The sequence below is a fragment of the Scardinius erythrophthalmus genome (assembly GCF_964197995.2).
Source record: "Scardinius erythrophthalmus genome assembly, chromosome: 14".
Taxonomy (NCBI): domain Eukaryota; kingdom Metazoa; phylum Chordata; class Actinopteri; order Cypriniformes; family Leuciscidae; genus Scardinius; species Scardinius erythrophthalmus.
Genome location: NC_138234.1, coordinates 9,343,257 through 9,396,065, shown reverse-complemented (window position 1 = coordinate 9,396,065; position 52,809 = coordinate 9,343,257). Strand labels below are relative to the sequence as shown.

The 52,809-nt window shown below is 38.0% G+C and overlaps 5 protein-coding genes across 5 annotated transcripts in view; 1 reads left to right on the top strand and 4 right to left on the bottom strand.

Moving 5' to 3' along the window:
• Positions 1–476: 476 nt before the first annotated feature.
• On the bottom strand, positions 477–3,134 carry LOC308701961 (galactose-specific lectin nattectin-like). Its single transcript, XM_081384462.1, has 7 exons — positions 3,043–3,134; positions 2,625–2,684; positions 2,452–2,516; positions 2,135–2,265; positions 1,147–1,269; positions 860–971; positions 477–711 (listed from the first exon to the last, which is right to left on the bottom strand). Exons 3-7 carry the CDS (start codon positions 2,507–2,509, stop codon positions 608–610), a joined length of 528 nt encoding a protein of 175 aa, XP_081240588.1. The 5' UTR covers positions 2,510–2,516; positions 2,625–2,684; positions 3,043–3,134; the 3' UTR covers positions 477–607.
• A 20,880-nt stretch (positions 3,135–24,014) lies between these two features.
• Positions 24,015–26,793, bottom strand: LOC308701777 (galactose-specific lectin nattectin-like). The gene is made up of 7 exons (XM_081384210.1): positions 26,734–26,793; positions 26,313–26,372; positions 26,140–26,204; positions 25,821–25,951; positions 24,833–24,955; positions 24,544–24,655; positions 24,015–24,395 (listed from the first exon to the last, which is right to left on the bottom strand). Exons 3-7 carry the CDS (start codon positions 26,195–26,197, stop codon positions 24,292–24,294), a joined length of 528 nt encoding a protein of 175 aa, XP_081240336.1. The 5' UTR covers positions 26,198–26,204; positions 26,313–26,372; positions 26,734–26,793; the 3' UTR covers positions 24,015–24,291.
• A 5,123-nt stretch (positions 26,794–31,916) lies between these two features.
• Positions 31,917–33,994, top strand: LOC308701764 (uncharacterized protein). Its single transcript, XM_081384190.1, has 3 exons — positions 31,917–32,553; positions 32,842–32,907; positions 33,109–33,994. The coding sequence occupies exons 1-3, from the start codon at positions 32,172–32,174 to the stop codon at positions 33,252–33,254; spliced, it is 594 nt and encodes a 197-aa protein (XP_081240316.1). The 5' UTR covers positions 31,917–32,171; the 3' UTR covers positions 33,255–33,994.
• A 5,240-nt stretch (positions 33,995–39,234) lies between these two features.
• Positions 39,235–41,799, bottom strand: LOC308701963 (ladderlectin-like). The gene is made up of 7 exons (XM_081384464.1): positions 41,708–41,799; positions 41,289–41,348; positions 41,116–41,180; positions 40,817–40,941; positions 39,848–39,970; positions 39,563–39,674; positions 39,235–39,414 (listed from the first exon to the last, which is right to left on the bottom strand). The coding sequence occupies exons 3-7, from the start codon at positions 41,171–41,173 to the stop codon at positions 39,347–39,349; spliced, it is 486 nt and encodes a 161-aa protein (XP_081240590.1). The 5' UTR covers positions 41,174–41,180; positions 41,289–41,348; positions 41,708–41,799; the 3' UTR covers positions 39,235–39,346.
• Positions 41,800–46,588: 4,789 nt separating this feature from the next.
• Positions 46,589–52,809, bottom strand: part of LOC308701561 (uncharacterized protein) — a gene marked incomplete at its 3' end in the record, with an annotated part of 15,420 nt that continues 9,199 nt past the window's right edge. Inside the window, exon 5 of the mRNA XM_081383917.1 lies at positions 46,589–46,707. Coding sequence (XP_081240043.1) covers positions 46,589–46,707 — 119 coding nt within the window. The remainder of the gene's footprint in view (positions 46,708–52,809) is intronic.

Below are 52,809 nucleotides of genomic sequence, written 5' to 3'. Positions count from 1 at the left end.
TATTTCTTTATGTAGATCACATACAATCACAGATGCATATCAATATTGTAAATAAGGACCTCATTAAAGAATCTCTTCTACACTCATGATTCTCGAATCTGATCCATATTTAACGTGCCTCAACCAGCTGAACTTTGCTATACCGCCCCTGATGAAGCCTAGTTTAATGCCATTCAACCATATCCTCAGACCTTGCCAGTGCCACACAATAGATTTATATTTACATACCAACGCTATCTCACAACCAATTCGTACGAATGATAAAAGTTGGCTAATTCCTACAACCTCACTCGTACGATTTTTCTAAACCCACGTGATGGGTAGGTTTAGAGTGGGGTCGGGGTAGGTCATTCGTATGAATTCATACAAATTGAGCAATTCGTAACGCATGATTTTGCAAAAAAAAAAAAAAAAAAAAAGCACTAATTCGTACGAGTGAGGTCGTATGAATAAGCCACCTCGTAGAATTTGTACGTTTTCCCGTGAGATCAGGCTCTTACATACATGAACTTGAATGTCCACAATGCACAATTGGCTTTTTCAATGCTTTTATTAATTGGAGGGGTGTTTCAGAGAAGATTGGAGAGATGTTGTAAATGTGGTTTAATCAAGTAACTCGCTCTGTTGCAACAGCATGACGGTCTCGCAGGTTCTTAACACAGATATAGGAGAATGAGATTGAACAGGGCACATCGTTCCAGCAACGGTTAGCTGTAAGGTGGAATAATGAAATCAGTTATTCTGATGATTATAGAGTTGTTAGAATCAAAATAAAATAGATTTTATAAATAGTTACTGTTATGTGAAATTGGATTTTAAATTAGAACTTAAAGTATTAAGAAAAAGACTGCATTCTTACAACTAAAGTTGATCTCCACACAGTTCTCGGGAACACCAGCATTGTTAGGTTCTCCAGCGCACCAGTTGGTATATGAAAACAGAGATCCATCACTCCATAACCAGCGTCCTTCCTAAAGAGTGAAGAGAGTGAAGACAAAGAGTGCACTACTGTTGTCAGACTTCAGGAAGAAGCGAAGTTCAGATTTGAAGTAAAACTATCTTCATTACAAACTTTGCATTTACTGGTTAAAGCAGTAATTATAGTGTAGACAAACAAATGTCTCTTTAGGACACAATTGAACTTACTTGTACAGCATCATTAGCACCAATCCAAGAACGTGTGGAAAGAGGCAACAGACTCAGCAGGAAATTATTTTCCAGTTTATTACTCACAGATGCGAGAGTCGCACGAAGAGTTTGACAGTTTTCCTAAAGAGACAGATTTGTCAATACAAAACCAATTATTTTAGAATAAAGCAAAGTCTGATTTACTTGATAAAACCCTCGTAACAATTTGCACTGACACAAAGTTAATTTTACTGCTACTGTTATCAAGCAAAATCTACTTAATATTGGGCTTTGAATTAGTTTGACATTTAAATTACAGTTAATTGAAGTACTTGCGTAAACGTTACTTAATATTTAATTTCACATAGAATTAAGTAACATCTACTTAGACTTTTGCAAATTAAACAATTTACTTTTTACTGAGATAAAATACTGAATTAAACCACACATTTAAAGTGTATGCTTATTTAGAAACATCTTCATAAATCAATCAATAGATATTAAATCTACATTGAATCAACTGAACACCTCAATACTTGGTACACAATCCACAATGACGGTAACATTCGATAGATTGTTTGAGTAATTGTGTAGTAGAAAATTCAGATGAGACAAAATGCCAAATTACTAAACCTACCAACAAAAGCTATGATAAAACGGTGTACCGGTAAATACAGCTGGAAAACAGTGAAGTCAAAACGTATTAATTATTCATGCCACAGTGCATGATGGGAACACCAGTATAAAAGGTGAATAGGTTTTACTTAATTTTATATTGTTGAAATATATTGTTTGATTCACGATATTATAGAATTGACTTTTGTCTTGCCTGAACTAACTTTTCCATGTAGAAATTATATTAGTTTTACTGCAGCATTTACTTCACTGGAGAATAACTTTTATCAGTTTAAGTTAATAATTTGATACAGGTCTTTAGATCTTTCTTTTAGATGTAGTTAAAGACACCTATAAAGTGCGATCAAATCTTTTTGTTGTAACACATTACCTCTGCTGTGATCCAGTCAGTCGGTTGAGAAATGTACTTGTAGCATCGGAGTTCAAATTTTATCCATCCAGCGGGGCATTTATCGGCTAAATCCACTGTGCCCACTCTATTAACATTGCTTGTAGAATTCACTGCAAAGAATGTTTTATTTTTTATTTTTTTATTTATGTAGCTGATTTTATGTTTGTGTGATTATGTGCTGAAAATATGTGTACTTTATACACTTGTAAACCCTCATGCAAATATTAGTCAGTGGAATAATGTACATTTCCAAAATGTTTTTAGATAGCAGTTTTACAAATAAATGTCTTGGTTACCTTCTGTATTCCCCATGGAGAAGATAATGAAAAGCAGACAACTTTTCAGCATTGCCATGACGAACCTGAAATGAATAAGCAGGAAAAGTGAAATGTCTGCATGCACTCATATGCTGCACACTGCGATTCTCAACGCATTTAAACACAAAGCACAACATTTATTCAGAACTCACTTTGGTTGTTAAATTGTTGCCGTCAGAATCTCAGAGGAAGATTTTGTGAAGCGCCAGAGCCTGTGTAACACCAGAACATTCTCATATCAATTGAATGAAGATGGGTCATATTTATACACATAATATCAGGCAATAACATCCAGGTGTCCTGGGCAAAGATCAAACTTTATCATTTCTGGCATATTAGTTATAGATTTATAGTAATAATTAAGAGAGTTCAAATGTTAAAATGTATGTGTGTGTCTTGAGTTCAAGGTCTAGGTCTAAACTGAAAAAAAGAAAGAAAAAAAAACACTTGCAAAAAGGTTTTACACTCATTATTTAAGGATGTTACATGTATGGAACTAACAAATTAGATCAAATTAACAAAGTAAATTTAACTTGGCCAGTTAGAGTTTGTGGAGTAATTTTTACTTACTCAAGTATTGCTGAAAGCAACCCACGTGTAGCAGCACAAACAGCCTTCTTCAGGGTGTGCTTTCCAACCAAACAATTTCCTCTTTTATGCGTGCTAATTAGAAACACCTGAGTGACATAATACATGCACATACAGAGAAAGTCCACTAGGTGGCTACATTGCAAATTGAATCCAAAGACCAAAAAAAAAAAAAAAAAACAATAATGATGAAAGACAAAAGTAGGCTAGACACAGAAAGCATAAATCACAAAAATGGACTGAAGTCTATTTCTTCATTCAACCCAGGGTATACTGTGGCCTGTAGCTCATATATATATATATTTCTCTCTGTAAAATTTATTTTAATCAGTCACCACCCCGAATACTCTTTTTAATCATTTCTAAACCCTCAACCATTAGGGCTTCTGGATTATATTGAGCACATTTTTGGAAGTGTTTTGCCATAGGGTAATCTAAATGAGCTTTTCTAATGGCATTTTTATGCTCCGATACTCTGTCTTTAAGACGTCTCTTGGTCCGGCCTATAAGCATCCACATTTGCATGATAACCTGTATACCACAAAAGTAGTTTTGCAATTAATGAATGCTTAAATGCTGTACATTTTATGTGTCTTGCAATTACAGAATTATTTGCATTCTTTAATATTAGAACAATGATTACAAGACCCACAAATGTAAGTACCTTTTAACTGTCTGTAAAGCCAAGTAATCTGTTTTTTGGCAGGAAGATGACTACTAGCCTACAGGCCCGGCTCCAGATATGAGATGGAAGGTGGGCCAAGTGATGTTCCAGGTGGGCCGGGTGTATTTTTTTTAGTTTTCTTTTTTTTACTATTTAGTAACACTATATATATATATATATATACAGTACATATATATAGAGAGAGAGACAGAGAGAGAAATTTCCATTTCCTTTAAATCCTCGCTTGTCGGGCTTATGCTACTCTGAACAATGCCTGAACTTTTTTTTTTTTTTTTTGAGCACCTGCGTTGTTTTTTGCATCTTCACGATGACTTGCTTAATTTAGTACTAATTAGTAAGTCGCTTTGGACAAAAGCATCTGCTAAATGACAAAATGTAATGTAAATGTAAAAATGTTTAACAGGTTTATTTTTACATTCTCTCTTTTTGCGTTTGTAATATATATATATATATATATATATATATATATATATATATATATATATTTTTTTTTTTTTTTTTTTTTTTACCCCTTAACAGATCCTGTACAGTATCAATTAAGTAACTTTAGATTTTTAGATTTGATAAAAAGGGACAGGTCGTTTAAAATAACTATTTACATCACTATTTGCAACAGCTTTTTGCTCATTTTAGAAAACTGTTACAAACTAAAAATGTTAATTTTATCTGAAATGCTGTTTTTCTTAAGAATTATTCTCACATCTGTTAATGTAGTATAACATTACAGATTTGTGTCCATTGTTATTTTTTACATTTTTATTTTTACATTCTTATGTAGCCTATATTTAGATTTTTATTTTATTATTTTTTTTTTTTTACCACATGACAGATCTTGTATCAGTTTAGTAACTTTAGATTTGAGGAAAACGGGGCAGGTCTTGAAAAAGATCTACTTCATCACTATAAATTAAAACATTAGCTTTCTACTCATTTTAGAGAATTCTGTTACAAACTCACCAATGTCCAGTTCATGTGTTATTGCTTTTTCATGAGCTAAAAATACAAGGTTTTCCACTCAGAACATGAAATCGTACTCGGTTACTAACGTAACCTCGGTTCTCTCTAGAAGAGGGAACGAGTACTGCGTTTTATCAAAACGCTACGGGAAAAGTCTCTTTTCACGAAACACTGAAGCAAAAAATTATCCTTTAATTTTCATATATGTAAAACGCGTTGCGGCAGCAGCAGTCAGCTATGGCGAGACGGCTTGCTCGCTCATTGGCTGCTCTGCGGCAACTGCTTAAGCCTATCGAGCGAGGCCTGAGATGACGTCAGGCCAATGCCACTTCCCGCCGAAACGGGCGTGGCTTACCTCTATAAAAGGAGCTCGAGAAGGCTGATTCACTTGATTTTGATCGCCGAAGCGAACCAGAGTGAACCGTACGCACGGCAGAGAACGCAGTACTCGTTCCCTCTTCTAGAGAGAACCGAGGTTACGTTAGTAACCGAGTACGTTCTCTTACGAGAGTTCTCTCGTACTGCGTTTTATCAAAACGCTACGGGAACCCCTTGCAAAACGCCGTGCGTGCTGGGATAAAAACACTGATCACCGGAAGCTATTTCAGGCACACAGTGCATAATCACCAGATTGACTCACACAGAGTCAGGGAATAAGGGTGGGAGCCTTAATTCCCTATACTGTAGCGTCGTAGAATAGACATGTCCACAGACGCAAGTATAACATCACATAGACAGGGTAGGGAACCTGAACTAATGCGGGAAATGTGGGTCTTACACAGTTCTGCCCAAGATAGTCGGTAGCGCATTGCGCATGGGTTTCAGTGGTCTGACTAGACGGCTGAACAGATTACACCGACAAAAGCTTAGCCTGTAAGGCGGGAACCTCTAGGTTATAAAACCTGATAAATGTAGACGGCGAGGCCCAACCTGCCGCCGTACATATATCCTGTAGGGAAATCCCGCTGGACCAAGCCCACGAAGAAGCAACGCTTCTCGTAGAGTGCGCTCTGACTCCCAACGGGCATGGAATGCCCTTGACAGTATAAGCTAGCGCTATGGCGTCAACTATCCATCTGGATAGACTTTGTTTCGAAACAGCCATTCCTTTGGAACGTCCGCTGAACGAGACAAAGAGCTGCTCTGTCTGTCTGAAGACAGCAGAGCGGGACATATAAGCTCTTAAAGCCCTAACAGGGCAAAGAAAACTCGAGTCCCCTTCCTCACTCGATGCCGGCAGGGCAGCCAGGGATATAACCTGAGCCCGAAAAGGCGTGTTGAGGGATTTCGGCACATAGCCATGCTTAGGTTTGAGTATGACTTTAGAGTCATTAGGACCAAACTCCAAGCATGCCGGGCTCACAGAGAGCGCGTGCAGGTCGCCTATGCGCTTCACTGAAGCGAGAGCCATCAAAAACACTGTTTTGAAAGACAAATGTTTGAGGCTAATAGACTGGATAGGCTCGAAAGGGGCACCTTTCATGGCCGCTAGGACCGTAGAAAGGTCCCACAAAGGAACTGAAGGAGGTCTGGGCGGATTCAGTCTCCTAGCTCCCCTGAGGAAGCGGATGACTAAATCATTCCTTCCCAGCGACTGACCCAGCGTTGAACCAAAGAACGCTGAAATAGCCGCCACATACACTTTGAGCGTGGAAGGGGATCTGCCCTTATCCAACAGCTCTTGTAGGAAGGAGAGAACCTCCGTTACCTCACATTCGAGGGGTGAAATGCTCCGAGCTGTACACCAGCCGGAGAAAACCGACCACTTCGAAGCATAAAGCCGCCGTGTCGACGGTGCTCTAGCCTGAGTGATGGTATTCACGACTCCCTCTGTGAGACCAACGGGTATCCGTTGAGCACCCACACATGAAGGGACCACAGTTCCGGGTGTGGGTGCCAAATCGAGCCCCCGGCCTGCGAGAGGAGATTTCTCCTCAACGGCAGTGGCCATGGAGCGATATCTGCCAACTGCATCAGAACTGGGAACCATGTCTGGTTCTCCCAGAACGGAGCTACAAGCAGGACTGGGCATTTCGTTTCCCTGACCCGTTCCAGCACCTGTGGCAGGAGGGAGACGGGGGGAAAAGCGTATAACGGGCAGCGCGGCCACCTCCGGGACAGCGCGCTGTCGGTCTTTGAAAAGAACGCGGGGCAGAGCGGGTTTTCGCGGGACGCGAAAAGGTCCACCTCCGCTCTGCCGAATCTCTCCCACAACAGCCGGACTGTTTGTGGGTGTAGAGACCATTCGCCCGGGGGAACATTGTTCCTGGACAGTCTGTCTGGGCCCACATTCTGAAGCCCAGGTACATGCACTGCTCTCAGCGAGCGTAAGTTGTGCTGAACCCATAGTAGGAGGCGTTTCGCCAGCCTGTACAGGGATATGGATTTCAGACCGCCCTGGCGATTTATGTAGGACACCACAGCCATGTTGTCCGAACGGACTATGACGTGTTCGTCCTTGATGCGGGGACAAAAAACGCGTCATCGCGTTGTGCACTGCCAGCATTTCTAGGCAGTTTATGTGTAGGAGCTTTTCTCGTTCCGACCACAGGCCGAAGAACGGTCTGCCCTCGAGCAGAGCTCCCCATCCCGAGGTGGATGCGTCTGTCGACACCATCCTCACTCTCGAGGAAGTCCCCAGGCTTACACCTGATTGGTACCAGTCGTCCGCCGTCCAAGGCGCCAGGGCTGAAACACAGCTCTGATCGACCTTGAGGCGTAATCGACCGGTCGCCCACGCTCTGCGCGGTACCCGCGTTTTCAACCAGAACTGCAGCGGGCGCATGCGGAGCAAGCCCAGCCGGAGAACTGACGATGCTGAAGCCATGAGACCCAGCATCTTTTGAAACTTCCTGAGCGGGGTGACAGCGCCGCGGCGGAAAGACCTCGCCGCGCGCTGAATGATCAACACGCGCTGTGGTGACAGCCGCGCTGTCATAGACTGTGAGTCCAGAACGACGCCCAGAAACAAAATCGTTTGGCTGGGGTTCAGTGAACTCTTCGCCCAAATGACCGTGATACCAAGATTCTCGAGGTGATCGAGTAAAATGGTTCTGTGCTCCACGAGCTGTGATCGTGATTGAGCTAGGATCAACCAGTCGTCCAAATAGTTCAGCACTCGCATGCCTCTGAGTCTGAGAGGAGCGAGCGCTGCGTCCATGCATTTCGTAAATGTACGGGGTGCTAGGGACAAGCCGAATGGCAGGACTGTATACTGGTATGTCTGACCCTCGAAGGCGAATCTCAAGAATCGCCTGTGATGTGACGCTATCTGTATTTGAAAATACGCGTCCTTCAGATCTATCGACATGAACCAGTCTTCTCGGCGAACATGCGCGAGAATTTTGCTGGTTGCGAGCATTTTGAAACGGCGTTTCACTAATACTCTGTTCAGTCGTCTGAGATCCAGAATGGGTCTGATACCGCCGTCCTTTTTGGGGACTAGAAAGTATCTGCTGTATATCCCCTGTTCGCTTTGAACTCGGGGAACAAGCTCTATCGCCCCTTTGCTTATCAGTTTTGATATTTCGGCGCGAAGTAGGTGTGCTACATTCAGCGGAACCGAATTTTCGACGCGCGCTGTGAAGCGCGGAGGGCGTCGACAAAACTGTAGCGAGAAGCCTCTCTTTATAATGCCTAAGACCCAGTCCGAAACCCCTGGAAGCGCTGCCCATGCATCTGCATGGTTGGCTAAGGGCCGGATACAGAGCGCGCTCTGTTCGCCGTGCGACAGAGGTGCTATGGGGCTCACAAACATAGGCGTTATGCCTGCGGCATTTGAGGCGGGGGGCGCGCTTAATACAGTGGGCGGAGCGCTCGCCCTTGACCTTACAACAGTGTTTGGCTGAGTGAGGGGGGGCTGCGCGAGTCCCATGGGACTCATGTGTGCGAGTAGATGTGGGCTGTGAGCGGGCACATTTACTGCTTGGGGCGCGCTGCTTGTGTAAGCAGCGCGGGCGCTCACAGGTCTCGTTTTTACAGAGAGCCTGTGATCTGATAGACATAGTGTTCGTGGGCACTGAGTAGTGGGCACTTTTACTATGTGGGGAGCGCAATCGACCTGAGTCGATTTTATTTGCGCGAGCCCTAAGTGCAAGGCTGTGCTTGTGTGTAGGGATGGGCACTGAGAAGTGGGCATCGACACTACATTTATAGCACCATCGGCCGTGGCCGGGACACCAGAAGTACCGTGAGTAAGTGTGGGCGCGGGAGAGCGGGCACAGTTACTGCAATGAGTGCACTGTCTGTCTGAGCAGAGTGAATGCACACAGGTTTCGTCTTTACAGAAACCACAAGGCATGCAGAACATAGTGTTTGTGGGCACTAGGCAGTGGGCACGTTCACTATGTTGCGTGCGTGATCGACCCGAGTCGAATATATGAGCGCGGGCCCTGTGTGAAGGGCTGTGCTAGTGTGTAGGGATGGGCACTAGCAGTGGGCATCTTCTCTACACATATAGCATCATCGGCCGTGCTCGTGGGCAGCAAAAACACGTCAGCAGTTACCTCTCGGGGAACAAACAGAGTGATTTGCATTCGGCGGCATAAATATTTTCTGCCGGCCGGCCTGGGATTCGAACCTCCGATCCCCCGCGCGCAAGTCTAAGAATCTACCACTGGACCACAGTGAAGATACATTGACAAAGTCAGCGCGAGTATTATCCGCACTGGCGTTTGCTTGTCAGGCATGTACCACGTGCTTGTGGGCAGCAAAAAACACGTCTGCAGTTGCCACTCGGGGAACAAACAGAGTGATTTGCATTCGGCGGCATAAATATTTTCTGCCGGCCAGCCTGGGGTTCGAACCTCGGCCGCGCGCAAGTCTAAGAATCTACCACTGGACCACAGTGAAGATACATAGACAAAGTCAGCGCGGGTATTATCCACACTGGCGTTTGCTTGCAGGCCTGTACCACGTGCTCGTGGGCAGCAAAAAACACGTCTGCAGTTGCCTCTCGGGGAACAGACAGAGTGATTTGCATTTTCAGAACGCCTGCAAAATGCCAGAATGTGAGAAGAGTGGAAATCGCCCAGATTCAGCGGGGCTGAAAACACTCCATTCTCTTTCGCCAGTGACGCGCGGGAACCGTAGAAACGGTGTTCGGTTGCAGGCAAGCGGGTACTACGCGCTCGCTGGCTGCAAAATGCATCTCTGCAGTCGCCTTCAGGGGACTTACAGAGCAAAGCATTGGCGGCATAAATATATATGCCGCCAGACCGGGATCCGAACCCCGGTCTCCCCGCGGGAGAACCTATAATTCCACCACTGAGCCACAGGGGGATACAGGCTTTGAAAGCGGCGTCAACATGTATTCTTCGGCGTTTGCTGGCAGGCAAGCGTGTAACAGACTCACTTGCTGCAATAATATTTCCAGTCGCCGAACAGGGAACTGAGAAATGTGAGAGAAAAGAGGTCAGACCGACCAACGGTGGGACTAAGAACACTCTTTTCTCCTTCGCCGGTGAATGACGCGTGCAGAGGCAGGGTAGCTTTTCTTGTAACGTAAAGAAAAACTAATCCCGCCGTCCGCTTCCAGGAAGGGCAGCCTCGGAAAGGATGCCTGGCGAGTCCTCAGAGTCACCGTAGGCAATTGGCTCGGGCGAGCGCGAGCGCTGCATGAGAAGGCGTCTTGAAAAAGACGCAGCTCTTTTAGGGGTGAGTGTTGCAGCGAACACACACACACACAGAAAACAGAGCAATATAGCAATAAAGGATATAGGCGTCGGAAAGCGCAGCAGGTACGGCTGTAGAAGGCGGCGTTGGCCAGCGGCTTCGAGGGCTCGTCCCGCTGAAGTGCTTGCTTCGAACGACGCTTGCTTCCGTGATCCAGCGATGCGTGCGCTTCGCTGAAGAGATTAAAATCAAGTGAATCAGCCTTCTCGAGCTCCTTTTATAGAGGTAAGCCACGCCCGTTTCGGCGGGAAGTGGCGAGGAGGGCGCGAAGCGCCCTCATTGGCCTGACGTCATCTCAGGCCTCGCTCGATAGGCTTAAGCAGTTGCCGCAGAGCAGCCAATGAGCGAGCAAGCCGTCTCGCCATAGCTGACTGCTGCTGCCGCAACGCATTTTACATATATGAAAATTAAAGGATAATTTTTTGCTTCAGTGTTTCGTGAAAAGAGACTTTTCCCGTAGCGTTTTGATAAAACGCAGTACGAGAGAACTCTCGTAAGAGAACTGTGCATGTTGTGTTTTATTAGGCTGCAGTGGTAACTCTTGATTACAAATCATCATGAAGATTCAAACTTCGCAGGGAGTTTGATTGACAGGCGATCTGACCAATCATAATCTGCCATCTGCGTCCGACAAAGCAGTCAGGAGAGTTAGTAGATTAACGTCGGAGGATTTGAATTTGAAAAACGGAGTTTACTGACGTCTTTCCGCGGTTAAAACAACATTCTTCTGATGTTCATTTATGTTTATTTAATACTATAAATGAACTAGAAGGAAGAGATGATCGGTTAGGCTCTACAGCGATCTGTCAGACACATTAAAAAGCCACAAAACGGTATTTATTGTTTAAATTGCGTTAAAAAATGACAAAATTGAAAGTTGAGACTTTGTTTCATATTAAAAGTACCCTGCTCTGTCCTGTCTGTCAGCGCGTTGTCAGTGTCCTCTGCTCTGCGATGTTATGTTTCACTGCATAGGAACATGATGCGTGTGTGGCGTGACTCGCTCGCGCGAGAGCAGCAATTGAAGATTGAACAATTTTGTGATTGGCTGTTATGTGGTGTGGGGCCAAGGTGGGCCAAGCTTCTGATTGGGTGGGCCAGGCCCACCCTGGCCCCCCCGTGGAGCCGGGCCTGCTAGCCTATCTCGTAGTTTTGAAGCTCGTAGTGTTGGATTAGAACTGAAGTCCACTGCTGTGGATCTACTGAAGCTGTGATCCGATTGGTTTCCTCTGCTGTGGTGGGCGTGGCTACTGTCATTCTTCTGGTTTATGACGTCAGATCCACAAGAGGAGGAGACTAATGGAGGATCAGTTGAATAATCAATAGTTTCTTATTAATGAGAACTCAGTGCGTCACAGATATATCTTTAAATAACCACATTTGTGTAAAGAACCAAACAACATGTTCGTACGTTGCTAGAATTATCTGTACGGTTGATCTATCAGAACCTGTAGAAATGACATCAACTGATCATCCATGTTCCTGAAACATTAGTGTGTGTGTGTTTTGGTGTCCTTAGTTAGTTCGAGGCTGGGTCCTCATTTTCTACAGCCGCTGGAAGTATAGAAGATCTCTTCAGTAAACTGTGAACTGATTGAACTTCAAAGATGACCTATTATGCTTTTTTGCATGATCAGATTTCATTCAGCTTCATTTTTGGGGGATTTTACTATTTTTAACTACAATTTTAAAATTATTGGCGTAAGAATTTCTTTAACAATCCCTCTGATTTAATAATATCCTCTTCACAGTATTATCCCTAATCATAGGCTATTTTTTCTACAGTTGGTTACAGTTGAATTTTCTCTTTGTAATTACAGTCACAAAGAAAAAAAGCAAACTGAGTAAAAACTAAGTAAAGCGAAATAGAAATAGTATTTTGTACTGACAAATGATTAGTTAGTGAAGTATACATTCATAAAAAATACAGATAGCCTACTTGAACATGTTTCCTATTTCTTGATGGCTTTAACTACTCAGAATAACTATTTTCAACAACTACATACTTTCAAATGAAATGTGTACTACTGTGTATTATGCCGACTCCCAGAGTGCACATTAACATGAATACATTAAGCAATTGCTTTGTTTTACTATTTTTGGGGGCTTTTTTAACTATTTTATTTGTTGTCTTGTGTCAGTAGCCTAGTAGCACAACCAAGACAGAAATTTGTTTTATTGAAATCTATTCAGTCTTATTAATATTATAAGTTAATTACCTGTATGATGCAGTGTGTTATTAGAAAATGATGATTATTGGTACGTATACGCCTACATCTTAGACATCGGTTGGATACTATTCATGTCTTTTGTTTTTAAGAGCAAAAGCACATCCTGGCTGTAAGTAGCCTAAGTCATAAATTAATGTTGTCATATTAAACAGATAACTGAACTGTTAACTATAACTTAAACTGAAGCAATTCTACTTATGCGGGCGAAAGAAGGCAATTAAGGCAGAGTAACGGCTCCTGAATGTTGTCTCCAAACCAGAAAAAAAACACGCTTCAACTGATGCCTTCGATGTCTTCCTCTCAGTACGTCTTATGTTACTTATTTTCTCCAGTAGGTGTCATTATTCCCATCATGCAAATAAAATATACAATTTCCAAATAAGTATTAAGGTATTACACAACATTTATAAAACAAAACAAACCAACAAAACAAAACCCTTCAAAGGTGAATAATATTGAGCAAGAACATAGCCTAGGTTGATCATTTTGGTGAATTTATTGTGATCCTAGTGATTTCCTCAGTCTGAAAAGGTTATTTAATGTTTAGATGTGTTTCTGTCAATGAATGAAGTTATATTAATAATTAATGTTTGCTATCAATAAACATGTCAAACAGATCCTTTATTTAACTGACTCCTAAAATTGATGCAGTTTCTCTCTTGATCTCTCTTTGCAGTCGCTGCAGATCTTAAACACCCAGGTTATGTTTCACTGATCTGTGTAGCTGTTCTGCTTCTGGCTGTAACTGTTGGTTGGATCATCTATTGTCGCTGGATATCTGGAAGAGGCAAGCACACCCTACAGACACTACAGTAAAGGTAAACATCTTTATTTGGCAAAATTAGCATTTTATTGCGTGTGTGATTATTTTTCCATGCAGACAGGAAAATAATCCAACGATGGACTAGAAAGTCCAACATTGAGGTTTCTCATTCTCTCGTTTCTTTGTAGAACACTCTGAATTTCACATTCCTCATTTATAGCCTACTGGCAAAAGCATCCCTATGGAAAAATCAACATTTCAGACAGAACTTGTTCAATGACAGATGTGCTGATGTTCTGTAACTTTAAATTATAATGTTCATTTCACTCTCTTTCAGTGGCGGCTGCTGGTCTTTCAAAGAGGGGAAGCTCATTATCAGCCTACATCATCAAAATTGTCCATTTATTTATACGTAAATTCTACGTTCCTATTCAAGAAAATGCTCTGTGACCCTGTTGTACCAACTAGGCGTCTTTTCCAGTGACTTGAAAATTGTATAAAAGGTATAAAATGTAGTAATATAATTGTAAGAATTGATAAATTAGGAAATTCCGGACAGTCTGTTTCTGGGTTGACCATTTGAACTGGCCCTCGTGCACTATCGAGACGAAAGTCTCACCTCCGAGTCATCCTAATCTACATCTCTTTCCAACACAGCAAAAACAAACAAACAGAGGCTTGAATAAAAGCCGCAGTATTCGACTGCACTAGTTTAACATGGAGAGATGGGGTAAAGCCTAGACTAGAGCTTCTCAATGATTTTAGTCCCATCCGAATGTGCCATCTCAGTGATCACGGGCAATGTCAGTAAAGATTACGGCGACGTTTAGGCTACCTTGAGTAAAAAAGGTCTGGGAAAATTACCTAGGTAGGTAATCCCTTAATCCCTTGCATGGTTTAGATTAGCCTACAGGATTTATGTCATCGCGTGCCGTTTCACACACACACTCACTCACTCACTAACTCGCGCACACACACACACACACACACACACACACACACTCTTGACGGAACCATACTGGAGGATGGAAAAAAAATTAAACATGCTAGTCTTTTTATCGTGCGAGAAGTAAAAACTCTGTTTGTTTGTAGGTTGTCGCCCACTATGACACAAACAAGATGAAACGATCGAATATTGCGTCCCGACGCTCCTTGTCGTTTACAAATCATGCCAAAATCGTGTAATCTGAACCAGCCATAATGCTGTGTTCAGGTTCTTGAGCACGTAAATCACGACTTCAAACCACGACTCACGACTTTGTAGCGTTCCAGGCCAGTCACGACAAACTACCTGAGCGCAAGGAATTGTGGTAGCTAGATGTAAACAAACCATATTTATATTACATTTTTTTTTTTTTTTTTTCATAAAGCATGATCAATGCTGTTAAGTTCAGGTTTACGTCACCTTAACATTTCCATGCGGCAATACACTTTCACGACATAGGCTACTTATTGTTTCAGACACATAACATTGTAATACATAATCGTTTGTGTATTATTATTATATTATATTGTCCTAAAGTGTATTCTCACTGTGTACCGCCTGCAGAAACACTGCATCCGTAGGGGCTGCCATTGTTGTTTTGTATGGTTTCACGGGCTATGTGATGTCAGAGCTCGTAACTGGGAGTGTATCGGTCTAGTTCGAGTTCACGGGTGGGAAGTTACGGGTTTGACTGCCGTTCCAGTGCACTTTCACGGGTATAAGGTTGGGAAAAAAATGGGTTACAGGTTGCCTTGAACGCACCATTAGACCCGCTGTTAATGTAGGCTATGTAAATATTCCGTAATTTCCCAAATAAATTTTTAGAGGCAAGATAGGCCTACTTATTTTAACGTTAGATAAGTGCCTATTACCAACATAATACAATCTGAATGTAATTAATACATAACTATTTTATATATACAAATAGGTTAGGCTATAGAGTGACGGCGGTGCGTAAATCGAGTTTCCCCTTCCATTTCTGTTAGTTTTATTAAAATCTCTTATCCCGTGCGACATCCTGTGGTAAAATTACATCACTCCACCTCTCCATGTTAAACTAGTCCCGTCTGAATAGGGCTATAGTGGAGACTTTCAATTCTGTAGTTTTTAATCAAAGCTAATGATTTGTTTTTTGTCCCATAGCCCTCAACCCACCTTCAATCGTAACCTTTTTGCATTTAGATATTAATTATTTGTTATGTTTATTTATCTGTTTTTCTCCTGGGAACGGCTAGTCGCTATAAATTCTGATTTCTGTCACAGTGTCTGGTTTGTGTTTCCCGGGGTCACCGCTAGAGGACCTCTTTCCCCACGGCGTCATTCACTCTTACTACATTTCCCATCATCCTGTTCTGTCACTCATTGTATCATTGCACACAGCTGTTTCCCGTCACCTCATTAGTATCTGTGGATATATACCCTGGTTGTTTCAGTGTTTGTCATGGAGTCCTTGTTTAATGTCACAAAACTTTCTCGTTTGTTGGATTGCTTTTATGGTTTTGACCCTTGACTGGACTGGTTTATGATTTACGGACTACCCTGATTCCATACTGCTATTGGATCTATCTCTGTTGCCTGTGTGTGGTATCGTGACAATTTCAGGCTATCTTTAGTCTATGTAGCCTTTGTGAAATCTGTACACACACACATCCATAATTGTTTGTGTCCCCAGGTGTGTTTGGTGATGAAGTGATGCCAGTGTCAGTGATGGAGGGAGATTCTGTTACTCTAAACACTAATATTACTAAAAAACATCATGACAAGATGCTGTGGTATTTTGAAGACACTCGCATAGCTCTGATCAACGGACATCTCAACACGAGCTGTTTATATAATGGAGAAGACGGGAGATTCAGAGACAGACTGGAGGTGGACTATGAGACCGGATCTCTGACCATCATGAACATCAGATCTGAACATGCTGGACGTTATGAAGCAGAGCTGATCAGAAGCGAAAGTTCAGGAAAAAGGCAAAGCTTAAACAGAAACCGAAAGTGTGACAGCACAAAAATCACCAGAAAAATCAGCAGCTCTCATGACGACACCATAAAAACATTCAGTGTGGCCGTCAGTGGTGAGTCACTCAATGTTATTTTCCCTTAAGTATTTTTGTCGTTGTTTTTATTGAAGGAATTAAATAATTTCATTGGCATGCTGTAAATTTAATAAACTGCATTTCTGATCACTCTGCTCATTTAAAGAACTCATTTCATTTTTGAATTAAAAAAGCAATACTGTAATCTAGGGATGTCCCGATCAGGTTTTTTTGCCCTCGAGTCTGAGTCCGAGTCATTTGATTTTGAGTATCTGCCAATACCGAGTCAGAAAGAACTCATTTAAAGAACTCATTTCATTTTTGACTTAAAAAAGCAATACTGTAATCCTGTGATCCATACAATCCTGCATCCATGTGTCTTTGTAACATTGAATCAAAGGATTGTCAAAAATGTCAATTCTTGTGTTCTTTCGTATTTCTTTATTTTTATTGTTTTGTGTTTTCCAGCTTCTCTGATTGATCAAGATGAAACCAATAAAGAACCATATCTGGAGAAGCATGCGGCTGACTTAGGTATGTTTTCCACTCTACTTCTTCAGTCTAAATCTTGCATAACATGTATTAAAGTTAAAAAACACTTTTCTTATGGGGAACTTCACTTTATCTAATGAATATATATATATATATATATATATATATATATATATATATATATATATATATATATATATCTCTAATGAATATTATTATCACAGTCAGATTCACTCACACTAATGTCTGTTTCTCTTTATCTGATCCAGGATCAGGTCTATCTTCAGGTGCTGTTGCAGGATTATCTGCTGCTGTTCTGCTGGTCAAGTCAAGTCAACTTTATTTATATAGCGCTTTTCACAATACAGATTGTATCAAAGCAGCTTCACATTATTAAATAAAATAGTACATCAGTGTATGTTTCTGGTGTAAAACATCCACGTTTGGTAATTCAGATCAATAGCACTGTTGAATCGATTAATCAAATTAAGTATCCCCAACTGAGCCAGCCAAAGGCAACAGTGGCAAGGAACCAAAAAACTCCATTAGGTGACCCAATGGAGAAAAAAAAAACCTTGGGAGAACCCAGGCTCAGTCGGGGGCCAGTTCTCCTCTGGCGTTTATGAAGTAGAGACCGGATTTAACTGTAAGATTAAAATATTATATGAATGCCTGGCTGAAGAGATGCGTCTTTAATCTAGTTTTAAACTGGGAGAGCGAATCTGAGCAACGAACAGTATCAGGAAGGCTATTCCAGAGTTTTGGTGCTAAATGTGAACTGGCAACTGGTGTGTGTGTGTCTGCAGCTGTTGGAGTGACTTACTATCACCACAGGTGCTCTGAAAAGGATAAGCATCACCTACAGTTACTATAGGAAAACTTTTTGTGCAAAAGTATTACATGGATCTCCGGAATACTTGATTCTGATTGGTCAGTCGGGACATTCCGCTCAGATATTTCTGAGGTGTAAGTGAACTGAATCTCAAGGGGCCTTCCACAAGTCTGTTAGTGAAGGGTACATGTGATGGTCATGGAAGTAGTTTTATTGTTTATTGTCATGTGACCGTGAGTCAATTTAAAAGCTAGATGGTGGGAGAGTTCAGTTAAAAGCATAAACAAAATAATTTTGTGATAATAAAAATGTTTAAAATATATGTTTTCTCAGTTTGTGTAAATTCACTTGAGGTTCAGAGTATCAGAGTAGTGCTATTTTTATTCAATACTTTTATGTGACAATTAGTAAATACACTATATATACACACACACACACACAATGATACTGTAGGGGAGACCGGGGATGGTTGTAACACGGGTCAGTTGTAACAATTCCAATATGTCCAATCAGGAACTAGTTACAAATCACCTGAATCACTTCGCACATGCTCAGTTTAGTTCTTATTCCACATGTAATAAAGTAGAGCCCTGTGGCAGACACAGCACATGTTAGAGTGGAAAAAACAATTTTGAGATAAGAAAGTTACTTTTTTTACTTTTTTTGTTTTTGTTATGGGAATTTCTGCTTTGTAGTTAAACTCCTCAAACTTTTATTATGTTTATTGTGTGTCTGTGTAGATATTTTCCATGCAAGTTGTTAGTGCTAATGTTTTGCCTGTTAGCTGTAAGGTGAGCTAGTTCATGGCTACATGACTCTGGGTTAGTTGTAACAACAAGACTCTGGGTTAGTTGTAACAACAATGAAACATTAATTTTTATTATGGCCAATACTATAGACTGAAAGTAACAACCATGCTTACACAAATAGAATGTTTAAGTGTTCAAGTTCAATTTATTATGGTCAATTACTATGACAGAGTAACAACAGAGTCACACACACACACACACACACATGCGCGTGCGAGCGCGCGCACACACACACACACACACACACACACACACAATGTTCAAGTGTTCAATTTTATTAATTATTATTATTTAAAATTTACAATTTTATTATTCAATTTATTATTATTATTTTATTTATTATTTATTATAATTTTATCAATTTATAATGGTCAATTACTATGACTGAGAGTGACAAACACACTGAGACTAAGAGTGACACACACACATCAGTTATATTGAAAAGTCAGAGTTGAATAAAAACCTTTCAAAATAATGTTTTTGTCAAAATCCTTATTTCATTATGTTACATATCACCCCGGTGGATATCATAATGTTACATCTCACCCCAGGGTATGTTACAACTAACCCAGACTATGGGGTGAATTGTAACATTTCACTCCTCGTGTTTGAAACTAAACCACGCATTTTCTGTTTGTGTTGCAAAGATAATAGCTATGTCATTTTATAGCAGACACTTGTAACTAGTTTGGATCACATTTTGAACACACTGACTTCAAAGTACTACAAGGTCAGACAGAAAGGTCAAAACTGTTACAACCATCCCCGGTCTCCCCTACTGACCTAAACTGTAGATGACAGATCTAAATCTACAGATCTGTAGATGCCCTCTGCGGTTGGCAAACGCGCCGGCACGTTTTGCTCTTTTTTTTTTCACATAGCAGCAAAATAGGCTAAACTTAAAATACTCCGTCATTTAAAGAAAATAAACAGGGTGTGCGTTCTTCCTGTCCGGCTCGGAGAACTTTTTTTTTGGAGCAAGTCTAAACTTAAACAAAACTCAGCGAATACTATTCACCCAGGCATGAGCAATATATCTTTATAATCATTCAAGTGTGTACCTCATTATTTTTAATGTGATCCCGCCCACGGAGAACGCGCGCTATTCAAACGCAAATGATCTCAGGCAGCTCATTCAAACTGTGAACGCCCACATATCAGCTCAAGTTTATTCAAATCATTTTACTTGTTTACACCGTCTTGCAGCGCTGTGAGGAATAATACTATCCTAAGAATAATAATGGAAAATGTACCTCAGAAGTGCTGGTATTTCGAGGAGCAACGGATACACTGTAGTACGTTTTTTCATTCACAAGTGAATCGCGTTTCTGTGTGTGAATGAATGATCCGCTTTTAGCAAACTATATTGCTATACTGAGATGAGTAAAAATTGACTGAAATATGTTGAAATAAAATGTGTATAAGCAACGTATTAAATTGCAAATTAACATTTATTTTCCTTAAAACGATACACATATGTTACAGAGATATGAAAGACAACATTTCTTTGACTAGTTTTGGATAGATTATAAATTTCTATAGACTGCCACATCAAATAAGCTTTTGTTTGCCAATTTCTGCTCTTATGTTAAATATATATGTTTTGTCAAATAATGTTATTATAGTGTTTCTTCCAATGTATAAGCTATATATTCAAAGTAATGCATCCTTAACTTTAACATGTATGATAAAATGTATACTTTAGTTTTTACAAAGAAAGATTGCACTTGAATTTTTGTTGTAATTGTAACCTTTTTAATAAAAATATATATTTACAAGTGTTATGGAAAAAATTCTCTTTTCTTTGTTTTATATATCACTGATTTAACAAAATGAATGCCATTCATTCACTTGGCTGTATTTTGAGTTTCTTTTTATGATGTTGATACAGCTGGAAGGGTGTGTGTGAGGCTTCAGAGGTGGGAAGATTCCCGGGCTGGGGAGGGGTTAGAGGAGCCACAGGGGTTTCTTCTGTTTGGGGGGCTGTAAGAGATAGCTCTGAGGAGAAACATTATAAAACTGCCAGCAAAACACCTCTGAAATGTCTCACTCCACCTGCAGCTGGACTGTGGGTGGACGGGGGAACTATTCTTGCAAGAATAAATATATTTTAATGACAATATGAATGCTTATTTATACTGAAAAAAAGCACGAATGTCAGGGCATGTCAGAACATCTCAAGGACCCCAAAAACACCTTAGACCCCCAGAGGGTTAACATTTTTACCATTGGACTGAATATAACATATTTCTGTTTCTAAAAAAAAATACATTTTGTGAAATTTAGCTTCATGTTTAAATGACCCTTAACTTCATTCCTCTGTTCTGTTCCAATTTTTCAGTCACTGGGTGATTGTGTGTATGTGTTTTGTTTAGGGTTAGTTATGGGTTTGTGATTTAGTTCATAAAACTTGTGCACAATAAATATTTGGTTCAGATTCTCTGCTTGTGGCAAAGTCAATTAGTTCACTTCAAAATTTAAATTCTCTCCATCATTTTTTAAAATTGTTATACTTATTTATTTATTTTTGTTTACAATCAAAATCTAAGAGTTAGCTAGAAAGCTCATTTTCATCTGTAGTCCCTTGGCAGGTCAACACAGCATCATAGTACAAAAAGAATACATGAAAACAAATTAAGAAAATAAATAAGTACAGTACAAAACCAGCTCTCTCTGAGTTCAGTAGGGAGGCAGTTCCAATAAGTTTAGGCCCGTACTGAGAAGACTGTTTGGCTAAACTTACTGCTGTTCTTCTGTTGTATAAATAAATACAGTTTGCTTATAAAGGGTTTCTATTGGTTTTAGAGTTGTCACATTTGCTTGGGACCAGCTTGTAAAACTATATGATATGTGGGGAAAAATCATGGCATGCATAAAGAGTTTGGCTGCCTCTGTTGTTAAATATGGCCTGATGTGTCTGAAGTTAGCCAAATTATATCTAATGGTTTTAGCCACCTTTTTAACATGCTATTTAAAAGTTAAATTAAGTCTAAAATAATCATGAGGAAACAACCATGAGTTTTTCTCCTTCAATAAAAACATCAGCCTGCTGTACACTTGTGGACCTCTTAGAAAAGAACATACAGACTGTTTTGTTAATGTTAAGATGCAGATGTGACATTTTCAGCCATTCAGAAACATGCACCAGTGCTTCAATTTAGTTGCAGCCTGTTGTTTGTTCTTGGTATTGTCGGGTGAAACATGCAATTGATTTTGTTATTATTAATGCCTCGTATAAACAGGCTTATGTTTTTATAAGAAACCTTTATGTAGAAGAACACTGTAAAGAGGTTTTTATAAGAAACCTTTATATACGGAAAACACTGTAGAGGTTTTTATAAGAAACCTTTATGTAAGAGTAAAACACTGTAAAGAGGTTTTTATAAGAAATCTCATAATGTATTTGGTTTATTAAAAATGGCACTGTAAGCTATTTGTAGAAAAATAATTTATTAAGATAATACAATAATGAAATAACTGAAATGTATCCTGTGTTTTAAGCATTTATTAAATGAAGAAATAGTATAGATAGAAATACTACTATGCATTAATTTGCATATAATCCAGGGAACAAAAATGTAAATGTATTTTTTGCCAATGATGAAGCATGTGTGCAGCTGCAGCATCCTTATAACCTGCCTGTCAGAAAGCCAGTCCTGGGAATATATATATATATATATATATATATATATATATATATATATATATATATATCTTTACCTTATTAGTATGTGTCGAGCATGCGATTGGTAATTTCCTATGTTTACATTGCTTGGATTTACAAACTCCATTGCTTGGAGTCATCACCAGACAAGATATCAGAGGTGGACGAAGTACACAACTTCCTTACTTGAGTGGAAGTATAGATACTACTGGTCAAATATTACTCTGTTACAAGTAAAAGTTGTAAAGACCTATTTTTACTTAAGTAAAAGTACAGAAAAGTATCAAAAGTAAAAAGTAAATGTCAGTGCATTGTTTTATTATTGTTTGTATGTAATACTTAAAGTACTGTATGCCTCTGAATCTATGCCTGCATACCTACCCTCATATCAATATCAAATTTATTTCTAGAACACAGTTCCAGTAGTGGGATTGAATTTGAGATTGAATAAGTGCACTGAATAACGTCCACAATGGTTTCGGACACCCAAATGGCTGTTCCCTCAAATATTGCCCTATTTAAAGTTTTTTGGGCTTTTAGTATGAATATGTTAGCCTTACTGTTATCAATAAGATAGTGTGCTCCAAAAAAGTGACAAAATAGGTTATGACGTCAACCCGACTTTTATTTTCAATCAATATCCAACGTCGGGTTCTGATGTCAGTCAGATGCAGGGTTGTGATGTCAACCTGACTTTCATTTCCAACCAAAATGCAACCAGAATCATCCCCTGACTGATGTTACTTTCTACTCAAGGACAGAATTGTAGTGGAGTAAAAAGTACGATATTTGTTTTTCAAATGTAGTCAAGTTAAAGTAAAAAGTTTCCAGAAAAAAAAATAATACTCAAGTACAGATACTCAAAAAGTGTACTTAAGTACAGTACTCAAGTAAATGTACTTTGTTACTGTCCACCTCTGCAAGATATTGTGTTTTGCTTTACATAAGTGTATTATGCTGTGTACTATTTTCGTTAACTTCCTTGTGATTATTGTAATAACTGCCAGTTATTAAACGTTTGAGCAGACTGGAGCTAAATTATTTATTTTAATAGGCTAATTGCTAGCGCAAGCTAAGTGCACTCATCCCATACACCGCTCTCCGAGAAGAGCATCAGTATCACAGATCAGCCGGAGATAGTACTGTCATCTATTCAGAACACAGACTATGAACTGCAAAGGCAAAACCCCATCTTACACATCTCTTTCCATGACGGTGAGAACAACATTTTTACATAAAGCAGTAAATGAACCAAGAACACTTGAACTAAAGCATAAAAAAACACAATTTTACCAACACAAACCCCAACCATCTTGCTTTAACGCATCAACTCCCAACAAACAATTACCCATAATGCACCCAGCTGCTAGCACTGACTGCCAGGTCATTACAATATTGACATTTAAGTGGAATATATTTATTGCATTATGGTTGCTGATTTTCTGAGTGTTATTAGTGCAATGAGACATACATAGACAAATACTATTGTAAATTTCTTTATGTAGATCACATACAATCACAGATGCATATCAATATTGTCAATAAGTGCCTCATTAAAGAATCTCTTCTACACTCATGATTCTCGAATCTGATCCATATTTAACGTGCCTCAACCAGCTGAACTTTGCTATACCGCCCCTGATGATGATGAAGCCTAGTTTAATGCCATTCAGCCATATCCTCAGACCTTGCCAGTGCCACACAATATATTTATATTTACCTACCAACGCTATCTCAACCAATTCGTACGAATGATAAAAGTTGGCTAATTCGTACAACCTCACTCGTACGATTTTTCTAAACCCACGTGATGGGTAGGTTTAGAGTGGGGTCGGGGTAGGTCATTCGTATGAATTCATACAAATTGAGCAATTCGTAACGCACGATTTTGCAAAAAAAAAAAAAAAAAAAAAAGCAGCACTAATTCTTACGAGTGAGGTCGTATGAATAAGCCACCTCGTAGAATTTGTATGTTTTCCCGTGAGATCAGGCTCTTACATACATGAACTTGAATGTCCACAATGCACAATTGGCTTTTTCAATGCTTTTATTAATTTGAGGGGTGTTTCAGAGAAGATTGGAGAGATGTTGTAAATGTGGTTTAATCAAGTAACTCGCTGTGGTGGAACAGCATAAGGGTCTCGCAGGTTCTTAACACAGATAGAGGAGAATGAGATTGAACAGGGCACATCGTTCCAGCAACGGTTAGCTGTAAGGTGGAATAATGAAATTAGTTATTCTGATGATTATAGAGTTGTTAGAATCAAAATAAAATAGATTTTATAAATAGTTACTGTTATGTGAAATTGGATTTTAAATTAGAACTTAAAGTATTAAGAAAAAGACTGCATTCTTACAACTAAAGTTGATCTCCACACAGTTCTCGGGAACACCAGCATTGTTAGGTTCTCCAGCGCACCAGTTGGTATATGAAAACAGAGATCCATCACTCCATAACCAGCGTCCTTCCTAAAGAGTGAAGAGAGTGAAGACAAAGAGTGCACTACTGTTGTCAGACTTCAGGAAGAAGCGAAGTTCAGATTTGAAGTAAAACTATCTTCATTACAAACTTTGCATTTACTGGTTAAAGCAGTAATTATAGTGTAGACAAACAAATGTCTCTTTAGGACATACAATTGAACTTACTTGTACAGCATCATTAGCACCAATCCAAGAACGTGTGGAAAGAGGCAACAGACTCAGCAGGAAATTATTTTCCAGTTTATTACTCACAGATGCGAGAGTCGCACGAAGAGTTTGACAGTTTTCCTAAAGAGACAGATTTGTCAATACAAAACCAATTCTTTTAGAATAAAGCAAAGTCTGATTTACTTGATAAAACCCTCGTAACAATTTGCACTGACACAAAGTTAATTTTACTGCTACTGTTATCAAGTAAAATCTACTTAATATTGGGCTTAGAATTAGTTTGACATTTAAATTACAGTTAATTGAAGTACTTGCGTAAACGTTACTTAATATTTAATTTCACATAGAATTAAGTAACATCTACTTAGACTTTTGCAAATTAAACAATTTACTTTTTACTGAGATAAAATACTGAATTAAACCACACATTTAAAGTGTATGCTTATTTAGAAACATTTTCATAAATCAATCAATAGATATTGAATCTACATTGAATCAACTGAACACCTCAATACTTGGTACACAATCCACAATGACGGTAACATTCGATAGATTGTTTGAGTAATTGTGTAGTAGAAAATTCAGATGAGACAAAATGCCAAATTACTAAACCTACCAACAAAAGCTATGATAAAACGGTGTACCGGTAAATACAGCTGGAAAACAGTGAAGTCAAAACGTATTAATTATTCATGCCACAGTGCATGATGGGAACACCAGTATAAAAGGTGAATAGGTTTTACTTAATTTTATATTGTTGAAATATATTGTTTGATTCACGATATTATAGAATTGACTTTTGTCTTGCCTGAACTAACTTTTCCATGTAGAAATTATATTAGTTTTACTGCAGCATTTACTTCACTGGAGAATAACTTTTATCAGTTTAAGTTAATAATTTGATACAGGTCTTTAGATCTTTCTTTTAGATGTAGTTAAAGACACCTATAAAGTGCGATCAAATCTTTTTGTTGTAACACATTACCTCTGCTGTGATCCAGTCAGTCGGTTGAGAAATGTACTTGTAGCATCGGAGTTTAAATTTTATCCATCCAGCGGGGCATTTATCGGCTAAATCCACTGTGCCCACTCTATTAACATTGCTTGTAGAATTCACTGCAAAGAATGTTTTTGTTTTTATTTTTTTTTATTTATGTAGCTGATTTTATGTTTGTGTGATTATGTGCTGAAAATATGTGTACTTTATACACTTGTAAACCCTCATGCAAATATTAGTCAGTGGAATAATGTACATTTCCAAAATGTTTTTAGATAACAGTTTTACAAATAAATGTCTTGGTTACCTTCTGTATTCCCCATGGAGAAGATAATGAAAAGCAGACAACTTTTCAGCATTGCCATGACGAACCTGAAATGAATAAGCAGGAAAAGTGAAATGTCTGCATGCACTCATATGCTGCACACTGCGATTCTCAACGCATTTAAACACAAAGCACAACATTTATTCAGAACTCACTTTGGTTGTTAAATTGTTGCCGTCAGAATCTCAGAGGAAGATTTTGTGAAGCGCCAGAGCCTGTGTAACACCAGAACATTCTCATATCAATTGAATGAAGATGGGTCATATTTATACACATAATATCAGGCAATAACATCCAGGTGTCCTGGGCAAAGATCAAACTTTATCATTTCTGGCATATTAGTTATAGATTTATAGTAATAATTAAGAGAGTTCAAATGTTAAAATGTATGTGTGTGTCTTGAGTTCAAGGTCTAGTTCTAAACTGAAAAAAAAGAAAGAAAGAAAAAAACACTTGCAAAAAGGTTTTACTCTCATTATTTAAGGATGTTACATGTATGGAACTAACAAATTAGATCAAATTAACAAAGTAAATTTAACTTGGCCAGTTAGAGTTTGCGGAGTAATTTTTACTTACTCAAGTATTGCTGAAAGCAACCCACGTGTAGCAGCACAAACAGCCTTCTTCAGGGTGTGCTTTCCAACCAAACAATTTCCTCTTTTATGCGTGCTAATTAGAAACACCTGAGTGACATAATACATGCACATACAGAGAAAGTCCACTAGGTGGCTACATTGCAAATTGAATCCAAAGACCAAAAAAAAAAAAACCCAATAATGATGAAAGACAAAAGTAGGCTAGACACAGAAAGCATAAATCACAAAAATGGACTGAAGTCTATTTCTTCATTCAACCCAGGGTATACTGTGGCCTGTAGCTCATATATATATATATATATATATATATATATATATATATATATATATATATATATATATATATATATATATATATATATATATATATATATATATATATATATATATATATATATATATATATATTTCTCTCTGTAAAATTTATTTTAATCAGTCACCACCCCGAATACTCTTTTTAATCATTTCTAAACCCTCAACCATTAGGGCTTCTGGATTATATTGAGCACATTTTTGGAAGTGTTTTGCCATAGGGTAATCTAAATGAGCTTTTCTAATGGCATTTTTATGCTCCGATACTCTGTCTTTAAGACGTCTCTTGGTCCGGCCTACATAAAAGCATCCACATTTGCATGATAACCTGTATACCACAAAAGTAGTATTGCAATTAATGAATGCTTAAATGCTGTACATTTTATGTGTCTTGCAATTACAGAATTATTTGCATTCTTTAATATTAGAACAATGATTACAAGACCCACAAATGTAAGTACCTTTTAACTGTCTGTAAAGCCAAGTAATCTGTTTTTTGGCAGGAAGATGACTACTAGCCTATCTCGTAGTTTTGAAGCTCGTAGTGTTGGATTAGAACTGAAGTCCACTGCTGTGGATCTACTGAAGCTGTGATCCGATTGGTTTCCTCTGCTGTGGTGGGCGTGGCTACTGTCATTCTTCTGGTTTATGACGTCAGATCCACAAGAGGAGGAGACTAATGGAGGATCAGTTGAATAATCAATAGTTTCTTATTAATGAGAACTCAGTGTGTCACAGATATATCTTTAAATAACCACATTTGTGTAAAGAACCAAACAACATGTTCGTACGTTGCTAGAATTATCTGTACGGTTGATCTGTCAGAACCTGTAGAAATGACATCAACTGATCATCCATGTTCCTGAAACATTAGTGTGTGTGTTTTTTTGGTGTCCTTAGTTAGTTCGAGGCTGGGTCCTCATTTTCTACAGCCGCTGGAAGTATAGAAGATCTCTTCAGTAAACTGTGAACTGATTGAACTTCAAAGATGACCTATTATGCTTTTTTGCATGATCAGGTTTCATTCAGCTTCATTTTTGGGGGATTTTACTATTTTTAACTACAATTTTAAAATTATTGGCGTAAGAATTTCTTTAACAATCCCTCTGATTTAATAATATCCTCTTCACAGTATTATCCCTAATCATAGGCTATTTTTTCTACAGTTGGTTACAGTTGAATTTTCTCTTTGTAATTACAGCCACAAAGAAAAAAAGCAAACTGAGTAAAAACTAAGTAAAGCGAAATAGAAATAGTATTTTGTACTGACAAATGATTAGTTAGTGAAGTATACATTCATAAAAAATACAGATAGCCTACTTGAACATGTTTCCTATTTCTTGATGGCTTTAACTACTCAGAATAACTATTTTCAACAACTACATACTTTCAAATGAAATGTGTACTACTGTGTATTATGCCGACTCCCAGAGTGCACATTAACATGAATACATTAAGCAATTGCTTTGTTTTACTATTTTTGGGGGCTTTTTTAACTATTTTATTTGTTGTCTTGTGTCAGTAGCCTAGTAGCACAACCAAGACAGAAATTTGTTTTATTGAAATCTATTCAGTCTTATTAATATTATAAGTTAATTACCTGTATGATGCAGTGTGTTATTAGAAAATGATGATTATTGGTACGTATACGCCTACATCTTAGACATCGGTTGGATACTATTCATGTCTTTTGTTTTTAAGAGCAAAAGCACATCCTGGCTGTAAGTAGCCTAAGTCATAAATTAATGTTGTCATATTAAACAGATAACTGAACTGTTAACTATAACTTAAACTGAAGCAATTCTACTTATGCGGGCGAAAGAAGGCAATTAAGGCAGAGTAACGGCTCCTGAATGTTGTCTCCAAACCAGAAAAAAACACGCTTCAACTGATGCCTTCGATGTCTTCCTCTCAGTACGTCTTATGTTACTTATTTTCTCCAGTAGGTGTCATTATTCCCATCATGCAAATCAAATATACAATTTCCAAATAAGTATTAAGGTATTACACAACATTTATAAAACAAAACAAACCAACAAAACAAAACCCTTCAAAGGTGAATAATATTGAGCAAGAACATAGCCTAGGTTGATCATTTTGGTGAATTTATTGTGATCCTAGTGATTTCCTCAGTCTGAAAAGGTTATTTAATGTTTAGATGTGTTTCTGTCAATGAATGAAGTTATATTAATAATTAATGTTTGCTATCAATAAACATGTCAAACAGATCCTTTATTTAACTGACTCCTGAAATTGATGCAGTTTCTCTCTTGATCTCTCTTTGCAGTCGCTACAGATCTTGAACACCCAGGTTATATATCAATGATCTGTGTTGCTGTTCTGCTTCTGGCTGTAACTGTTGGTTGGATCATCTATTGTCGCTGGATATCTGGAAGAGGCAAGCACACCCTACAGACACTACAGTAAAGGTAAACATCTTTATTTGGCAAAATTAGCATTTTATTGCGTGTGTGATTATTTTTCCATGCAGACAGGAAAATAATCCAACGATGGACTAGAAAGTCCAACATTGAGGTTTCTCATTCTCTCGTTTCTTTGTAGAACACTCTGAATTTCACATTCCTCATTTATAGCCTACTGGCAAAAGCATCCCTATGGAAAAATCAACATTTCAGACAGAACTTGTTCAATGACAGATGTGCTGATGTTCTGTAACTTTAAATTATAATGTTCATTTCACTCTCTTTCAGTGGCGGCTGCTGGTCTTTCAAAGAGGGGAAGCTCATTATCAGCCTACATCATCAAAATTGTCCATTTATTTATACGTAAATTCTACGTTCCTATTCAAGAAAATGCTCTGTGACCCTGTTGTACCAACTAGGCGTCTTTTCCAGTGACTTGAAAATTGTATAAAAGGTATAAAATGTAGTAATATAATTGTAAGAATTGATAAATTAGGAAATTCCGGACAGTCTGTTTCTGGGTTGACCATTTGAACTGGCCCTCGTGCACTATCGAGACGAAAGTTTCACCTCCGAGTCATCCTAATCTGCATCTCTTTCCAACACAGCAAAAACAAACAAACAGAGGCTTGAATAAAAGCCGCAGTATTCGACTGCACTAGTTTAACATGGAGAGATGGGGTAAAGCCTAGACTAGAGCTTCTCAATGATTTTAGTCCCATCCGAATGTGCCATCTCAGTGATCACGGGCAATGTCAGTAAAGATTACGGCGACGTTTAGGCTACCTTGAGTAAAAAAGGTCTGGGAAAATTAGGTAGGTAGGTAATCCCTTAATCCCTTGCATGGTTTAGATTAGCCTACAGGATTTATGACCAGTCATCGCGTGCCGTCTCACACACACTCACTCACTCACTCACTCACTCGCACACACACACACACACACACACACACACACACACACACACACACACACACACACACACACTCTTGACGGAGCCATACTGGAGGATGGAAAAAAATTAAACATGCTAGTCTTTTTATCGTGCGAGAAGCAAAAACTCTGTTTGTTTGTAGGTTGTCGCCCACTATGACACAAACAAGATGAAACGATCGAATATTGCGTCCCGACGCTCCTTGTCGTTTACAAATCATGCCAAAATCGTGTAATCTGAACCAGCCATAATGCTGTGTTCAGGTTCTTGAGCACGTAAATCACGACTTCAAACCACGACTCACGACTTTGTAGCGTTCCAGGCCAGTCACGACAAACTACCTGAGCGCAAGGAATTGTGGTAGCTAGATGTAAACAAACCATATTTATATTACATTTTTTTTTTTTTTCATAAAGCATGATCAATGCTGTTAAGTTCAGGTTTACGTCACCTTAACATTTCCATGCGGCAATACACTTTCACGACATCTTATTGTTTCAGACACATAACATTGTAATACATAATCATTTGTGTATTATTATTACGTTATATTGTCCTAAAGTGTATTCTCACTGTGTACCGCCTGCAGAAACACTGCATCCGTAGGGGCTGCCATTGTTGTTTTGTATGGTTTCACGGGCTATGTGATGTCAGAGCTCGTAACTGGGAGTGTATCGGTCTAGTTCGAGTTCACGGGTGGGAAGTTACGGGTTTGACTGCCGTTCCAGTGCACTTTCACGGGTATAAGGTTGGGAAAAAAATGGGTTACAGGTTGCCTTGAACGCACCATTAGACCCGCTGTTAATGTAGGCTATGTAAATATTCCGTAATTTCCCAAATAAATTTTTAGAGGCAAGATAGGCCTACTTATTTTAACGTTAGATAAGTGCTATTACCAACATAATACAATCTGAATGTAATTAATACATAACTATTTTATATATACAAATAGGTTAGGCTATAGAGTGACGGCGGTGCGTAAATCGAGTTTCCCCTTCCATTTCTGTTAGTTTTATTAAAATCTCTTATCCCGTGCGAATTGATGGCCAATGCCATTATTATTACAGACGTCCTGTGGTAAAATTACATCACTCCACCTCTCCATGTTAAACTAGTCCCGTCTGAATAGGGCTATAGTGGAGACTTTCAATTCTGTGGTTTTTAATCAAAGCTAATGATTTGTTTTTTGTCTCATAGCCATTAACCCACCTTCAATCGTAACCTTTTTGCATTTAGATATTCATAATTTGTTATGTTTATTTATCTGTTTTTCTCCTGGGAACGACTAGTCGCTATAAATTCTGATTTCTGTCACAGTGTCTGGTTTGTGTTTCCCTGGGTCACCACTAGAGGTCCTCTTTCCCCACGGCGACATTCACTCTTACTACATTTCCCATCATCCTGTTCTGTCACTCATTGTATCATTGCACACAGCTGTTTCTCGTCACCTCATTAGTATCTGTGGATATATACCCTGGTTGTTTCAGTGTTTGTCACAGAGTCCTTGTTTAATGTCACAAAACTTCTTGTTTCGTTCTTGTTTCGCTTTTATGGTTTTGACCCTTGACTGGACTGGTTTATGATTTCACGGACTACCCTGATTACATACTGCTATTGGATCTATCTCTGTTGCCTGTGTGTGGTATCGTGACAATTTCAGGCTATCTTTAGTCTATGTAGCCTATGTGAAATCTGTACACACACACATACATAATTGTTTGTGTCCCCAGGTGTGTTTGGTGATGAAGTGATGCCAGTGTCAGTGATGGAGGGAGATTCTGTTACTCTAAACACTAATATTACTAAACAACATCATGACAAGATGCTGTGGTATTTTGAAGACACTCGCATAGCTCTGATCAACGGACATCACAACACGAGCTGTTTATATGATGGAGAAGACGGGAGATTCAGAGACAGACTGGAGGTGGACTATGAGACTGGATCTCTGACCATCAGAGACATTAGATCTGAACATGCTGGACGTTATGAAGCAGAGCTGATCAGAAGCGAGAGTTCAGGCAAAAAGCAAAACTTGAACAGAAACCGAAAGTGTGACAGCACAAAAATCACCCAAAAAATCAGCAGCACTCATGATGACACCATAAAAACATTCAGTGTGATCGTCATTGGTGAGTCACTCAATGTCATTTTCCCTTAAGTATTTTTGTCGTTGTTTTTATTGAAGGAATTAAATAATTTAATTGGCATGCTGTAAATTTAATAAACTGCATTTCTGATCACTCTGCTCATTTAAAGAACTCATTTCATTTTTGAATTAAAAAAGCAATACTGTAATCCTGTGATCCATACAATCCTGCATCCATGTGTCTTTGTAACATTTAATCAAAGGATTGTCAAAAACATCAATTCTTTTGTTCTTTCGTATTTCTTTATTTTTATTGTTTTGTGTTTTCCAGCTTCTCTGTCTGATCAAGATGAAACCAATAAAGAACCATATCTGGAGAAGCATGCGGCTGACTTAGGTATGTTTTCCACTCTACTTCTAGAGTGTAAATCTAGCATAACATGTATTAAAGTTTATTTAAAAAAAACACACTTTTCTTATGGGGAACTTCACTTTATCTAATTATATATATATATATATATATATATCTTTAAATAATATCTAATGAATATTATAATCACAGTCAGATTCACTCACACTAATGTCTGTTTCTCTTTAGCTGATCCAGGATCAGGTCTGTCTTCAGGTGCTTTTGCAGGAATATCTGCTGCTGTTCTGCTGGTGTCTGTAGCTTCAGCTGTTGGTGTGACTTACTATCGCCGCAGGAGCTCTGAAAAAGATAAGCATCACCTACAGATACTATAGGAAAACTGTTTGTGCAAAAGTATTACCTGGATCTCCGGAATACTTGATTCTGATTGGTCAGTCGGGACATTCCGCTCAGATATTTCAGAGGTATAAGTGAACAACTGAATCTCAAGGGGCCTTCCACAAGTCTGTTAGTGAAGGGTACATGTGATGGTCATGGAAGTATTTTTATTGTTTATCGTCATGTGACCGTGAGTCAATTTAAAAGCTAGATGGTGGGAGAGTTCAGTTAAAGCACAAACAAAATAATTTTGTGATAATAAAAATGTTTAAAATATATGTTTTGCAACTAGGGGACAGTGGGGCACAACCTTACACTTTTTAACTTTCTCAGTTCGTGTAAATTCACTTGAGGTTCAGAGTATTCCCCCCCTCCCTCCCCTCAGTAATTTCACAAATCTAGAACAAATCTGTTGTCTTGTTTAAATAGTATTTATTTTTATAAATAGTGTTTATTTTTCTTTAGAAATTGGAATTGAAATGTAAAAACAACCATACAACAGCTTGAAGTGTTATCTGAATTTTGATGCTATTTTTATTCAATACTTTTATATGGCAATTACTAAATACACTATATATACACACACACAATGATACTGTACTGACCTAAACTGCAGATGACAGATCTAAATCTACAGATCTGTAGATGCCCTCTGCGGTTGGCAAACGTGCCGGCGTGTTTTGCACTTTTTTTTTTAACATAGCAGCAAAATAGGCTAAACTTAAAATACTCCGTCATTTAAAGAAAATAAACAGGGTGTGCGTTCTTCCTGTCCGGCTCGGATAACTTTTTTTTTTGGAGCAAGTCTAAACTTAAACAAAACTCAGCGAATACTATTCACCCAGGCATGAGCAATATATCTTTATAATCATTCAAGTGTGTACTTTTAAGTCATCTAAATCAAAACTAAATCAATTATTCTCTGTTTATGTAATCTGTACGAAAATAGAGAGATGCCAGTCGTTTGCATCTCAGCTCATTATTTTTAATGTGATCCCGCCCACAGAGAACGCGTGCTATTCAAACGCAAATGATCTCAGGCAGCTCATTCAAACTGTGAACGCCCACATATCAGCTCGAGAAAACACATCAAGTTTAATCAGATCATCGTACTTGTTTACATCCTCTTGCAGCGCTTTGAGGAATAATACTATCGTAATAATAATGGAAAATGTACCTCAGAAGTGCTGGTATTTCGAGGAGCAACGGATACACTGTAGTACGTTTTTTTCATTCACAAGTGAATCGCGCTTCTGTGTGTGAATGAATGATCCGCTTTTAGCAAACTATATTGCTATACTGAGATGAGTAAAAATCGACTGAAATATGTTGAAATAAAATGTATCTGTATAAGCAACGTATTAAACTGCAAATTAACATTTATATTCCTTATAATAAAAACGATAGACATATGTTACAGAGATATGCAAGACAACATTTCTTTGACTAGTTTTGGATAGATTATAAATTTCTATAGACTGCCACATCAAATAAGCTTTTGTTTGCCAATTTCTGCTCTTATGTTAAATATAGTATGTTTTGTCAAATAATGTTATTATAGTGTTTCTTCCAATGTATAAGCTATATATTCAAAGTAATGAATCCTTAACTTTGAAATATGTATGATAAAATGTATACTTTAGTTTTTACAAAGAAAGATTACACTTGAATTGTTGTTGTAATTGTAACCTTTTTAATAAAAATATATATTTACAAGTGTTATGGAAAAATTTCTCTTTTCTTTGTTTTATATATCACTGATTTAACTAAATGAATGCCATTCATTCACTTGGCTGTATTTTGAGTTTCTTTTTATGATGTTGATACAGCTGGAAGGGTGTGTGTGAGGCTTCAGAGGTGGGAAGATTCCCGGGCTGGGGAGGGGTTAGAGGAGCCACAGGGGTTTCTTCTGTTTGGGGGGCTGTAAAACATAGATCTGAGGAGAAACATTATAAAACTGCCAGCAAAACACCTCTGAAATGTCTCACTCCGCCTGCAGCTGGACTGTGGGTGGACGGGGAACTATTCTTGCAAGAATAAATATATTTTAATGACAATATGAATGCTTATTTATAAGCAACTGAAAAAAGCACGAATGTCAGAACATCTCAAGGACCCCAAAAACACCTTAGACCCCAGAGGGTTAACATTATTACCATTGGACTGAATATACTGTATAACATATTTAAGTTTCTAAAAAATACATTTTGTGAAATTTAGCTTCATGTTTAAATGACCCTTAACTTCATTCCTCTGTTCTGTTCCAATTTTTCAGTCACTGGGTGATTGTGTGTATGTGTTTTGTTTAGGGTTAGTTATGGATTTGTGATTTAGTTCATAAAACTTGTGCACAATAAATATTTGGTTCAGATTCTCTGCTTGTGGCAAAGTCAATTAGTTCACTTCAAAATTTAAATTCTCTCCATCATTTTTTAAAATTGTTTATACTTATTTATTTTTGTTTACAATCAAAATCTAAATGCCCCAGAGTTAGCTAGAAAGCTCATTTTCATCTGTAGTCCCTTGGCAGGTCAACACAGCATCATAGTACAAAAAGAATACATGAAAACAAATTAAGAAAATAAATAAGTACAGTACAAAACCAGCTCTCTCTGAGTTCAGTAGGGAGGCAGTTCCAATAAGTTTAGGCCCGTACTGAGAAGACTGTTTAGCTAAACTTACTGCTGTTCTTCTGTTGTATAAATAAATACAGTTTGCTTATAAAGGGTTTCTATTGGTTTTAGAGTTGTCACATTTGCTTGGGACCAGCTTGTAAAACTATACGTTATGTGGGAAAAAATCATGGCATGCATAAAGAGTTTGGCTGCCTCTGTTGTTAAATATGGCCTGATGTGTCTGAAGTTAGCCAAATTATATCTGATGGTTTTAGCCACCTTTTTAACATGCTATTTAAAAGTTAAATTAAGTCTAAAATAATCATGAGGAAACAACCATGAGTTTTTCTCCTTTAATAAAAACATCAGCCTGCTGTACACTCGTGGACCTCTTAGAGAAGAACACACAGACTGTTTTGTTAATGTTAAGATGCAGATGTGACATTTTTAGCCATTCAGAAACATGCACCAGTGCTTCAATTTAGCTGCAGCCTGTTGTTTGTTCTTGGTATTGTCAGGTGAAACATGCAATTGATTTTGTTATTATTAATGCCTCGTATAAACAGGCTTATGTTTTTATAAGAAACCTTTATGTAGAAGAACACTGTAAAGAGGTTTTTATAAGAAACCTTTATATACGGAACACACTGTAGAGGTTTTTATAAGAAACCTTTATGTAAGAGTAAAACACTGTAAAGAGGTTTTTATAAGAAATCTCATAATGTATTTGGTTTATTAAAAATGGCACTGTAAGCTATTTGTAGAAAAATAATTTATTAAGATAATACAATAATGAAATAACTGAAATGTATCCTGTGTTTTAAGCATTTATTAAATGAAGAAATAGTATAGATAGAAATACTACTATGCATTAATTTGCATATAATCCAGGGAACAAAAATGTAAATGTATTTTTTGCCAATGATGAAGCATGTGTGCAGCTGCAGCATCCTTATAACCTGCCTGTCAGAAAGCCAGTCCTGGGAATATATATATATAGATCTTTACCTTATTAGTATGTGTCGAGCATGCGATTGGTAATTTCCTATGTTTACATTGCTTGGATTTACAAACTCCATTGCTTGGAGTCATCACCAGACAAGATATCAGAGGTGGACGAAGTACACAACTTCCTTACTTGAGTGGAAGTATAGATACTACTGGTCAAATATTACTCTGTTACAAGTAAAAGTTGTAAAGACCTATTTTTACTTAAGTAAAAGTACAGAAAAGTATCAAAAGTAAATGTCAGTGCATTGTTTTATTATTGTTTGTATGTAATACTTAAAGTACTGTATGCCTCTGAATCTATGCCTGCATACCTACCCTCATATCAATATCAAATTTATTTCTAGAACACAGTTCCAGTAGTGGGATTGAATTTGAGATTGAATAAGTGCACTGAATAACATCCACAATGGTTTCGGACACCCAAATGGCTGTTCCCTCAAATATTGCCCTATTTAAAGTTTTTTGGCTTCTAGTATGAATATGTTAGCCTTACTGTTATCTATAAGCTAGTGTGCTCCAAAAAAGTGACAAAATTCGCATTTAGAAAACCAAACCCAACGTTGAAAATGAAAATCATGTTTATGTCAGAATCCAATGTCAGATTGATGTTGATCTCCAATGTTGGACAGACGTTGTATTGTGGTTGAAAATGAAAATCAGGGTGATGTCAGAAACCAACATCAGTCGGGTTATGACGTCAACCCGACTTTTATTTTCAATCAATATCCAACGTCGGGTTCTGATGTCAGTCAGATGCAGGGTTGTGATGTCAACCTGACTTTCATTTCCAACCAAAATGCAACCAGAATCATCCCCTGACTGATGTTACTTTCTACTCAAGGACAGAATTGTAGTGGAGTAAAAAGTACGATATTTGTTTTTCAAATGTAGTCAAGTTAAAGTAAAAAGTTTCCAGAAAAAAAAATAATACTCAAGTACAGATACTCAAAAAGTGTACTTAAGTACAGTACTCAAGTAAATGTACTTTGTTACTGTCCACCTCTGCAAGATATTGTGTTTTGCTTTACATAAGTGTATTATGCTGTGTACTATTTTCGTTAACTTCCTTGTGATTATTGTAATAACTGCCAGTTATTAAAAGTTTGAGCAGACTGGAGCTAAATTATTTATTTTAATAGGCTAATTGCTAGCGCAAGCTAAGTGCACTCATCCCATACACCGCTCTCCGAGAAGAGCATCAGTATCACAGATCAGCCGGAGATAGTACTGTCATCTATTCAGAACACAGACTATGAACTGCAAAGGCAAAAACCCATCTTACACATCTCTTTCCATGACGGTGAGAACCACATTTTTACATAAAGCAGTAAATGAACCAAGAACACTTGAACTAACTTAAGCATAAAAACCACACAATTTTACCAACACAAAACCCAACCATCTTGCTTTAACGCATCAACTCCCAACAAACAATTACCCATAATGCACCCAGCTGCTAGCACTGACTGCCAGGTCATTACAATATTGACATTTAAGTGGAATATATTTATTGCATTATGGTTGCTGATTTTCTGAGTGTTATTAGTGCAATGAGACATACATAGACAAATACTATTGTAAATTATTTCTTTATGTAGATCACATACAATCACAGATGCATATCAATATTGTAAATAAGTGCCTCATTAAAGAATCTCTTCTACACTCATGATTCTCGAATCTGATCCATATTTAACGTGCCTCAACCAGCTGAACTTTGCTATACCGCCCCTGATGATGATGAAGCCTAGTTTAATGCCATTCAACCATATCCTCAGACCTTGCCAGTCATTACATGGGACAGTTATTGTTTTTAATGCCAAAATTGTTGCTGCATACCCCTCTGACACTGGGTAGTTGCACCCCTGGATATACCCATCCCTATTGGCAGCAACGAATTAAAAGTTATGGCCAATTAACCTGTGATTAAATTCAGTAGATATACTTCTGCCATATGTTGCCACCCCTGAAAAATTCCTGCCCCCCTCTCGCCACCCCATAAATATTTTTCTAGATCCGCCCCTGCCAGTGCCACACAATATATTTATATCTCACAACCAATTCGTACGAATGATAAAAGTTGGCTAATTTGTACAACCTCACTCGTACGATTTTTCTAAACCCACGTGATGGGTAGGTTTAGAGTGGGGTCGGGGTAGGTCATTCGTATGAATTCATACAAATTGAGCAATTCGTATATAACGCACGATTTTGCAAAAAAAAACAAAAAAAAAAACAGCACTAATTCGTTAGAGTGAGGTCGTATGAATAAGCCACCTCGTAGAATTTGTACGTTTTCCCGTGAGATCAGGCTCTTACATACATGAACTTGAATGTCCACAATGCACAATTGGCTTTTTCAATGCTTTTATTAATTTGAGGGGTGTTTCAGAGAAGATTGGAGAGATGTTGTAAATGTGGTTTAATCAAGTAACTCGCTGTGGTGGAACAGCATAAAGGTCTCACAGGTTCTTAACACAGATAGAGGATAATGAGATTGAACAGGGCACATCGTTCCAGCAACGGTTAGCTGTAAGGTGGAATAATGAAATCAGTTATTCTGATGATTATAGAGTTGTTAGAATCAAAATAAAATAGATTTTATAAATAGTTACTGTGACGTGAAATTGGATTTTAAATTAGAACTTAAAGTATTAAGAAAAAGACTGCATTCTTACAACTAAAGTTGATCTCCAAACAGTTCTCGGGAACACCAGCACTGTTAGGTTCTCCAGCGCACCAGTTGGTATACAAAAACAGAGATCCATCACTCCATAACCAGTGTCCTTCCTAAAGAGTGAAGAGAGTGAAGACAGAGTGCACTACTGTTGTCAGACTTCAGGAAGAAGCGAAGTTCAGATTTGAAGTAAAACTATCTTCATTACAAACTTTGCATTTACTGGTTAAAGCAGTAATTATAGTGTAGACAAACAAATGTCTCTTTAGGACACAATTGAACTTACTTGTACAGCATCATTAGCACCAATCCAAGAACGTGTGGAAGAAGACAACAGACTCAGCAGGAAATTATTTTCCAGTTTATTCCTCACAGATGCGAGAGTCGCACCAAGACTTTCACAGTTTTCCTAAAGAGACAGATTTGTCAATACAAAACCAATTCTTTTAGAATAAAGCAAAGTCTGATTTACTTGATAAAACCCTCGTAACAATTTGCACTGACACCAAGTTAATTTTACTGCTACTGTTATCAAGTAAAATCTACTTAATATTGGGCTTAAAATTAGTTTGACATTTAAATTAGTTAATTGAAGTACTTGCGTAAACGTTACTTAATTTCACATAGAATTAAGTAACATCTACTTAGACTTTTGCAAATTAAACAAAATTGACTTTTTACTGAGACTAAATAATACTGAATTAAACCACACATTTAAAGTGTATGCTTATTTAGAAACATCTTCATAAATCAAACAATAGATATTGAATCTACATTGAATCAACTGAACACCTCAATACTTGGTACACAATCCACAATTGTGACGGTAACATTCGATAGATTGTTTGAGTAATTGTGTAGTAGAAAATTAAACAAAATGCCAAATTACTAAACCTACCAACAAAAGCTATGATAAAACGGTGTACCGGTAAATACAGCTGGAAAACAGTGAAGTCAAAACGTATTAATTATTCATGCCACAGTGCATGATGGGAACACCAGTATAAAAGGTGAATAGGTTTTACTTAATTTTATATTGTTTGATTCACGATATTATAGAATTGACTTTTGTCTTGCCTGAACTAACTTTTCCATGTAGAAATTATATTAGTTTTACTGCAGCATTTACTTCACTGGAGAATAACTTATCAGTTTAAGTTAATAATTTGATACAGGTCTTTAGATCTGTCTTTTAGATGTAGTTAAAGACACCTAGTATAAAGTGCGACCAAATCATCTTGTTGTAACACATTACCTCTGCTGTGATCCAGTCAGTCGATTGAGAAATGTACTTGTAGCATCGGAGTTCAAATTTTATCCATCCAGCGGGGCATCTACCGGCTAAACTGCCCACTCTATTAACATTGCTTGTAGAATTCACTGCAAAGAATGTTTTGATTTTTTTTATGTAGCTGATTTTATGTTTGTGTGATTATGTGCTGAAAATATGTGTACTTTATACACTTGTAAACCCTCATGCAAATATTAGTCAGTGGAATAATGTACATTTCCAAAATGTTTTTAGATAGTTTTACAAATAAATGTCTTGGTTACCTTCTGCATCCCCCATGGAGAAGATAATGAAAAGCAGACAACTTTTCAGCATTGCCATAATGAACCTGAAATGAATAAGCAGGAAAAGTTAAATGTCTGCATGCACTCATATGCTGCACACTGCTATTCTCAACGCATTTAAACACAAAGCACAACATTTATTCAGAACTCACTTTGGTTTTTAAACTGTTGCCGTCAGAATCTCAGAGGAAGATTTTGTGAATAGCCAGAGCCTGTGTAACACCAGAACATTCTCATATCAATTGAATGAAGATGGGTCATATTTATACACATAATATCAGGCAATAACATCCGGGTGTCCTGGGCAAAGATCAAACTTTATCATTTCTGGCATATTAGTTATAGATTTATAGTAATAATTAAGAGAGTTCAAATCTTAAAATGTATGTGTGTGTCTTGAGTTCAAGGTCTAGTTCTAAACTGAAAAAAAGAAAGAAAAAAAAAACACTTGCAAAAAGGTTTTACACTCATTATTTAAGGATGTTACATGTATGGAACTAACAAATTAGATCAAATTAACAAAGTAAATTTAACTTGGCCAGTTAGAGTTTGTGGAATAATTTCTACTTACTCTAGTATTGCTGAAAGCAACCCACGTGTAGCAGCACAAACAGCCTTCTTCAGGATGTGCTCTCCAACCAAACAATTTCCTCTTTTATGTGTGCTAATTAGAAACACCTGAGTGACATAATACATGCACATACAGAGAAAGTCCACTAGGTGGCTACATTGCAAATTGAATCCAAAGACCAAAAAAAAAAAAAACTATTATGATGAAAGACAAAAGTAGGCTAGACACAGAAAGCATAAATCACAAAAAAGGACTGAAGTCTATTTCTTCATTCAACCCAGGGTATACTGTGGCCTGTAGCTCATATATATATATATATATATATATATATATATATATATATATATATATATATATATATATATATATATATATATATATATATATATATATATATATATAGGATATTTCTCTCTGTAAAATTTATTTTAATCAGTCACCACCCCGAATACTCTTTTTAATCATTTCTAAACCCTCAACCATTAGGGCTTCTGGATTATATTGAGCACATTTTTGGAAGTGTTTTGCCATAGGGTAATCTAAATGAGCTTTTCTAATGGCATTTTTATGCTCCGATACTCTGTCTTTAAGTCAAGTCAAGTCAAGTCATCTTCATTTATATAGCGCTTTTAACAATGTAGATTGTCTCAAAGCAGCTTTACAGAGATAAGCGTATAATTTAAGGCAACAGAGATTGTTTCGGCTGTACAGCAGAGTTAAGTTATTTCCATCTAAAGTTAGTTTTAATTGATTTGCTTCCGTCGCAATGATCATTTGTCATTTGCTAAGACGACACCATTCTCTCTACACAGACTTTAAATGCGAACCTGTGAGAAACACTGATGGCGTTCACATGCGCATTTAGAATGGGTTCTATAGTTATGTGCGTTTGAATATACGCAGGTTTGGAATTCCCTACAAGCCAAGCCTAAACAGAATACTTGTCTTTCCTTATCAATTTTGATAAGGAATTTTATTTTATTTGTTGCTTTGGGGTAGGACCGCGAGACGAATTTTCCCGACAACGCCTTATCTGTAGAGTGGTAGTGGGATCCTCCATAGGGAGAGACTAGTTGGCACTTCAGCACTGCGTTGTCATCGGTCCAGGCGAAGGTCCTTCGTCAGATCTGGATACGGCCTGGATCCGGCAGGCTGCAGGAAAACCTCGGGATAAACACAGACACTAAAATTAGCGTAGATGCCATTCTTCTCATGATGTAACGAGTACATCAGGATTTTTGGGAAGTGTTCCCGGTTCCGGCTGACCTACTATATGCAGCCTAACATTAAATTATAGAAGTCTATAATGTATTATGTGAAAGCTAGGTCAAAGAGATGTGTCTTTAATCTGGCTTTGAACTGACAGAGTGTGTCTGCTTCCCGGACAATGGTAGGAAGACTGTTCCAGAGTTTTGGTGCTAAATAGGAGAAGGATCTACCGCCAGCAGTCGATTTTGATATTCTAGGTATTATCAACTGGCCGGAATTTTGAGATCGTAATAGACGTGACAGACTATAATGCGTTAAGAGCTCGCTCAAGTACTGCGGAGCTAAACCATTCAGTGCTTTGTAAGTAATCAGCAATATTTTAAAATTGATGCGATGTTTAATAGGGAGCCAATGCAGTTTTGACAGAACTGGGCTAATATGGTCATACTTCCTGGTTCTGGTAAGAACTCGAGCTGCTGCGTTTTGAACCAGCTGTAGTTTGTTTATTAAGCGTGCAGGGCAACCACCCAGTAGAGCATTACAATAATCTAGCCTTGAGGTCATGAACGCATGAACTAACTGCTCCGCATTTGTCAATGAGAGCATATGGCGTAATTTAGATATATTTTTAAGATGGAAAAATGCAGTTTTACAGATACTAGACACGTGACTTTCAAATGAAAGATTGGTATCAAAGAGCACACCCAGGTTCCTAACCGACGACGAAGACTTAACAGAGCAGCCATCAAGTGTTAGACAGTATTCTAGATTATTACGTGAGGACGTTTTTTGTCCAATAATTAGAAACTCTGTTTTTTCAGAATTCAGAAGTAGGAAATTACAAGTCATCCAATTTTTTATATCCGCTATGCATTCCGTTAATTTTGTGAATTGGTAAGTTTCGTTAGGTTTTGAAGAAATATAGAGCTGAGTATCATCGGCATAACAGTGAAAGCTAATGCCATGTTTCCTAATGATATCTCCTAATGGTAGCATGTACAGAGTGAACAGCAGCGGTCCTAGTACTGAGCCTTGTGGTACGCCATACTGAACTTGTGATCGATGAGACATCTCATCATTTATTGCTACAAACTGATAACGGTCAGATAAGTATGATTTAAACCATGCTAGTGCAATTCCCGTAATGCCAACATAATGTTCTAATCTATTTAAAAGAACGTTGTGGTCGATGGTGTCAAATGCAGCACTAAGATCGAGTAACACTAATAGCGAGATACAACCACGATCGGATGATAAGAGCAAATCATTTGTGACTCTAACGAGAGCTGTTTCGGTACTATGGTACGGTCTAAATCCTGACTGGAAATCCTTGCAGATATCATTTCTTTCAAGAAAGGAACACAGTTGTGAGGATACCGCCTTTTCTAATATATTTGACAGAAAAGGTAGATTCGAGATCGGCCTGTAATTGACTAATTCTGAAGGATCAAGTTGCGTTTTTTTAACAAGCGGTTTAATCATAGCCAGCTTAAAGTTTTTTGGTACGTATCCTAGAGACAAAGACGAATTAATGATATTAAGAAGAGGATCTATGACCTCTGGAAGCATCTCTTTCAGTAGCTTAGTCGGTATAGGGTCTAACATACATGTTGTTGATTTAGATGATTTAACGAGTTTAGTAAATTCTTCCTCTCCTATAGCAACGAATGAATCAAATTTTTCCTCAGGGAGACTACAATGCACTGCCTGATGCGATACTGTAGTAGACGGTTGCATAGTTATAATTTTGTCCCTGATATTATCAATCTTATAAGTGAAGAAGTTCATAAAGTCATTACTGCTGTGTTGCTTGGAAACTTCGGTGCTTGAAGCTTTATTTTTCGTTAGTTTAGCCACCGTTTCAAATAAATACCTAGTATTATGTTTATTTTCTTCTAATAGGGTTGAAAAATAAGCAGATCTAGCAGCTTTTAAAGCCTCTCTGTAAGTAATTGAGCTCTCTTTCCATGAAATGCGAAATACCTCTAGTTTTGTTTTCTTCCAGTTGCGCTCCATTTTTCTGGCTGCTCTCTTAAGGGCCCGAGTGTGCTCGTTGTACCACGGCGTTGGACTATTTTCTTTAATCTTCTTTAAGCGCAACGGAGCAACTGTGTCTAAAGTGCTGGAAAAGAGAGAGTTAAACGTTTCTGTTGTAATATCTAGTTCTTCTAAGCTATCTGAGATGCTGAGATGATGAAACTGTTTAGGAAGATTATTAATAAAGCAATCTTTAGTAGCAGAAGTGATAGGTCTCACATATTTGAAACACGGAGTCGGCTTTGCAGCCTTGGCTAAATGAAGTTTACACGAGACTAGGTAATGATCTGAGATGTCATCGCTCTGCTGCAGAATTTCAACGGCATCCACATCTATTCCGTGTGATAATATTAGATCTAGAGTATGATTACGACGATGAGTAGGTCCTGACACGTGTTGTCTAACTCCAATTGAATTTACAATGTCTTTAAATGCCAATCCCAATGCATCTTTTTCATTATCGATGTGTATATTAAAATCACCAACAATTAGTACTTTAGCTGCAGTCAATATTAATTCTGATAGAAAGTCCGCAAATTCTTTGATAAAGTCTGTATGGTGCCCTGGTGGCCTGTATACAGTAGCCAGCACAAATCTCAAACGTGATTTATCGTTTACACTATATATTTTTACATTAAGCACCAATGCTTCAAAAGAATTATATTTAAAAATTGATTTCTTAGTGGTTTTGAAACTATTACTATAAATTACAGCAACACCACCCCCTTTGCGTTTCAGACGAGGCTCATGTTTATAACTGTAATCTTGCGGGGTTGATTCATTTAAAGTAATGTAATCGTTTGGTTTTAGCCAGGTTTCTGTCAAACACAGCACATCTAGGTTATTATCTGAAATCATATCGTTAACAACGAGTGCTTTTGAAGTAAGCGATCGAATATTCAGCAACCCAAGCTTTAGCATTTGCTCATCTGTATTATAGCTGTTTTTTATTTGTTGAACATCAATTAAATTTTTAACCTTAGTTGGGTTTAAACGTTTTTTGGATTTCCAAATTCGGGGAACAGACACAGTCTCTATATGATGATAGCTAGGTGAAAGAGGCTCTATGTGATAGGATTTATCTGACCTTGGTGACGCGAGGCCGCTAGCAGACGGTCGGTTAAGCCAGTCTGTCTGCTTCCTGACCTGAGCCCCAGATTGTCATGTTTGAGCTCTAAGACTATGAGCCATATTACTAGAGAGAAGAGCAGCACCATCCCAGGAGGGATGAATACCATCTCTTTTCAACAGGTCAGGTTTGCCCCAAAAACTTTTCCAATTGTCTATGAATTCTATATTATTAAGCGGACATATTATTATATCTATATTATTATATCTATTATATCTATATTATTAAGACGTCTCTTGGTCCGGCCTACATAAAAGCATCCACATTTGCATGATAACCTGTATACCACAAAAGTAGTATTGCAATTAATGAATGCTTAAATGCTGTACATTTTATGTGTCTTGCAATTACAGAATTATTTGCATTCTTTAATATTAGAACAATGATTACAAGACCCACATTTGTAAGTACCTTTTAACTGTCTGTAAAGCCAAGTAATCTGTTTTTTGGCAGGAAGATGACTAGATACTAGCCTATCTCGTAGTTTTGAAGCTCGTAGTGTTGGATTAGAAGTCCACTGCTGTGGATCTACTGAAGCTGTGATCCGATTGGTCGTCTCTGCTGTGGTGGGCGTGGCTACTGTCATTCTTCTGGTTTATGACATCAGATCCACAAGAGGAGGAGACTAATGGAGGATCAGTTGAAGAATCAACAGATAGTTTCTTAAGAATGATATATCTTTAAATAACCACATTTGTGTAAAGAACCAAACAACATGTTCGTACGTTGCTAGAATTATCTGTACGGTTGATCTATCAGAACCTGTAGAAATGACATCAACTGATCATCCATGTTCCTGAAACATTAGTGTGTGTGTTTTTAGTGTCCTTAGTTAGTTCGAGGCTGGGTCCTCATTTTCTACAGCCGCTGGAAGTATAGAAGATCTCTCCAGTAAACTGTGAACTGATTGAACTTCAAAGATGACTTATTATGCTTTTTTACATGATCAGATTTCATTCAGCTTTATTTTTGGGGGATTTTACTATTTTTAACTACAATTTTAAAAATTATTGGCGTAAGAATTTCTTTAACAATCCCTCTGATTTAATAATATCCTCTTTACAGTGTTATCCCTAATCATAGGCTATTTTTTCTACAGTTGGTTACAGTTGAATTTTCTCTGTTATATTTCACTGATCTGTGTTGCTGTTCTGCTTCTGGCTGTAACTGTTGGTTGGATCATCTATTGTCGCTGGATGTCTGGAAGAGGCAAGCACCACCTACAGACACTACAGTAAAGGTAAACATCTTTATTTGGCAAAATTAGCATTTTATTGCGTGTGTGATTATTTTTCCATGCAGACAGGAAAATAATCCAACGATGGACTAGAAAGTCCAACACTGAGGTTTCTCATTCTCTAGTTTCTTTGTACACTCTGAATTTCACATTCCTCATTTATAGCCTACTGGCAAAAGCATCCCTATGGAAAAATCAACATTTCAGACAGAACTTGTTCAATGACAGATGTGCTGATGTTCTGTAACTTTAAATTATAATGTTCATTTCACTCTCTTTCAGTGGCGGCTGCTGGTCTTTCAAAGAGGGGAAGCTCATTATCAGCCTACATCATCAAAATTGTCCATTTATTTATACGTAAATTCTACGTTCCTATTCAAGAAAATGCTCTGTGACCCTGTTGTACCAACTAGGCGTCTTTTCCAGTGACTTGAAAATTGTATAAAAGGTATCAAATGTAATAATATAATAAAGGTGTAAATAATAATAAAGTATAATAATAATAATAATAATAATAATATATATTTTTAATTATTTAAATAATTATTACTATTAATAACACAAAACATATAAGTAATAATATAATAAAGATATAAATGTATAATTGTGTGAAATGTATTCTGAACATTGGCTAGCAATTTCGCCAAGCAAATACCAAGAAATTAGCCTAGAAATCTAGACGCACCCTAGCGGCAGCAAAATGTATTTTGCAGCCAGGGTAGTCTAGCAACTCTCCATAGACCTTTTTGCTGCAAAAACCTAAATTGGGTTAGGCCAATAACGTCGTGTATAGAGTCGGTGGGGCAGGCTTAACAAAATGACGACAAAGTTGCAACCGTTAGGGAACCTTGAAAACAATGAATGGGCGGCTGCTGCTGCTGCTGGCGAACAGCGGTCTTTTGAATCGGCTTTGGCCGCGACACTGGACTTGCAGTTTAAGTTTTTCTTTGAGAAAAGAGCAAGAACAGCACTTCAGTCATTTTTTAAAAAGGAAGATGTGTTCGGAGTTTTGCCGACTGGATACGGAAAAAGTTTATTATACAGATCAGAGCCATAGAGAGATTCTCTATTCATTCTCTCTATGACACTGATATCGACCGCTTGTTGCTCTGATTGGTTGTAGCGCTATCCTATTGCGTGCAGAGGGATTTTGAGAGACAATAACCGTTTATCCCGCCCCTCAGATTGAGCCGTGTCTATGGAGAGTTGCCAGACCTAACATCTTGATGTAGCCATAGGTCTGGCTTGCCAGGCTACCAAGAAATAGGTAGCAGCAAAATAAATTGCGTGAGTCTCACGGTGAATGCTTGATAGTTGGCAGCCCTGGATTTGGCTGATATCTCCCAGACGACAGCCACGGTGACGGCACAGCTTGCTCCCCTGTCTCCCGCATTCACGCGTGGAGTGTGTGTGCGGGTTGGGCGGGGATTGCCACCGTAGAATAATCAGTAAAAACAAAAAACATTTAAAATTAGACATGAGTCAAGCTCTTGGTCGGAAGTTTAACGTCTAATCACAGTAATGACGCTCATGTTTCTAGTTTAACAACAGTCTGGTAAGTAATGGAAGGCTAATCTCATGCATGCGGATCTCTATATCTTTCATCAGTCCTGTTGATAAGATGATGAAAAGGTCTGATCTTACTGTGATACACTCATCAGTTATCAGCCATTTTGTATTTATAGCTAACACTGGTGGGCCGACAGGGCCAGCAAGGCCTTCTCTGCTGGCCTAAACACTATCAGAATCACTGACTTGCGCTTTAATAGATTTTTTTATTAAATTATTCCCAATAGTCCATTCTCTTAATTTCAAGCTTTTCTCTTTGTTGCACTGCTTTATGCGCTGCATAAACTAAAATATATTTTCTGTAGATTTAATAGATTTTCAACCCACAAATTTAATGTTTCTTTCCCTACTCTGAAAAAAATCCCTTATTCAGCCTTATCCAGTCACAGAACTCTCTCTATTCGATCTGTCCGGGTAAAAACAGAATTAACTGTAATGTATGCCATGACTGATTTTGAAGGCAAAAGTCCTGCTGATCTCATTGATTTCCATCAAATAATCTGTTAGAGCATGGGGCAGCTTTACACATCCTAATGGTTTGCGGTGACTGTCGCTGTGTCCACTGCTTCTGTCGAGTGGACATTCTCAGCCTTAAAGCGAATTAAAACATATGCCAGAAATAAGACTGGACAGACTCAACTTTCAGCATTAGCTTTTTTTTTTCAAACATTCATACTATTGTAAAGTCTGAAGAACGACAAGAATAGAGAGGATCTGTTTCTGAACTTTTTAATCGGAACAACGTTTAAACTGTACAGAACAACTGTAGACAAACGCAAAAGCCTATAACTCACTCGCTATAAGTGCTGGTGCAAAATTGTATTAATTTTATTTTGATAAACATGATACAATATAACATCGTGACTACATTAAAAGAGATTTTACTGTTATAAAAAACTGATTTGTGAGCTTTAGTGGAACTGAAAGTGTGAAAATAAACACGAAATTCGGCCAACAGCATGAGTTTGGACTTGCATTCTGTTCTAGATTCTGGACTGAGTTCTTGCACTGACTGACTTACTGCCGTTGTATCTGTTACGTACTGCTCTGAGATACGAAGGTTGAGGATCCAAATGCAGTTTATTTAGTGTTATTCAGAATTGTAATAAAATCCAGGCAAAGGTCATACACAGGCAGGCAATCCAACAAACAGACAAATCCAGAGAGTGAGGCAGAAACAGGAAAACCAGGACACTGGCAGAGATCAAGAAACAACAACAACAACAACAACAACAACAACAACAACAACAACAACAACAACAACAACAACAACAACAACAACAACAACAACAACAGAAATGCAGTGGAATAACGTTCAAGACTTCACAGGGAATGATGAGGTGAACCAGGCTTATATGGGGTGAACTAAACAATATAATGAGACACAGGTGAATGTGATAATCAGGGATGATGAGTCCTGGCAGTGAATTGTGGGAAATGTAGTAGTGAGTGAATAATGATAGTCTGATGTGGAGTGCCCTCTGGTGGCTCTCAAGGGCACTCCAGCTAGTGACCGTTACAGTATCAACAAATCTCTTATTTACATTATGTTTGCACTGTTAGTTATGATGAAAACATTTGTTAGTGTGCAGAAACAATGAGGAGATCACTGCATTCATGCACTCAACATGTCTGTGATCGGCAGAGGTGGAAAGTAACAACAAATTACATTTACTCGTGTTACATAATTGAGTAGTTTTGTTTTGTGTACAGCTTTTTTAAAGTAGTTGTTATCTGTGATTTTACTTTTACTTAAATTTTAATTTTACTTTTCTAATTTTACTTTTACTTAAATATGTTAAGTTTGAAGTATTGCACTTCACTACATTTTAAAATCATATCTGTTACTGAGTAAAATAATAATAATAATAATAATAATACAAGGGTGGAATAAATCACGCTCCAGAAACTACTTCATTGATTGATTGAAGGGCGGGAGAACAAATGTGCAAAAATCCCATGAAAGATGGAGACAGACAAACAGACGCCAGTGATGCAGACCCAGCTGAAAGCGAAAAGCGTTGAATTCTTATGAAGCGGACCGTAGCCAGTATGGGAATAGGCCTACTTTGGATAAAGAAAAATGCGTGGTTGTCCTCAAGGATAGATGTCCAGTTTGCCATTTGAGGTTCGAGGTTAAGTGTTCGAGCGAGTAAAAGCGACAGGTGAGAGAAGATCAAACGTGAGAGCGTGGGGAATGATCATGCTATGAGACGTGGGCTTGTATTGTGTGCAGAGGAGAAGTCATGCTGAGAGTGCGCTCGGTTCTTTTAGGCATTGACAGGGCCGATCCTGACCTCCCTGCATGGGCCCTATGCAAAATTCTGTGAAGGGGCCCTCCTACCTGACCCGTGAGCCATGTAAACCATTTACCATTGCCACACAGTCACACCTGACACCCCAGTGCTCCCAGTACAATCCTCCCTCCTTTAACTAGTACTAGTGAAAATGTAATTCCTGATATCAGAAATAGACATTGTTACTAGTGTGATAGAAATATTTTATGTAATGGGCATTTTCAATCATTAAATGTACAGAGAAATGCAGATTAAGGATGCTCAGGTCAAAGGTCATATATACTTAACCAAAAAGTGCTTAACACAGTAGAACCAACAGTCATATGATTAGCTCAGATCATTACAAACCAATCACCAGAATAAATCACAGTGAAGAAGACTTGAGTAACGTTGATTTTTACTCAACTGTATGATATAAATGTACATGTATCTTTCTATTCAGACTCACTTGGTTGTTGTGGCCAGTGATCTCCCGGCCGTGCGTAAAACTTCATTTCTACAAAGAGCAACTTGGGAGTCGTGTCAAGTATTTGCTGCACAGCTGAGAAACAGATCCTACGCTCAAAAGACAACAACAGAACATCAAAGTGTGATTGAAGAACTGTCCGTTTGTGGCTGCTTGGAGCTCCTTCTGCAGGTACAGCGGATAAGCAATTATTCCCCCCTGTACATGTTAAGTAGCCTTGAGTAGCACTCCATGTCTGCAAACTACCACCTCAAGGCCCTCTTCATCCAGTTTGCTTGCTCTTCTGGCAGTTTCACGTGAGCAGACCACTGACTGGCTCCACAGATCCCTTTGCCGGCAGTCTGCATGACACAATAATTCTGGTTAAAACTGAAAGTTGCTATTTTTTCCTAACTAGTTACTTATAGTGTATGAACTTGGTACACTTTTCTGTTGCATCGGCACAGAGCAAGCATGTTGGGTGTACATGCCGGGCAGGTGCTCTACACTGGCCATTTTTTCACACTGGCGCTGGCAGAATGTGTATTCCATGAAGCTTCTTTGGAATACGTCTCCATGTATTTTCCCAGCCTGTACATTCGATTAGTAAGGAGTAAAATGAAATAGCTACACTAATATTCTCTCATCTCTACTTGAGGCAACTTTGATCCACACTGATCTTACCCTTCCAAACAGACAGGTCCTCCTCTCCAATATCCGCAAAAAAAACCTTGTCTCGATAAACCTGGTGCAACAGCTTTCATTTCTTCAAATGAGCTGAAGACATCTACAGAAAACAGTGTGTCAGCATTCACAGATGCTGGCCAATACCCACTGCTGATTAGGTCGCTCATGTCAGGTGTCCAACATGCCAGACATAATCTGCACAGCAAGTTTGGCAAGTGCAAATCATACCGACCTAAAATCAAAAAGTAGAACATTGTAACGCACAAAGGGACAAGAACATTTTTAAATATAAAACCATAATTCGTTCCATTTATGCAAACCAAAATGATTGCTCTGCCAGCTGATTCTGAGACGTTTGAAGGGTCGCAAGTGCATAACTGGACAGGTCTCACTGTAGGCAATAAACATACTGAAAAGAGAAGTGAAATATTTAGTGAGAAAGCATTAAAAATATGTACAAGTAAATAAATAATACAAAAAAACTTTAATCAC

What these genes read in the sequence shown, in the direction of transcription:
- LOC308701777 (XM_081384210.1), bottom strand. Translation starts at nt 26,197, where the DNA reads ATGGCAATGCTGAAAAGTTGTCTGCTTTTCATTATCTTCTCCATGGGG. An exon ending in CTGACTGGATCACAGCAGAG is followed by an intron (nt 24,956 to 25,820) that starts GTAATGTGTTAC and finishes CTGTCTCTTTAG; the next exon opens with GAAAACTGTCAAACTCTTCG. An exon ending in TGTGGAGATCAACTTTAGTT is followed by an intron (nt 24,396 to 24,543) that starts GTAAGAATGCAG and finishes TCCACCTTACAG; the next exon opens with CTAACCGTTGCTGGAACGAT.
- LOC308701764 (XM_081384190.1), top strand. Translation starts at nt 32,172, where the DNA reads ATGCCAGTGTCAGTGATGGAGGGAGATTCTGTTACTCTAAACACTAAT. An exon ending in ATTCAGTGTGATCGTCATTG is followed by an intron (nt 32,554 to 32,841) that starts GTGAGTCACTCA and finishes TGTGTTTTCCAG; the next exon opens with CTTCTCTGTCTGATCAAGAT. An exon ending in GAAGCATGCGGCTGACTTAG is followed by an intron (nt 32,908 to 33,108) that starts GTATGTTTTCCA and finishes GTTTCTCTTTAG; the next exon opens with CTGATCCAGGATCAGGTCTG.
- LOC308701963 (XM_081384464.1), bottom strand. Translation starts at nt 41,173, where the DNA reads ATGGCAATGCTGAAAAGTTGTCTGCTTTTCATTATCTTCTCCATGGGG. An exon ending in CTCCATGGGGGATGCAGAAG is followed by an intron (nt 40,942 to 41,115) that starts GTAACCAAGACA and finishes CATTCTTTGCAG; the next exon opens with TGAATTCTACAAGCAATGTT. An exon ending in CTGACTGGATCACAGCAGAG is followed by an intron (nt 39,971 to 40,816) that starts GTAATGTGTTAC and finishes CTGTCTCTTTAG; the next exon opens with GAAAACTGTGAAAGTCTTGG.
- LOC308701961 (XM_081384462.1), bottom strand. Translation starts at nt 2,509, where the DNA reads ATGGCAATGCTGAAAAGTTGTCTGCTTTTCATTATCTTCTCCATGGGG. An exon ending in CTGACTGGATCACAGCAGAG is followed by an intron (nt 1,270 to 2,134) that starts GTAATGTGTTAC and finishes CTGTCTCTTTAG; the next exon opens with GAAAACTGTCAAACTCTTCG. An exon ending in TGTGGAGATCAACTTTAGTT is followed by an intron (nt 712 to 859) that starts GTAAGAATGCAG and finishes TCCACCTTACAG; the next exon opens with CTAACCGTTGCTGGAACGAT.